Here is a 72,089-nt window from a genome sequence, read left to right on the forward strand (position 1 = left end):
TGCGCGTCCTTTTATGTAAGTTAGGAAAATGAGTCAGGAAGTAACTACCTCTGTGCCACACAACCAGTAGTCTGTTCAGTAAGCACTCTGACAACGCTTCACTTATCCACTATAAGAAGTCACGTGCTCTGAAGTGATGGGGCCGAGGTGTTCTGTATGAGAGCTGGTCCCTAGCTTACCCACTCACCATGCTAATGTCCTGGGCGTTACCCCTGGGCGTGTCCGGTTCTTCGGGTCCCAGGCTGAGCCTGAGCCTGCGAGTATGTACTTTTCAAAAGCTCAAGAGATTATGGTGGTTTGGAAAGCAAGAGCTGGATCTCACAGCTTCCCTGCCAACCAGAATCATACAGGAAGTTCTCATTTCTCAGAGACACAGACTAGTCCAGCCCTGACTTTTTTTTTTTTTTTTTTTTTATCACGAACACTATCTGCCGCTGAATCCGCTGTTTATCCTTTGCAGGTGCTGTGCTTAGCAGCTTCTGAGCACCTACAATGGCAGACATTCTGGCTGCAAAGAAACCTGAGCATCTGCTTTGGGGAGCACCCGGGCAAGGGGAGAGGTGAATGTAAAGAGAATATTCTTGCTAGGTAGTGTTGGCGTCCGCCTTTAATCCTAGCACTCAGGAGGCAGAGGCAGGAGGATCTCTGAGTTCCAGACCAACTACCCTGGTCTACACAGTGAGTTCCAGGACAGCCAGGGCTAAACCCTGTCTCAAAAACAAACAAACAAACAAACAAACAGATGAGATTCTGATTATTTGTGGAAGACACTGGGCACAGGCGGGGGGGGGGGGGCGGGGGGGGGGGAGGGGCTTTGCTTTAGGAACACAGACTAAGGTTTAGAGAGTGATCCTGAGTCAGCACGTAAAAGACTTACAAGACAAGAATGGAGTGAAGTAATGTTTAACAAAGAACAGGGACCAGTATGGAAAGATCCACAGACCCAGCTCAGTGGTTTAGGGCTACATGGCTGTGGAATGGGGGATACTTTAAGAGACCCGGAGGTGAGCCTGGCAAAGTTGGAGAGAGATGGTACAGGAAAGACCCCGAGTGTTAGTTAAGGGGTTTGGTTTTTGACTTTTATCTTAAGGATAATGGGATGTGATGAAGAATTTTTGAAGCCGTAGAAGCACCAGCTCAGGTTGCCTTTTTGATACAAGCAGGAAAAGCTAGCAACATAGAACAAATTAGTTGCAGAATTATAAGTTTATGTATGTCAAAAAGCACCATAAATGAAATCTGAAAGCAAAGCACTTGGAAAGCATATCTGTTGCATTTCTTGACAAAAATAATATTTTTAAAGTTACAAATAGATAATAAAGATAAACATAGATATAGATAAACATATCAATATCAAATAAATAGGAAATTCACAAAGAAAGAAATACAAATGGTCAATAAACATATGAAAATGTTATTCACTAATAATCAAAGAAAGTTAAAGCAATAAGTTGAAATACCATTGACATACTGTTATTTGCCTATCAAATTGGCAAAGAATTGATAAGTGATAAAACCTAGTGCTTTTTCAGGTCCAGAGAGCAAGGTGCTCTGGGGGCTGCAAACAAGACAGTGTCTGGGTACAAACTTTCTACAGGGTATTGGCAACATGTATCAAAATCCTTAAAAATAGTCACGCAATTTCCTTCTCAGATTATATCCTAAGGAACTCGCCACAGACATGTGCAAAATTTAGCGACAAGAATGTCAGTTACAACATTATTTACAGTAAAGACTGAAAACAAGTGAAATCATCCGCATTTGTGGACAGGTTACAAAATAAAGATCACCCATATCATGAAGATGCTATCAGAAAAGTCCAAGACACACCAAATGCCCAAGACATATTACATAAAGCAACAGGGGGTGGGGTGGGGAAAGCATCTGACATGCTACCACTTGTGAGTGATAAAAGAATATATATACATATCTTTGAAAAACAAGAATTTCTTGGCAGAGGTGAGGGACAGTACACAAGAAACCCAAGGGAAACTAGCTGTGGGCAGACAGGGAAGAAGAGTTACTTTCAATTACAGAGTTTGTGTACTATTTAAATTTTATAGATCTGTGCATATATTGCATATTCTAAAATATAAATACACATTTGAAAAGTAAGTTATTAAAGAGTATATACAGCACGATCCAGTTTTCTTCATTAAAAAACCAAACAAACAGAAAAGCAAAAAACCCAAAGCAAGTGAGAGTATGTGTATACATTTATACCAAGGAGAACAAAAGATGTACAGAAAGATGAAAAGTGTTCTCTTGGTGCTCTTGTGACGAGCTGAGTGTCATCCTTAACTTTCCTTACATGTTCTACAACACATGTATGTGGCTCTTATAACTCAACAAAAAGTCTAAGTTGTGTGCCAAAGGGTCTTTTGCAAAAGTCCAGGCAGATGACAGTGTAGGGCAGATCCGTGCTGTGTGCTGTCTGCACAGTTCAGCAGTGGTACCCGCCAAGTCTGCAAGTAGAGTATAGTCCTTGATTTTAGGAGATGTGGAAGAAGGAAGAGAAACCGCTCTCTGAAGACTCTGATGACGAACGCACAGAAAATTCATCCCTGCCACCCCCTTGTGTTAACTAATACCCCAGTTTCTTTTTTTGAGGTGTGTGTGTGTGGGGGGTCATTTAAGTCTGGGTCACAGTGAATGGAGTTCCCACAAGAGTATGTATCTGAGTCACTCATTGTGCTTTTCCAAATATTCTCTTTGAGGTGGCAATGGTTTTATTCCTATAGGTACAGCCCTTCCCCCAACGCATTGATTCAAGCAAGCATTCTCTCTCTCCCCTTTATTGGAAATTAGTACCAAAACCATTCCTAATGCATTGAAGAGCAAAAAAGGAGTCTGCCAGTTTGAACTCATTCTGTAAATCACTTTTGACCTCATTTTTGTTCTTCAGATCCTAACGGTTTGTCAGCTTATGACCTCTGAGCATCGGGATGGCATTGAGGGATGAGGGGACGGGTGTAGGCATATGCCAGGGCTAACAGTAGATTGGGGTTGGGGTTATTTTGGAGGTTGAGAAGCCATTTTGGAGGAAGAAGACAGAATATGTTCAAAGTCAGGGAAAGTGATCCTGGGATGGCTTTTTCCTTTTCTTCTTCTCCAGAGCCACTGTGGGACTCTGGATATTTCTAGCACCTTCCTGCAGCCCCCACTGAGAGTATCTGGGGAGCTGTGTGGATATAAGCTGTGCTATCAGCTTCTGGACCCTTCAGCCGTGACTGGATCTTGCACTGGCAAAGTGACTGCTTGAACAAATAACCCATAATTCACTTTGTGTTTCCCTTCAGTCTTTGCCTTGCGATGCTTTCTCACTGCTGGCCATACAGCCAGGTGGGCTGTTCAGATTCATGTTGCTCCGTCAGCAAACAGAACAACCAGCACACAGATGTAATTGCCAGGTCTGTTGTCTTTTTCCTGGCTGGTCACTGCTTTAGCCACTAGGGGCTCTGGATTCTGGTCTCTTTCTGTCTTGCCTATGTAAATATAAGGGGGTGGGAGGATTGATGTGTGAATCATGTTTTGACTTCATGGAAATTGTTCTGCTCTCAAACAGTTTAACTGTTCAACAGAGAGGCAGCTAAGCATAAGATAGTTAGTAGCCAGAGCTCTGGAACCAGTCAGATCTGGTTCAATCTTAGCTATGTCCTGTAAGGCTGTGCAATCTCAAGAAAGTTAATTTTCCTGGCTGTTTGTCTTCTCCATCACCTGGGAATAATATCCCACAGAGTAAGTATATGAAAGAAATGAGATTGTCCATGTAACGATCTGAAGATAGTGCATTTAATAAATCCTAACTATTAACATTATTGCATCTGTATATATTTTAATTTTATACAATAGTGTCTCACTAAGTCACATGAAAAATACATGAAAGTGCCTTGAAAATGTTTAAGCATCTTATATATTAATGGTGTCATTGGTAATAATCTCATATGGATTTCTTAGCTTTCCTATCTTCGTGAAGACTGGGACTCTGTCCTATATTGCACTATGGTGGGGGACCAGTAAGCCCTCAGGAAATGTTTCAATGCGGCATAGCATAAAAAGCATTATGTGTCAGGAGCCAGGCTGGGACCCAATTAGTTTAAGGCAGGAGAGTCAGTCTGCAGTCGAAATGTATCCATTTGACAAAAATTTGTTATGTGTTAGATACTGAGTTCAGATAATTTTGTCACAAAGGGGAGCTTGGTGAGGTGTACAAATTCTCTCAAAGCTGAGTCCTGGAGCAGTTTCCATAATCCCACCCCACTCCCAAAAGCACAAACGTTGTGGCCAACATGGTGCATATAGTCTTGGTCTAAGGACCACTGGCTTTACAGGAAGCTGTAGGCCACTCTGCCTGAGGGACAGGGAGTGAACTGCTTCCAGCAGAAATGACAGGAATGGATGCCTGTGAGTTAGTTTTAATTTTACATTAATTAGTCTAATCCCTCAGTCCACCCAAGGCTCTTTCTTTCCCTCCTCTGCCCTCAACCTTTGGCCCATTTCACCCTGCCCTTCTGTTACAGCTGCTGGCTAGCTGGGGTTGGGGGAATGGTATGTGCGGTCACCAGAGGGCACTGAGAGTGGGCCTTAATGGCATGTGAATCCTGGCAAAGAACTAACCTCGCAGTGGGAGAAAAGAAAGTGCAAGCCTAGACAAGTCTGGGGGTGTGGCAGGCGCTCGGAAGGAAATTCACAATCTCAGCATTGGTTCGACCAGTGCTTCTTATGTTCATCGGCTCCAGATTCCTTTCAGTTGCTTCAAGATGATCTGATCCACTGGGAAGGTGTAGAAGGGTCCAGCTTGTGGGCTATGCACACCTGCCAGGCTTAGAAACACTGGCACAAGTCAAAGCCACAGGACCACCCCCAGTCCAAAAGACTCTTCCCCAGCTGTCCCATTTGCTGGCCTACTAGAGAAGAGGATAAGTCCACGTTTGGGCTGCCCACCAAGGTCCATGAGCGCCTCTCACCTCACAGACAGAGTTGGGGAGCAACAAGACCAACAACAGGAGTACAGGAAGAACTGGGAAGAGAGGGAGAGAACCCACGTCAGGACTCTCCACCACTCGTGCCTGGAAGTTCCTGGTCAGAGAGAGGCTTGTTACATGGCTTCTTTCTCCCTTTGAGAACATCTGCTGAGCTTCATCTCCGTCAGCTGGATGTACCGAATCACATTGGTGTCTGTGAGGAGAGAAAACACAGCTCAGGGCTACCCAGCAAGGATTATGGTGGTGACTTCAGAGAAGGGGGCAAGAGCTGGGCCTAAAGCTCGGTGACAGGCTAGACTCATTCAGCCAAGGTCCTTTCTGCCTTGCCCTAAGAGCGGCAGCCAGAGCAGCCAGATGCCAGGCTTTTCCTCATTGCTTCTCTAGCGAATATGACCAGCCTACTGTGACTGGAAGGGGTGGGCAAGAAGTGCTCTCTTCTGACACCGGAAGCAGTTATCTCAGCGGTCCCTGTGTTAGTACAGTTAGCTGAGAGCCTGCTTGGCACTAACCCTTAGGCCAGCCCCCAACTTATCTACCCTTGTGTCTCATTTACAAGAAACAACATTCATTTGTAAAGTCTACTTTATGATTTTTTTTAAGTTAAAAAAAAAAGGTTGTTTATATCTGGTTGTAGTTAACAGAGGGGTTGTTGCCCAGGCTGGTCTCAAACTCCTGGAGTCAAGTGATATTTTTGCCCCTGTTCTCCAGGTACCTGGGGCTACAGGTGTACACCGCAGGGCTTGCTTGTGAGTGGCTTTCTAAAGCCTTCACTGTCCCTTGCAGCTCTTCTTTCAATCCTCGAGGCATAAAACCTGATCCTTACTGTGGCAAAAGGGAAGAGTGGGGCTCGGGAAGACTGAGTCGCTCAGGGACCCAGGCATTGTGGCCCACTTCTCTATTCCCAGTGCTTAGGTGGCAGATCTCTGTGAGTTTGAAGCCAGTCTGGTTTACATAGTTCTAGGACAGCCTGGGCTATTTAGAAAGACCCTGTCAGCAAAACAAACGAAACAAAAACCCAACCAAATAAACAACAAAAAAACACCCCAAACCTCAAGAAGATAAGGTAGTGATTGGCACACCTGCCTAAGCCTGATTCTCTCGAACATCATAGTACCCTTCTCATAGAGTTGCCGTAGAAGGAAGTCTAAAAGTGCTTAACACCGTGACCAGTAAACACGAGTCTAATGTGTTGTTTTACTTAACTTAGGAGCTTAAAATGACTTTGCTTCATGCTTATTTTTGTAATTATTGTAAGTATTGTAAGTATTGCCAGATAACCAGCCCTCATCTGGAGCAGTCTCTCCTAATTCCAGTCCTTATGGTAAGTGAGTGTTGTGTGGCATGCCAGAGTCACTTAGCTCTGACTGCACGTAATGGAGGGATCACACCGCTGCCTGGGACACCTACCTGTGGAAGTAAAAATGGTAATGCACGTGCTTAAAAGCTCTAGGCGTAGCATCCTGTACTGGCGTACAACAGGTGCTCAAGAAAACTCCATTGGACATTAGCAACTTGAGAAATCCTTAAAGACAGATTGGAGGGAGTCTTGCTATGTTAACTGATCAACCACATGACGTCAGGCCATAGTCCTTGGAGGGGCTTTCGGACCCCCTGCCCTAAAACAGCATCCCTTTTACTGTGTCTTATTTCCTCCATAGCATTCGCTACTGCCAAATAAGCACCATCTACTTGTCCATCTGTGAGCTTCTCTCGTCATAATGAACACTCCTTGTTGAGTGTGGCAGCACATACTTGTAATTCCAGCACTTGGGAGGCAGGAGGAGTTTGAGTACAGCCTGGTTGATTCAGCAAGACTTTGTTAAAAAAAAAAAAAAAGAAAAGAAAGAAAGAAAGAAAAGAAAAGAAAAGGAAAAAAAGAAAACAAAAAACTAAGCAAAAACACAAACCCAAATAAAACAAGTAACTCCTCTTCTCTGTGTTGCCCAGGCTGGTCTTGAACTCCTAGGCTTAAGAGATGCTCCTGCCACAGCTTCCTGAATGCTAGGACTGCAAGCACAGGACACTGGATAGTGTCCAGTGTCTCACCGTACTTTGTCTACTGCACTACCTCAACAAATACCCATAGAATGAAAATTGTGATTGGGAGAGCTAATACACGTGACCTGAAGGAGTGCCAGCTGATTAGAGAAGTCAGCGCATGCTTCCAGAAAGATGCCAGGCATCAAAAGTGCCTGCTCGCTTCTGTCCTGTCAGTCAAATGTGGATTCATGGAAAAGGGAGGCACCTTATCATCTACATCCCTGGTGCCTGCTACAGCTTGTGCTACATAGTAAGAACTCTGAGAAAGGCAAAAACCAATTCTACTAATTCTATAGTGTGTCTGAAGAGAAGGGGTGCCCAGGGCCCCTGGTAACCAGATCCCAGGTGAAGTTATGGACCCTCCTCATTCCAGGTCTTGCCCACACCTGAGCCCTTGTTTTTCTATCTCTAGCCCCACCTAATCCTGCCAGCCACAGGCGCCATCTTCTGTGGTGAGCAGGCCCTAGGAATTGTGTCTGTGGTGAGAAAGCAGAGATATTTGTCTCACCTGTGGGTTGTCGGGTCCTTGCTTCTTTTAGGTAGTAGAGAGCTTTGTCATAGTCCCCCAGATGATAGAAAGCCACACCAGATCTGTAAAGCGCTTTGAAGTTCTCTCCTTCCTTCTTCAGGACCTTGAGGCAATACTCCTTAACTCGCTCATAATTTACCAGCTCAGCCTGGAGCAGGCAGGCTGTGGAAGAGGGAAAAATAAAGAGAAAACGCCTTTACAAAACCAGAGGCTACGACACCTTCGGCTAGCTAGCTTGTGGCCCACCACGGCCCACATGGGTCCCAGGATAGCTACGAGTTCAGCTCAGCCCAATTCTGTAGATGACAGTGTCATCCTGTTACAGTGGGTAAACATCCCTGCCTCATCCGTTCATCCTGGGGGACACTGAGCACAACTGAAGCCTCTTCTGGGATTTGTGCCACAGAATCTGCCACCCAAAAAACCACTGCTTACAGGACTAGCTTCACCACCAACATGTGACACAACTTTAAGCATGTTACATAGACTTGTATCATAGATCAAATTATGCCTCCCCTAAAAGACACACGGGATGTTATCGGCTGTCAGTATGTGAGAACGTGACCTTGTTTGGAGACGGGATCTCAGAGGTGACTGTTTTAAAAGCAGGTCACTAGAATAGGCCCGAATCTGATGTGACTGCTGTCCTTGTGAAAGGGAAACTACACACACAGAGAAGGACAACAGGAAGGGACACAGCGGAAGACAGCCGGCTGTGCCTATAGCAACGAATACCTGAGGCTCCCAGAGGGTAGGAGTGAGAATCTAGGTGGGCCACGACCCACCGACACCCTCATTTTGGACTTCTAGCCTCCAGAGCCAGATGATAATGTATCTGTGTGACTGAAGCCATCTAGTTAATGGGACTTTGTAGTTTGTGGGACTTTGCTACAGAAACCCAAGAAAGGAGCTATCAAAGGCCAGGGTAATAACGCTAGCTAATACCTGTTGACTGCTTGTCTTATGCCGGAGGCGTGTCTCACCGTTCTGTATGCATTTTATCTGATGTGATCCTCAGAATATTCCAGTGTGGGTACTATTAGCATTCCATTTTACAGATAAGGATAATTGAGTCTTTAAGCATGCAAGGATGGTCATGAGAGTACACAATGTGCAAGAGGCAAGGATGAGGTTTAAACTGAAGTTGCTTGGCTCCACAGCCTAGAGTCTGCCTTATCAGGATGTGGGTTGTGGGGCAGAAAATAATGACCAGAAAGTACTTAATACATGGCGTGGCATGCAAGCAACGCTCAAATGGTGCTTGTTAACTTTACTCTGACTCTGTTCAGCTTATACCAGATGTATAAGGTGCCCCTGACCACTATCAAGGCAGGTCTTGGTCTCTCTCTGCCCTTCTCTCTTTTTTTTTTTTTTTTTCCGAGACAGGGTTTCTCTGTGTAGCCCTGGCTGTCCTGGACTCACTCTGTAGACCAGGCTGTCCTCGAACTCAGAAATCCACCTGCCTCTGCCTCCTAAGTGCTGAGACTAAAGGCGTGCGCCACCACCGCCCGGCGTCTCTCTGCCCTTCTTGCTTGCTTCTATGGTTCTTCTTCTATGGTTCTTTCTGATGAACTAGAGACCAACTCATACAGGATCCATTCTTGACATGGAACCCTAAGAATTCCCTGCAAGAGGAAGCTAAGGGGTGGGGTGGAGGGGCATGTGCTTATTCTATAATTAGCCATGTCAGATAAATTCATATAGAATGGTGAAAATCCTCCCTTGAAGGAATTTCTCGTTGGCCTAAGCCATGGCTGGGGTAGGATGGGAGTGTTCCTGGAGGGGAGCTGATCCATCTTGGAAAGTAGTTGAAGTCTTGGGCCCTGGGCACTTCACTGTGAGTCTGCAGAGACATTTCCACCATATTTAGTAAGCTCTGACTAACAGCAAAGAGGTTCAGGTACGGGAGAGACAGTGGCCACCAAGGCCAGCCTGGATGGGGTGCTAGAGGGGTTGCTGACAGCTGAAGCGTCTTGACAACACTTGCAATCTTCATTAATTAACTGTTTTTGGTTTTGGTTTTTTTTTTTTTTTTTTTTTTTTTTTTTTTTGAGACAAGGTCTCACCATGTAGTCCTGGGTGGCTTGAAACTCTCTATGTAGACCAGGTTGGCCTCAACTGAACAAAGCTCTCTGAACAGTGCCTCTGCCTCCTGCGAGTATGAGAGGCACGTGCCACTGCACCCAGCGACTGACTTTAATCTTAAGAGCTCTGATTTCACTTGTTTCCACCTTTTCTGTAGCATCCTGGCACACATTCTGAACCCAAACCCCATCCTTTTGCAGACTAACAGGTGAGCCACGCGGAACTCAGCCTGAGGATAAGAGAACCAGGAAGTGAAAGGGATAAACAGACCAACCCACCAGGTTCTTCTGGCTGCTAGGCCGAAAGACAATCATCAGGGCTGTTCACTCAGAGTCACAAGCTGTTGGTGTACCAGGGGTCCCCTCTCCATGAGCTGATGCCACAACCCCTCTCTGCCTCCATATGCCCCGCCTAGCCACCACCTTCAGCAGTGGGATCCTGGACTCATGACTCTTCCCCAGGCCCAGGCTCTACTCACAGGGAGAGTGTTGAAATCGTGTGATTTCATTGGGGCCTGGCTCCTACATCTGCTCTTAGAGCAGAAGGATTTCTCGTGTGTGTGTGTGTGTGTGTGTGTGTGTGTGTGTGTGTGTGTGTGTGTCGCTTCCCCGTGCCCTGTGTGATATCTTCTCTGACCCAGCACCTACTCCTGGTCTCACCCTCCATCTCTAAACAGATACTTCTGTTTATTGACCTGGATAGTGTAGGAAACAGGACACTGCCTCTTTTGAGACAGTTTTTGGATGTCTAGAGCATCAAAGAAAGGAAGTAGGAGGCAGGAAATAGGAAAGCCCCACCTTCTCCCAGCCCCTACCAGGGAAGGCGGGTACAATGACCTATCTGGCCCTCAGCTCATAAAAGTATTTCTAAATCCCTTGTAGGGGATCCTATGGGAACTGGAGCACCTGGCTATGGACCAGGGTTCAGACCTGATAGGAGGCAAGGCCTAGCTTGTTAGTAACAGGGCGTGGAAACCCTGCTCACAGTGGAGGCAGCACCCAGGGAGGCCTAAGTGGGCAGCCTTCCAGAGTAAGGCTAGAGCAGAAGGTAGAATTTGAGACGTGGAATCCAGATAAGAAGCTAGGTGCCAGGCCAGGGTTTGAAAGAAGATGCAGGTGGAGAGGGTGAGAGGCTGGAGGTGACCTGAGCCTACCTGCAGGTGACACAGGGGCACCTCTAAGCTTTGGAAGGGGAATTTGCTAGGCACGTGTAACCAATCTATAGTAAGACAATGCATTTGTAAGCACCTTGGACTGTGGAGGAACTTAAGAGTAAGGTAACAGACTGTTTCCAATCATCCATCCTTCTGCCTGTGGGCCTGGAGTTTGCAAGGGCTCTTCACAGTAAGAGTGAGTGTGTGTGTGTGTGTGTGTGTGTGTGTGTGTGTGTGTGTGTGTGTAAGAAAGTGTGAAAGGACAGAGAGGTCTGCCAGAGCCTGACCAATACAGATGTGGATGCTTGCAGCCAACCATTGGACTGAACATGGGGACCCCCAATGGAGGAGTTAGGGGAAAGACTGAAGGAGCTGAAAGGGTTTGCAACTCCATAGGAAGAACAACAATATCAACCAGCCAGACCCCCCAGAGATCCCAGGGACTAAACCAAAGAGCAAGTACACATGGAGGGACCCATGGCCCCAGCTGCTTATGAAGCAGAGGATGGCCTTATCTGGCATCAATGGGAGGGGAAGGCCTTTGGTCCTGTGGAGACTTGATGCCCCAGTGTAGGGGAATACTAGGGCTGTGAGATCGGAGTGGGTGGGTAGGTGGAGGAGTACCCTCATAGAAGCAGGGGGAGGGAGGATGGGATAGGGGGTTTGTGGAGGAGAAACTGGGAAGGGGGATACCATTTGAAATGTAAATAAATAAAATAACCAATAAAAATTTTAAAAAGGAAAATGTGGTGTATGGACACATGAGTGTGTGCATAGAAGCACTGTATGTGTGTGTGCAGAGGCCAGAAGAGGTTGTCGGGTACTGTGGTCTAGCACGTCCATTTATCCCCTTGATACAGGCTTCTTCATACCTGGATGCTGACTTCCTGTTACCTGGATCTGGGCTGGCGGCCAACACCAGCAAACTTCTTGTCTTTTTCACATCCTCATCTGAGCTCTGGTTACAGACATGCCTATGACTACACCTGGCTTTCATGTGGGGTCTGAGATCTGAACTCAGGTCCTCATGATGGTTCAGCAAGCACTGTTACACATTGAGCCAGCTCCCCAGTCCCGTCCTTACAGGAACACGTCCCTCACTGGCTTGTCAGAGCCAGGCTCGGTACCTCACACACACTGCGCATGTCTTTATATCTCCACAACTCTACGGAACAGGTTCTATTTTTATGCTCCTTCATAAATGATGAAATTGAGTTTGGAGAAATTAAGCAACTTGCCGAAGGTCACTCAACTAGAGCCGGGTAGAACTGGGCTCTCAGGCCACTTCTGCCAGACTCCCCAGAGTGTGTCAGAATACTGGAGTGTCTGCATTTGAGGCTCTCAGAAACCCAGGTCACCCCTGGGAAGAAAGAACACCTTGCAAGTACTGTGTCCAAGAGCAACGGGTGAGAATGTGCTTCGTGGAACACAGACACTGGGTGGGAAAATGGGCCAATGTGCTCCTTACCCCATGAGTTTTTAACCTGTGGCCACAGGCTCTATGTGTCCCTGGCTAGCTATGGCTGTGACCCAACGCATTTGTAGATGATGTCATATTACAGGGTCAAGTTATGGATACCCCTAGTCTATCCCCTGGGTTGAGAGACTGCTAAGAGATCAGTGTTACATTATAAGGGAAAGGGTAGTGTGGAAACACTACTGGACTAGGGAGGGGCCTCCATTCAACCTAAAGCAGCAGGGGAGGCCTTCCTGGAAGAGCGACATTTAAGGTGAAAGTGGAATATTGGTAGTTTCTAACCCCACCATTAAGAACATTGGGGGCCAGGACACTTTTTGTTACAGGATGAAGTCTTGTGCACTGTGGGATGGTAAACATCACTGGCTTCTAAAGAGAACACTGATTGTGACAATTGACAAAATATATATGGCTAAGTATCCCCTGGAGAGGTAAAACCACGCCTGTTTGAGGATGGCTGGGCTAAGGGAAACTAAGAAAAGTTTTCTAGGCAGGGTGGGAAGAGAGATGAGAGGAGGAAGAGACAGGCTTACATTAAGAGGGAACACCCATGTACACACTTGCAGGGACTGTCTGAGGGACTCTGAGAAGCCACATCAGGCTGGAGCAGAAAGCACGCTGAGAGAAAAATGAAGCTGGAAAAGCAAAACACAAGGCACCCAGACCTCCCTTTCCCTTTTGGAGTAAGTGTGAGTTTTCAGGATATTCAACCAAAATGGAATTGGACAGGCAGGAGGAATGGATCCCTGTGGGACATCCAGCGGGCAGCGCTAGTTAGCACAGGGGAAACCCTGTTGTGTCGTCCTCCTGTTCCTCTGCGAGTCTGAGCCCTTCTTCCACATTCCCTTGGTACTTCTGAGAAAGAAGCATCTTCTCACTCTATTACAATCTGCTTTCTGTTTGAATTGGAGTTGAGATGTGCCGTGTGGCACAGACCAATATTCCCTAGACTGGGAATCAGAGATGAGGTTTTGCCTTCCCCTCTGCCTCTAACCAACATGACAAAAATCATTTTCTCCTCATCAGGCCTTGACTATCTGCTAACCCAGGGATCTAAAATCTACTAATAAGTAGTAGCCTCTACTGTCCTTTTAGATCCAGTAGCCTGTGAAAGAAGTGTTGGCCTCTTTATGGAAGGATATACAGTTGTTTCCCTGATTCCTTGCTAAAAGGAATTCCCTCTTTACTGCTGGGTGAGGTATCTTCTTTAGGGGATTATGGTCAGAATGAGAAGGTCAAGAAATAAGATAACTTATCAGCTCCACACCTGAATGGATTCTCTCTCTTGTTTCTGTCTCTTTGTCTGTCTCTCTTTCTTGTGTGTGTGTGTGTGTGTGTGTGTGTGTGTGTGTGTGTGTATGTGTGTGTACACGTGTGCACGCGTGTGTAGACTGGATAAGGGTTGGAGGTGATCTTCCAAAGCAGGGCCTTAGGGAAGGTTCTTTCTTGAATTGAAGCTTTTCCACCAAGCATTAAATCAAGGAAGGAAGTCATCTGTTTCTCTGTCCATCTGCCCATCCACCCACCTTTCTTTCTTTTGTTTGTTCGTGTTCTTTCTTTCTTTCTTTCTTTCTTTCTTTCTTTCTTTCTTTCTTTCTTTCTTTCTTGTGTTCTTTCTTTCTTTCTTTCTCTCCACCCCTCCCTTCCTTTCTTCCTTCCTTCCTTCTTTCCTTCCTTCCCTCTTTCTTTCTTTCTTTCTTTCTTTCTTTCTTTCTTTCTTTCTTTCTTTCTTTCTCGTTCTTAACATATTAGGAGTCAAACCCAAGGCCTTGCACATTATCAGGCAGGCACTTTAGTACTGACCTGTAGTCTCAGGACTGACCAGAGACAAAGCAGCTTCCTGGGAACAGCACAGTGAGCTTAGCCTGGCCTCTGAAGAGGTAGTTACTTGGCAGTAAATGAGTTGCATGGTGGGAGATGTGTTTGTACTGGACACACGATGATGGGCCCAAGCTCTGTAACAATCATCTCTAAGAACCTCCTTGAAAACATGTCATTAGTTTTCTGATTTCTAAGTCTTCTGAGAAGTCTGAATGAACATGCCTGGAGTTGCTTAGGCAACAGAGACTAGAGAAATTAAGATAAGCTTCATTCGTGCTTCAGAAGAACCAAAAGGGACACTCTGCCCGGTCTGATTGGTGGTGGTGGCAGTAGCTGGTGTGATTTACAGGGTGAAGGCTGTAAATTTCCAACCACTCCAATCAAAGATTCCTCTGGAACTGCCTACTTGGGTGGTTGGGGTATGATTTCATGAAAAGGGTTGGCAGGCTAGCTCATCTCCACAAAGACATCTATGTTCATAAAGATTAGAGAGTTGGAGGCTCCAGGAGCTTCAACACACCCATGAACACAGAAAACCTTAAGTGTGGCATTCCCCAGAGCAACCTCACTGAGGCCTCAGGCTATAGAGCCAGTGACAGGATTCTCTCTGATCCTGGCACCTGTTCTGTTGCTGTTTTTTTTTTTTTTTTTTTTCTGGTGCATCCAGGGCATAGCGACTGCCTGGGCAAGATGCCACCAACTGGCACGAGATGAAGAGAACCCAAAGGAGAGGAAGAACAAGTTCATGCAGTCACTGACTTTTTCTTATGGCTGACTCACTAGTGTGCTCTTATCTAGTGAACAGAAGGGAAGCAGGAACTGGATGGGAAAGAAGGAGCCACCTGGGGTTGGGGAGGAGAAGGGACCCATTCTATGCAGTTGCTTCACTACAGTGAGTTGTTGCACGCCCTCCCGAAACACATGTAAAAATCGTAATCCTCAGTGAATGTGATCTTATTTAGAGATTAAAAACCAAAAAACAAAGCAAAACAAAAAACACACAAAAGCCCTGTAATGATTTAATCAAGAGGTCATTGGAGACCATTACAGAAAGCCACAATTGGTCAAAATGCAGAGAACCACTGACCATGTGAAACCCAGCCCCAGCTGATACATCTATAACACAGTCTGCACCTCCAAAGCTCAGGGAACAATCAAGGAAGAAATTGATGAAAGATTGTAAGAACCAGAGAACCAGGAAGTGTGCTGGGAACAGGAGCCTTATAGATATAATGGAGAGGCTTCGTTCACAAAAATCTCAACAGTATGGCTGCATGCACAAGACCCGAACAATTTCAACCCTTGTTAACATCCTAGAATGGATGAGGGAACCCTCAAGGGTACACCCCTCAATAAAGAGTGACAAGCAATTAAGAACTCTGAAAGATGGAAAATAAACTAGTCATGCCCAGGGGTGAGACTTCTAATTGGTTATCCAATATTAAGTAGTAAGCCTTTAAAAACATACACATACAAATAATATTAAACAAACTTGGCAGGTTGCGTCTATATATTTATTCACACACACATACATAAAAATAATAATTAAAGAAAAAGAGGACATGAGTCTGAGGGAGGGCATGAGAGGAGCTGGAGGGAAGAAGGGGTGGGATAGAATGATGTAACTGTAATTTTTAAAAAGAGGATGTGTTGGAGTAGGTCGTAATCCAAGTGTCTCTATAAAAAGGGAAAGAATGCCGGGCGGTGGTGGCTCACGCCTTTAATCCCAGCACTTGGGAGGCAGAGGCAGGCGGATTTCTGAGTTCGAGGCCAGCCTGTTCTACAGAGTGAGTTCCAGGACAGCCAGGGCTACACAGAGAAACCCTGTCTTGAAAAAAGAAGGAGGGGGGGAAGCATGGATGGACATAGGGACATAGGTGAAGAGAGGCTACAGGAAGAGACACAGTGACCCCTGAAGTTGTCAGGTATTTAGATAAGCATTTATTTCTCAACCTTCAGCAAGAGCTATCCCTGCTGGCCTCTTCACCTCAGCCTCTCAGCCTCCAGAGTGCTGTGGTCCTGCTTTCTTGACTTTAAGCCCTCCAAGTCGAGGTAATTTATTATAACCCTAGAGACACAACGTTACCTTCCCACAAGGAGGCCTAGAAGCAGTCACTGCCTACTTGGGGGAGGGGGATTTTTATCCAATTCATCAAATCATTTGACATGTTCTTAAATGTATTTCAAGGAACACTGGCACAGTAGTAAAGCAGGAAGAGTGAAGGACCCAGACAGAGGTAAGGTTCGGAATATTTAATGACTGAGATCGATTACAACCACTCTGGGGCACCCAGGCTGAGTAGCGGTCCCAGCTCTAGAGACACAGTTCTGGGCTGGAATCTGAGCTCTGCCACTTACTAGCAGGGGCCTTGGGCAAGTTTGTCCAAATCCCCCTGGACTTCCCTTCTGTGTTCAGTGGGTGAGAAATGTCAGTGATAAAATTGCATCATCTGTATGTAGATATGTGTTATGTATCGGTGGAACCAACACCGGATCTCACTAATATTGTTTCTTAAGGAAGCCACTTACAAATATGGCCTACCCAGCAATGTGCATGCGGATTACAGAAACTTCTATCCTGAGTCTCCCCCCCACACCCCACCCCCTGCCACACAGTTACAACAGTGCATTCTTGAGGATAGGTCGCAAGACCCAGCTTCACCTTTCCACAAAAGTGCCAGTTTTCTCTTCTGCATTTACAAATTTTTGATTTCTTGTTTTTTGATTCATGGTCTGCTATGTATGTACAGAGTCCCACCTGTTCCAACCACTTCCAAAATCTAGGCTTGATTCTTGCTTTCCTTGCTAATTTTCTTCCCAGTGGTGAGGAATCGTTGGGTTTGGTAAATACAGAATGTAATTTTAAAAGACTCCCCGGTGAAGACAGGGAGAGAAGAAGGGGCTGGGATGGAGATAGAAAGTTCTGGGTCTATTTTCTCTCTTTCCAATGAGCCTGGGGCAACCTCTACCCTTTACGTGACAAAGCCTCAGGCTTTGCTGCTGCCTGCCCTCAGCCCCTTTCCCTGTCTTAATTGGATTGCAAGTCCCAGCTGCGGACAGCTTTGGGACTGGAGTAAACAACCACAAGTCACTGGACACAAGGGCTAGGAACCTAAAAAGCATGGCAACAACAAAACCGAATCTGAATAGGTTGGTCCCCAGCTCTGTGCTGAATGAGAGCCTATGAAGGCAGAGGAAATATTTAGAGATAAGTTGCCTGGTCCATTCAGAAGCCTCTGAGTCAGAGACTACAGTGTCCTCAGCATAGTAATTTGCTCTGTACTCTGGGTTAAAACACCTCATCTCTCAGCCTCTTAGGGTTGAAAATGGTAAATATGGATGTTAGTTGTGGTTGGCAGCTGGTTTTCCTTGCAGGCTTGTTAACCGGAGATTAGTTGTGGTTGGTAGCTGGTTTTTCTTGTAGGCTTGTTAACAGGATGGGAAATGTCACTCATGTGCTAGCTCTGAGATCTAGAGAAACCCAGTCTTGAGAGTGTTTCTCCTAAAATCACCCATAGAGGTTTATTTAACATGGGGATCCCTGTACCACACACAGGACCCCGAGGACTATAGGGACCTCTTGCTGCATACCCCACATTCTAGCACTGGAGAACCATCCTTCTCTTTTGACGTTGAGTTTTGCATTACTGGGAACTGAACCTTAGCCATGCTAAGAAAGTGCTCTACTTCTGAGCCATGCGACTGCCCTCCTTTCATTTATTTATTTTTCTGATCTTCTATTAGTTTTTTGAAATGTGCATATAATGTATTGTGTTAAAATTCACCCCTGTCCCCCAAATTCATGGCATAGGTACACCCACTTCTCCACTCACACACCTTTGTGTCTCTCTTTTTTAATCCACCAAGTTCAGTTTGCATTGCCCATATACTCTAGATTATGTGACGGTCCACTCTCGTGCAGTCAGTCTACTTGGGGTCACGCCCTTAAAGAAAACTGATTCTCTCTCTACCAGCAGCTATCATTTTCCAATAGCTTCTCAGTTAGAGGTGAGACTTTACAGCCCAGCTCCTCTCTCCCTGCTGGGGTTTTGTCTGGCTTGAGTTTGCACATCTCTCCGGTAGGCTGTCAAAATCACCATGAGTATATGTGCGTCGCTGCCTTGCTATGTCTGGAAAATGGTTTCCTTATAGTGAGCCGCCACCTCTGCCTTTTACAAAAATCTTTCTGATACCCCTTTCATAATGATCCACGAGTCCTGGGAGGAGAGGGCATACAACCAACAATGTGGATTGTTGGTTGTTGGTGGTGGGTTGTTGGTTATTTGGTTGTTAGTTGCTGTTGGTCACAGTTTGTTTCTTTGGGATGAGAGGTGATAGACGTCCCATTTAGGGCTGAGTATTCCTCAGGATTTCATTCCCTGCACCTTGAGCAGCTGTGGTCTCAGGCTCCTCACTGTCTATGACATAAAGATACTCCTCTGATGACAGTTGGGAGTTGCAGCAGTCTGAGGGTACAATGATAAATTATCAGGAGTGGCCTTAATGCTGTGTCCATTTAGCAGATAATAGTAGCAGATTCTCCCATGGGGCCTATGACATGTTTAGCCACTGGTTCTTGACCCAGATAAAGTGCCAGGAATGGGTTTCATCTTGTGGAGTAGGCTTTTAGTCAGCTCAGAAAATGGCTGGTTCCTCCCAGGGCATCCTTGCCATCATGGAACCTGTGAGTGTATCTTGCCAGGCTGGTCATTGGGTCTAGCTTTCAGGTTTACATCTGGGTGAGACTGATGGTTACTCTTCTGGTAGTGTGCACAACACCTTCCAGAACTATAAGAACCAGCCAGTACGTTTGAATTTTGCAGGTGAGTACCAGCTTGATTTCTCCATGTTCTATGATTCAAATCACCACTGTATTTAGTAACAAGGTCTTAATGTCAAATTCTGGAGAATGGTAACCAAGAGCCATGACAAGAGTCTTTAGTGACAATTTTGGAGTTTGGGTTTCTTTGAAAAACATAGAAATTTTATAAAATATGTTTTCACTTTAATCCCAGGTATGGGATATGGGACTGCTTCAGACAGCCCACAGCAGCTGAATATGGTTTACCTGGTGCTCTAGCAGGAGTGTAATTCTGCCAGTGGCAGATAATTTCTGAGATTGTGTGATACTGGGAATTCTGAGGACTTTTCTGAGGGTATATAGATTCTAGGGCCCTGGGAAGCACATGTGGATTGTTGGTTGTTGGTGGTGGGTTGTTGGTTATTTGGTTGTTAGTTGCTGTTGGTCACGGTTTGTTAAGTAATCATGTGCAAAGAAGAAAGAAGAAGAAATTAGATATTCTGCTGGCTAAGATCAAAGTTGCCTCAAGAAACTCAATACCCTAATCAGCAGGAAGTAGTCTAATGATAACATCACCTCCTTTTCCCCCTCCTATCTAGTATTAGGGAGCTGAAAGGGTGGAAAAAGAGTGGAGAAAGGGGGAAGAAAAAAGAGCCCTCAATGCAGCCAAAGACTGGCTAAAATAGCCTATAATATTTCACAGGGTACATTGTACCCCACTGGCCAACAACTTCAAAAGAGGTAACTCCATTCCTGGAGCTGGGATTTTTATCTGGTGGCCTGTGGTATCTAGTAGGGAGTGTTGCCTCAATATAGGGTAGCTCTACTTAAACATTTTATATATGTGTATGTATGTATCTTAGAAAGCATCTCCAGGGGTAGGTTTCCAAATGACTTTCTTAAGGTCTTTGGTGTTCTTTATTCCTCCACACCCCTTCCCTTACTATACCCTCCCACCCCCTACTCCAACTTCATCTTTTCTGTTCTGTTAATTCCTCTTTAACCCTTTACAGCATGATGGTCTATTTCCTTTCTTTTGAATACCCTCTCCACATCTCTGTACTCATTTCCTGAGCTCTATAGGTATTTCAACACACACAGACACAGACATAGACACACACACACAGACACACACACACATACACCTGAAGATTCAAAGTTAGCATTCACAATGAGAGAAAACATGCAACCTTTGACTTTCTGGGTCTGGGTTACCTCACTCAGAATGATTGTTTCCAGTTCCATCCATTTACCTGTGGATGTCATAATTTTGTTTTTCTTAATAGCTGAATAATTTTCCATTGTGTAAGCATACCGTATCTTCATTATCCGTTTACCAGTGGATAGACATTCTGTTTCCATATCCTGGCTGTTGTAAATAGAGCAGTGATCGTAGATGAATGTGTCTAAGTAGGATACAGAGTCCTTTAGGTATATAGGTATCTAGTATTAGGGAGCTGAAAGGGTGGAAAAAGAGTGGAGAAAGGGGGAAGAAAAAAGAGCCCTCAATGCAGCCAAAGTCTGGCTACAACAGCCTATAATATTTCAGGAGTATATTGTGGGGAGCCGACAGAAGGAGCCTATCATCCTTGCAGCCATCTTGAGCCATATACCCTGACCAGAGACTTGATTGAATTAGCCTACAACAGCTGAGCACACTCTGATAACATCTTGTTTTAGATACCCAGGATTTTCCCTTGGGTGTGTGAGACTTAAAGGTGTGTGACTTAAGGGTGTGACTTAGAGATCAGATTTAGAGGAGAGACCTAAGGGCATGACTTAAAGGCGTGACTTAGAGGCGTGGCTTAGAAGTGAGACATATAAAAGGCGAGAGGCAGACAGGAGAGTTCAGAACAATTTGGAGAATAGAGAATCAGACATTTCAGAGAGTACAACTTGAAGTAGAAATTAGGCACTTGAGTCTTGGCACTTAGAGGAAGAACTTGGAATTAGACATTAGGCACTTAGCATTTGGAAGAAGGAACTTGGAACTTGGAGGCACTAGGCACTAGGGACTAGGAACTCAAGACTAGGGACTTGGAGAGAAGAAGAGAGACTGAAGAATAAACAGTCTGGTCTCCATTCCTCATCTGTCCTCACTCTCTCTTGCTGAACCCTGACCCGCAGACCTGAGCAGCTTGGGGCAGTGTAGGCTCCAACAATTTAGCCCCCAAGGCTTTTGGCAGTGCGGGTTCCAACACTGACAGACTGGTCTGTGACATTTCTGGCCCCCAAGCGTGGGGGAGCTCAGGCCACAACAGTATATTGTACCCCACTGGCCAACAACTTCAAAAGAGGTAACTCCATTCCTAGAGCTGGGATTTTTATCTGGTAGCCTGTGGTATCTAGTAGGGAGTGTTGCCCCATTATAGGGTAAGCTCTTCTTAGTGGTATAATTAGACCCTGTGGGAGATCTATTTCTAGCTTTTTGTAGAACCTTCAATACTGATTTCCATAGTGGTTGCACCAGTTTGCATGCCCACCAGCAATGAAAGAGTGTCCCCTCTCTATACCCACACCAACATTGTTCTCATTTTTAGTCTTTATTTCCAGATGCAATCTCACTAAATTACCCAGGTTTGCCTTGAACCTGTAACTCTTCTGCCTCAGCCTCCTGAATAACTGAGATTACAAATCTGTGTTTCTTTTTTTTAAAAAAGATTTATTATCCTATGTGTGTACACCATATGTGTGCAGGTACTTTTGCAGGTCAGAAAAGGGCATTGGATCACCTGAACCTAGAATTGCAAGCAACTGTAATCCACCTACATGGGTGCAAGAAACTAAACTTGAGTTCTCTGGAAGAGCAGGTAGTGCTGAACCATGTCTCCAGGCCCCAGATGCGTGTTTCTTAAGAATCATGCCGCTGTTAATCCCAGGACAGTCATTAGTTACTCTAGGACTAGCCAAAGGGCTAGATGACAAAGAGATGTCAGATGGCCAAGGTCTAGAGCTGGGATATTTGCATGTATAGACAAACACATGTTCTCAGACAGACTGACATCGTGACATCCTGACTATTTCTCTTGGTGACTTGAGATGTCTTGCTGGAGTGAGGGAACCTGGACAGGGGGATAGAGAAGGGGCAGGACAAGGTGCTGCATGGTGAGATGGGAAGAATCCAGCTGTGCTTCAGTGGCCAGTGCCCAAGTACCTCTCAGGAATGCAATCAGCACAAGTGTGGGGAATCTGGATGAGTACAAACAGCTAGACCTGCTTTCTATGCACTAACCCGAGTTACTCTTGACAACTGCCTCCAAGGTGTGTTCTAGTATTTTGTCCAAATTTCAGATAAGAAATTGGAGGCATAAGAAAGTTAAGTCGCTTGCCCAAGGCCACAAGTGAAGTGCTGGAATCAGGGTTACAGTTAGGCCATCATCAGTCCAGGATTGGATGCCAGGCCTTCCCTTGGTCATGTTTTATAAACACATCGATCTTCCTCCTGCCCTCTCTCTCCAGCAGCTAGCTGTCAATCTGTTCTCCATGCTTTAAATGTTGTTGTTTCCAAATTGTTATATGGGCTGGGCATGGTGGTGCATGTCATCGCCCTAGTATTCGGGATTTAGTGGTAGGAGGACTGTGGGTTCACAGGAAACACAGTGAGTTCAAAGGCAGCCCAGGCTACATAGAGAAATTCTCTCTTATAAAACAAACTAACTAAACAACAGAAAGAAAGGGGGGCAGAAGAGGGAGTAATATGGTATGAAATGGTTTAGAATTATTTTTAGCCAACATAATTCCCTTGAGATCCAAGCTGTCACATGTATCAACAGTTCGCTTTATCTCATTTGTGAATAGTATTGTACAGTGTGAGTATGCCACTGTTAATCCTTTATCTAGTGAGATATCTGAGCTATCTATTTACTCTCTATTAAAATTAAGGTAGCCAGGCAGTGGTGGCGCACGCCTTTAATCCCAGCACTTGGGAGGCAGAAGCAGGCGGATTTCTGAGTTCGAGGCCAGCCTGGTCTACAGAGTGAGTTCCAGGACAGCCAGGGCTACACAGAGAAACCCTGTCTCAAAAAACAAAAAAAAAGCAACAACAAAAAAATTAAGGTACAGAATAGTTTTGCTATCATAAGGCTTATGAATCATGAGTTATTATGGGTAAAGCTGATGAGAATAGTTATTTCTACCTTTATTTCTCATTAACAAACACCCAGAAATCCAATACCTAGGCCATTAGGGAGAACATCCCTTCAGTCTCCTGCTACTGAGTGCAAAGTGAGTTTTAGTTTTTAATAGATGGCTTTTTAATGATCGGACACCCTTTCTCCTTCATTTCTATTAATGGCTTACTGAGAAAGTATGACTTTTAAAAAGTCTACCAATTATGACATACCCTTGCCTATTGATAAGGCTTGTGTAATATGTGTTGGAGGAATCTCTTTCCAATGAAATTATGACTAGAGATGTGGTCATCAAGTGGATCCTTTTAATTATCAACAATGTACTTCACATAGTCACATCCTACGTCAGAAGATGTCCATGACTTCAGGTGTTTACTATAGATGTCTCCTTTGCTCTTCCAGACAAACATCTCTAAGGCATTTTAAATTCCTCACCTAGTACCTGTCATGATGCTCTCACTTAGTGTAACCTAGCTGTATCAATGGCTCTGCTTCCAGAGCTGGGGCTCTGGCAGCCAAGTGACTTTTAAAAAAAAAAAAAATTGTTGCCAATGAAAAGAACTCAATGTTTTTTATTTGTTCCATGAACATTTCGTGCATGTATACAATGTGTCTTGATCACACCCACCCCTCAGTCCTATATCTCCTTCCCAACCCACCAAGTGCTGCCTGTGTGCTCATGGGTGTAGAGGCATCAACTGGGGCATGGACAACCTCGCAGTGGCCACACTCCTAAAGAAAGGTGACTTTCTCTCTCAGCAGCCATCAACTGCCTCTGGCGCCCCTAAGTGACTTTCTAAGCCCTGCTCTCAATTACTAGGGAGACGGTTGGGATAACTTACTCCTGAGTCACACCTACAGGAGTGGGACCTGGTGTTGCTATTCTCCAAAGGCTTCTGGGAAATGATCGTGAGCAGGAGGATGGCCAGACGGAAGCCAGTACCCTCCAATTAGCTGTGTCTTTGTTCTCAGAAATAGGTTCCCTTCCTGACAACCAGACAGAGGAGTCTCCCACTCACCTGCCGCCCCCACAATCAGGATGCCCTTGGCATCCTGATTTATCTCAACGGTAAATCGTTATTCCATCACTACAAATGTTGGACCTCCTCCTTTTACTGACGACCACAGGTTCCCACTAGAGTCGATACACATCCTGTCAAGCGTTTCTTTTGTTTTCCTCGTTTCTGGGATGCTCTCTTTGGAATGTACCCCTTTTGCCATTACCAACCTGCCATTTCCTATCTCTGAAGCCTCCAGCCGGATATCCCAGTGCTGGGGTGCTTCGTGATAGCTCTCACTGTCCCTGTGGATCCCCGACAGATGCCCTTGGTAAAGCTACTCAATATGGACCCGCTCTTTGTGGCTTGTGCCGAGGATTCATGGGAAAGCACTCAAAAGATACTGCTTTTCTACAAGGTTTTATTCATATCCACTCTGCTGGCAAGCAATCCCCTCACATTGCAGATCTGCATGTATATGTAGATCCAACCGTCAGTCAAACATATTTGGGGGGGAAAAAAAGAGAAAAAGCTGCATCTGTATTGAGCAGACTTTTTCTTGTCATCCCCTAAGGCAGTATTTATGACAGCTGTCCGAATAGCAAATGCAGATTTCCGGTCATGTGAGTAATCTAGAGATGGTGTAAAGGACACAGGAGGATGTATGCAGGTTACAGGCAAATATGTCACCACATTGTATAAGGGACTTGAAGATCTGTAGATTTTTGCCATCTGCTAGGGCTCTGAATCGAACCCCCCCCCCCACCAATGAAGATTTGGGGGATGATGGGGTAGCCATCCATTAAAGAGCAGGTAAAGGGACAAGATGAAAAGGCAGTTTCGCATCCTCTAAGCTGAAGGCATATATTAACAGTTATTTATGGGATATCGGGACCCACTGAAGAGAGCTGTAACACCAAGTCCAGAGGTCAGTTCAGCCTTTGGTGCATGTCTTATGCCACTTCCAAGATGGAAGGCCCTACCAGGCTGTGATGGCAGCTCTCTTTCAAGTTATTACAGCCATGGTCCCCAAAACTCACTCTTGATATTGATGTGATACAGAAGGCAGTAAAGGGATAAAGGATGGCCGGATTGCATATAACTGAGTCTTTATTAATACCCACTCTTCTGTCTGGAAGCAGGGTCTCCAGGGATGTCAGTTTGGCTGTTGCTATGTGATGACAGGTACAATCACCAAAGTACTCAGGATAAACCCACATGCTACTATCTTTCCCTCATCAGCTCTGTCTGAGAACATATCTCAGTCTGGCCCTAAGCCAGGGATGGGGAGAAATCAGAAGTCTCATCCTGTTCTCTTTGGATATTGTGGAGGTTTGGATGAGAATGTCCCCCATAGGCTCATATCACCTGAGGTTAGAAGACCCACCCACCTTCCTGCGGCAGCCTACAGAAAGGAAAGAAGTTTTTGTTCTCTGCCTACTGCCTTCAGAGCAGGATGTAAAGTTCTCAGCTCCAGCGCCAGCACCATGCCTGTGTGTATGCAGCCATGATTCCCACCATGATAATAAAAGACTAATCCTCTAAAACTGTACGACAACCCAGATTAAATATTGTCCTTTCTAAGAGTTTCCTTGGTCTTGGTGTCTCCTCACAGCTATAGAACAGTAACTAAGACAGACAAAACAGTAGCAACAACAACAAACCAAACCTTTCTGTTCTGGAAACCATCCTGCCATCCTTTGTAACCCCAGTGGCATCTCTTCTGCACCTACTGACTCTCCCACTACCTTTCCACCATGTTATCAGACACTTGGGGTGGGTTAACAGGCACAACTGTGACAGGAAGAGTCACGCACATCCTCGCTGGCAGCACGGTATCAGAGAAGATTGTCAACCAAACAAAACACTGACCAGTAGCTAAATAAATAGCGGCTACTGCAACTGGAATACTGTACAGAATAATAAAATTTAATGGCTAAACTATTCTCAATGGAAAATATTGGTGGAAAAATGGAGAGTGCAAACATTTGCACACTGAATGACTTAAAAAAAATAGTCCCCCTCCCCCACCCCCAAGCAAGAAACTATCCACCCCACGCCCTGTGAAAGATTACCTTCAACATCTGCCTCAGATGGGTGTGGGGAAGCTTGGAAGTGGGTATTGGATACATTTCAAGTGGACAAAATCCAGACAAATCGCTCTGCATACGTAATGACAGGAGTCGGGAGGCTAAGACATGGACATGAGGGAAAAGAGTGATAACCATGGAAGAAGACAGAAGGAACCTGCCAAAAAGTAAGGGTCTAGTGATTAATTCCTGATAGTGCAATGGTTGGTAAGCTTTAATAAGACTTTCTCCTTGTGTATCCTGTCACCTCTGGTTAAAAATCTGAATTAACAGACTATTGTAGTGGTACGAATGGTGGTGGCAGAGAGAACTGGGTTGCCATCGGTGACACTGAGGGGGGCTGAGCAGCACCCTGTGGGGCTGCAAGAGTCAAAGCATACCAACTTCATTCCTTCACAAACTGGAGAAAGGCAAATTATGAAGTGACGTGGCTGATGGCTATTTTTATTCCTTTGCTTGTTTATTGATTGTCATAACTTCTTTTACTTTCAACAACTTTGATTGCTACAGTGTTTTGTTTTATAACTAAAAACCATTAAGACAAACCACAAAGAAAAAAACCAAACTCTGGTCTATATTCTGTTAAAGAGAGAAGAGTAGACACATAGACAGTGCTCTCTGGGTCTTGGGCTTCTCTGGAGTAGAGAGGACTGGGGACATTCTGCTCTTGGAATACCTGAGAGAAATCCACAGGGATTTCCACACCACCATCCTCTCACTCCTGGGATATCCAGCCAAGCCAGAGCTGTTTCCATCCTCAGCCTAGGAGGAGCTCTGGGCTCTAGGCACCTGCATGACACCATAGAAGATGGGCAGCATCTGTCTTGTGGCTTCTCCCATGGCACCTGCCCCATCCCACCCTATCAACCCATTCGCTTTCTTGCCGAGCTCTATGGGACCTACAGGAACCTGAACGATCACAGCATGCATCTCTTCTTCTCATTTGTGACAGGTCTGATTTGTGAGAATACCCACTCCCTGGCCTGTAATTCTTTCCCTGCTTCGTCAGTTCAAGGAAAGAACCTGGGGAACCCCAGGGCAGAGGATAGAACATGGAGGACAGACACACTCAGACACCTCTAACTAAGCCTCATTCACTTACACAGTGTCAGCCTGGAGCCCATGGCTGTCAAGAATCCAGCAGTTTCTTTCCCTTTTTATTTATTTATTTTTGGCTATATGTGATGTGATGTGATGTGATGATGTGATGTGTGTGTGTGTGTGTGTTTTACATACATGGGTTAAAGGCCAGAGGTTGACTTTGTGGTCTCCTGTCTCTGTCCACCATATACATTAAGGCAAGGCCTCTTCCTTGACCCAAGAGTTCATGATTCAGCTAGTTTAAATAGGAGTCTTGCTCTGGGAATATTCTTGTCTTCACCTCTCAAGTTCTGGGCTTACAGGTATACCACCATTCCTGCCCAGAATGTATGTGGGTGCTGGGGATTTGAACTCTGGGGATTCAAGCTTGTGTAGAAGTATTTTGTCCATTGAACCATTTTTGTTTTCTGGTGCCTATCAAGCTGTTTCTGTTTCCTGAATGGATCCCTTAATCCTGAGAGGTTGGGACAGGGCACAGGTTCTTAACCCTTGGGTCTAGGAAAAGAGGACCTGATATAATTCAGTTGACTCTCTAGAGAACATCTGGTCAACTTTTCCTTCACTCAGCCTCCCCACATCTACACCTAAGGTGTTGGATACATCTTGTTCACCTATCCTAGCCTGTGGCTGCCTATGACCTATGACCCTTCCTTTGCCCTTAGCACTCACCCGTATTTTTCCCGTGCTCATAGAGCCTCCTTTGCCACATCCTCCTCATCTCCACCCATATGCCCCTCTCTGCTGTCATTAATATAACCACCTCTGCACACAACTGTCATTTAAATCACCTTCTATATGTCAAGCACTGTGCTGGGTATGTGTGCTTGTACCGTTTAATCATATGGCATTCCCATGCGGTACACATCTTTATGTGTTATTGAACAAAGTAGCTCACGGGGTTGGGATCTGTCTGGAGTTAATTCAAGTTCAAATCCTTACACTAAGCAAAGATCTTCCTCCATTATGCCACCCTGTGCATTTCCGGGGTTTGTTGCTGGGCAACGAGGCTTTCCTCTGTGTCTCATCTCTTCCTTCCTCCTCTGTGAGCACATATGGGCACACAGTTATCCCTATAGAGGTATCAGAGAAGAGTCCACTCAAGTTTCTAACACTTCTGTGTTCTCTACAATCTGGAGGTGACAGATCCCTTAAAGAAAAGTGCTCAGTTTTGACTTGGCATGACCAAAACTTTCAGACTCCCCAAGGCTATTATTCAGCCTTATGCCAAGGGTGGCTTCTCTGTAAGATGCTAGAATTTGGTGGACATCTATTCCCTGAAACTCTTACCCTTGCCAGCCTGTGCAGTTAGAGTCAAAAATCAGTATTTTTGACTAATCACAGCAGATAACAGTACCAGTATGCACTCTTTTGGGTCACCAGTGGATGCCAGGATCCACAGAGAAGTTTACATTGGCTTCAACCCCTATCCAACCCACCATCCTCTCAGAATTCCCATATCCATCCCTAACATCCTGACAGACAATGAAGTCCCTTGGCCTCTCCTCTGAGTTGCAAGGGTTGCCTGGCCATCTCAGACAAGCCCTTTGAGTGAGTAGCTGTCAGCATGGATGAGTAAGCCAGAATAAAGGAGAGCTTGTCTCCCGTTTGCCTCTCCAGCTCTGGCCATTCCCAGAAATAGAGGGTAAGCTAGGAAAATGACTAAAAGCCCTTAAAATCCTAGCAGTTTGGTGCTCCTGAAAGGGGACTTGGAGAGAAATTACCTGCTGTTTATATGTCTAGAGAAACGGAGCTTCTAACTGAAGTTGACTAGTTTTCAGCAGAGCCTGGTCTCAAAGGCTGGCCCCCACATGACATTCTGAGAACAGAGCGGTTCAAGTTTGGGTGGTGAAGAGCCATGGCAGGTGTCCAGTAAAGATCACACGAATGAGCAGGCTTCCTTCTGGTGCTCCTGTTGCTCTGTTGAAGCCAGCAGTGGGCAAGATTTCCCAGACAAGAATCCTAGATGGTCACCCCACCCCTTCCCAAATGATAGAGTAACATTCAGGACCGACTTACGTCACAAGCCCTGACCCTACTCTTCCCTGTCTTAGCCCACCAGACCCAAACTGATGCTCACGTATGGCACGTCCCTACTCTGTGGGCACCGTGCTACCTGTGTTGAGCTTTGTGTGTAGACCGCATCCTACCAGGGACATAAAGAGAAAATATGGGCTCTGGGATAACTTGTTTGACATCTTTGATGTTACTGTCTGACAATGACAAGACATAGCTGGTTCTCAGAGTAATATGGAAAAATGTGTTTCTATGTTGGGTTACTTTGGGGTAAATGTAAGAAAAACAAAACAAAATCTCATAGTTCTCTACCTAGAAAGCTAATGCCCTCCTTTTCCTTTTTAAAAAAGTTATGAAGCATGAAGTTAGAAAAGCCAATAAGAGAGATTTTATATAAAAAGCTGAGTTCCTTGTCTGTCTGTCCTCTGTCTGAAATCCCTTAACCTTTTTTCAAAGGTGACCATTCACTGCTTTGCTACGATTTCACATAATCTCAAACTTAACACGGTCATTGTCTCTTGAATACTTTAATAGAGGAAGTCATATTAAATGCTGGTGTGCATTGTGCTGTTTTGCATAATAGATTTTTGGAGACTGGTCATGTAAGAACGTACAGAAGCATGTCGTTCTGTGAAATGGCCTACGGGTTCAGAAGAGAAGGATATGGAAATTTATCTTTAAGAGACTGGAAGGGGGCTTTAGAGATACCAGAATCCAACCCTTGTTTTTTATAAACTAGAAATCCATAACTCAAAAGGTAAGGTTCCTTGGTTCAAGGTGCACTGCAAATAGGAGACGGAATCGACAGACCAGGCCTCTGCATCATACCAGGCTTCTGCTTGTACTCCTAAAGATGGGATTGTATAAAGAGAGCAAGCAACATTTCTGCCCTCGGAGAAGACACCCTGCACCCTCCCCAGCAGGTGCTTTCTTCTGCGTCTGACGTGAACACCTACTCTTAGCACGCCCACTTAAACTCCTCAAAACTTGTGGCTGGAGCCACATCCCCAGAACAGGCAGGAAGCCAAGAGGAGGGTGCAGGGTGAGCTTTGGAGCCTCTATGTTCATTAAACAGTTTCACATACAGACTTAGTCTTCTCTGACTGCACAAACCCAGGTCACCTTTCCACTGACATGGGAGGGTTTTAGGCTCTATGGTTTCAATGGGAAATGTGGGGACAAGCTCAGTTGTTTGAACATTTTGTCTTTTCTTGGTTGTCTCTGTTTGAGGAGGTTGGAAGGAGCCTGGCAGACACAGGGCTTATGAGTATAACCCTACAGCCTGCCTGAACATTCTTCCTGACAGCGGGTCCTCTAACCAGTCACTGCAGGCTCCCACTGCCTCAGCCACAAAGCACTCCTGTAGCTGTGCCTTCCCAGCTGTGATGGACTGTGAACCCTGCTCAATCCTTGCTTTCTTAATTTGTTTCTGCCATGTACTCTGTCACAGCATAAAAAGTCACTAACGCACTAGCTCTGCCTGGCCACAGAAGCCAGGACTCTCCCTGTCATCTCTCAGGACCAACCTGAAATGGGATCCCATGAGGCACAAGCATAGTGCTTTAAGTTCCAGGAGAAATGACTAAAGGAGGGACATAGGAGCTTGCCCTAGAAATGTCAATGCTTATCCTTCTAACGCCAATGCCATGTCGTCTGTGTCGTCGCAAAAGAAGACGACAGATGGACTGGTGGAAATTCCAAGAAGACCCATTTTAGTACTGAAGCCATGTGTCATGAAACGGCTAAAATGGCAGGCTTTAGGATTACAGATAAGTTCCAATTTACTATGTACCGCTATGTGGCCAAGGGAAAATGATGGAACCATTCCAAGTTTGAGTTTTCTGTCTTATCAAGCTGTACAGATCAAAGTGGAATACACATGTGAGTTTGTTGAAAGGGGAAGCTTCACTTCATATTGACTGCTGCAGACCCCTAAGCCCAGGATCTACCACATAACTGGTACCCAATAAACATTAAGTGAACAGCTGGGTAATTTGGTTCCTTAATGCACAAGACAGACATATAAGGCATAAGCATTTCAGTCTTCTCAAACACACTTGCGGACCACGTACTATGTGCCAGGCATTGGGCCCACGTGACTCTCTTTGCCTTTACTACTGGTTACTGTTATTAGCATGGTGGTTGTTGTGCTGCTGGCGGTTGCTACGAGGCTCATTTAAGATGACTTTCTCTATCACTGGAAATGACTGACTAAGTCAAATGGAACATTCGTGATGCTGACCAGAAAATTCATATACCAACCTGCCATCATATTCTTACCTTACACAATTCTTGAGCCCGCTAGTTAATACTAATTTATACTTGTGCTTTCCAATGGAAGCATTATAGATGTGAGACATCTGTTCCCCAAGTAGCCTCTGTAAATTCTGCCTGTCATTTGGGAGCGTAAATAAACCTAATATATTTTTAAAGTCCGTTTGGCAGAAATATGAATGGATGGATGGAGAGATTATCTGGACATATCCTAACTAAGCTTCTCAGGCTTAAGTCAATTCTCTTCAACACTTAACGCTTATTATTATTATTTTTAAATGAGAACTATTGGTTTGGGTCCTATTGAACATGGTTCTTCTTCAACGACATTATGGAAATATATATGAACAAAATATATAAGAGGTAATGAACCCTACATTGCTATGAGCAATTTTAAGTCCATATGGACTGATGAGATCAGAAAAACTCAATTCTTTTACGACATTTTTTAAAGATTTATTTTTATTATTGTTTAATTATGTGTCTCTGTGTGGGTATGTGCACACAGTATAGGAGCCCACAGAGGTCAGAGATGTCAGATCCATCCCTGCAGAGCTGAAGTTATAAGCAGTTGTGAGCCGCCCAAAGTGGGTACTAGGAACCAAACTCAGATCTTCTTTAAGAATAGGACATGCTCACATGTTCTTCCTTCTTCATGAGCTTCATGTAGTCTGTTAGTTGAATCTTGGCTATTTCAAGCTTTTGGGCTAATAGCCGCTTATCAGTGAGTAAATACCATGTGTGTTCTTTTGTGATGGGGTTACCTCACTCAGGATGATATTTTCTAGTTCCATCCATTTACCTAAGAATTTCTTAAATTCATTATTTTTAATAGCTGAGTAATACTCCATTGTGTAAATGTTCCACATTTTTTTGTGTCCATTCCTCTGTTGAAGGACATCTGGACATCCTACTTAGAAGGAGTAACAAAATACACAAGGGAGTAAATATGGAGACAAAGTGTGGGACAGAAACTGAAGGAGGGGCCATATGGATACCATTCCACCTGGGTATCTATCCCTTGTGCAGTCACCAAAGGTAGATGCTGATATGGATGTCAGGAAGTGCATGCTGACAGGAGCCTGATATGGCTGTCTCCTTAGAGGTCTGCCAGAGTCTGAGATAGCCAGAGGCAGATGCTCACAGCTAACCATTGATCTGATCATGGAGTTCCCAATGGAGAAGTTAGAGAGAAGACTGAAGGAGCTGAAAGGGTTTGTAGCCCCATGAGGAGAGCAACAATACCAACCAACCAGAGCTCCCCAGGGTCTAAACCACCAGCCTGGGAGCACATAGGGAGGGACCCATGACTCCAGCTCTATATGTAGAAGAGGATGGCCTTGTCGGGCATAGGTAGGAGAGGAGATCTTTGGTCACATGAGGGCTGAACACTGAGTGTGGGGGGGAACTCAAGGGTGGGGAGGTGGGAGTGGGGGGTAGGTGGGGGCACATCCTCATAGAAGCATGAGGGGGGATGGGATAAGGGGTTCCTGGGTGGTGGGGGGAATGGGGTAAGGGGATAAAATCTGAAACGTAAATATAATATCCAATAAAAAATGAAAAAAATAGGACATGCTCTTGACAGCTGAGCCAGCCCTTCACCCCCATCTATGGTCTTTTAATGTCTGATGTCCTTGTCTGGGCTAGGGTACATGTGACTGTGTTGTGATGGAGACTAAGCCACAGTTATGATCTGAGAAGAAATATAAAACTGTTTCAAAGGGACATCAGTCTCCAAAGGGAATCAGGGAAGTGTTGGGTTGCCTGGTTGAGACATCCAGTTTCCATCCTCACTGTTTGGAAGTGCCTAGTGAGAATGAGTCCAGGGCAGAGAGGCTGTCCTACGTGGAGCTGGTGCCTAACCATAACACTCCTGGAGCAACTTTAGGCTCTTGGGCAGTCTGGTGTTTCTTCCTGTCTGTGCGGCAGCCAGATCTTTACATCTTCCACAGATATTCTTGAACATTTCCGTTGCAGGGAACCTGATTTTTAGATGCCTTCCAGAGTTTCTAACCAGAGGCTACCTGATGTACACCCCTTGGAGGCAGAGTAAGCCTCCACTTTAGAGACTCTGTTGAAAGCCCAAGGCCAGACTGCTCTTCCCAGCGTCTTACCTCACCTTTCCTTGGGAGATGGTTTTAGACGCTACATTTAGAAGAACTTCATGATGTATCATTTCATACACTACCTATGCCACAGCCCCAGGTCCCTTCCCTCCCTCTCCTTTCACCATTTCTCACCATGAATCTCATCTTCTGGCCACCAGGCAATTGCTTGTCCCTAGTCTTTGAACTCCTCTTCATCTTTCCATTTTTCTATTTGTGATTCCTGCACCTCTATGCTAGGCTGTCTGGTTCCACCATACTTTTTGTTGAATGTCCTCTCTTTTTAGACTTCATCTCAGAGTCTGTACCCACATACCCAGTTTTGTATACTTAGATGTATCCATTCAGTCCTCTCCCCAAGACTCATTTAGGGTTGACTTCAAAGACAAACCACTTATAAAGCTGCTCGGGCCCTTGCTCGGAAGCATTCAGTGCTTGTTTTTATATTCTTCTGAAGCCTGATGTGTGTAAGATAAGTGCAGCACTGTTCTTTGAAGCCCCATTCACGTTTGAATTCACAATATCCCGCAAGCACAGATTTATGTCGGATCCATGACAAAGAGTTCAATGAGAGTAGGTAAAGGTGTCATGTCTATAATGAAGTGGACACATTAGTGGACCCAAGAGGCCACACTCTTAAACCAGAAACTTATTCAAATTTGGGGGTGGGAGGGCCTAAGTAACACAAATATCCCACAGAACCCAATCATATCCCTTATTTCTGTTGGTTCTCTGGCATAAGCCAATCACATGCTAGAACTGGCACAAAGGAAAGAATAGGGTGACCCATGGCTTCTCCCTCTCTCCTCACTTATCAGGAAGCCCTGCAGAAAGTGTGCGTATGGCATCTGCACATAAAATATGCATATAAAGAAGTTAAATAAAAACAGTTCGTTTGTGTAGTCTGTTCCAGTAGGCATGCATTATGTATGTATGTAGGAACTACAAAATATGAATTGTGTAATTGTTGATTCCACATGCAAGTTAAATAGTCATATTCTCATTTAAAACTGGCATTGCACAAAACACAGATAAATAGTAAAGTTCATTCCAATATAAAATTTTGACTTTCTTTACTTGTAGTGACATTGAATAGCATTTTGTTGTTGTTGTTGTTTTGGTTTTTCGAGACAGGGTTTCTCTGTGTAGCTCTGGCTGTCCTGGAACTCACTCTGTAGACCAGGCTGGCCTCAAACTCAGAAGTCCGCCTGCCTCTGCCTCCCAAGTGCTGGTATTAAAGGCATGCGCCACCACTGCCCGGCTTGAATAGCAAATTTAAAAAAAAAAAAAAATCCACCATGTCAATATAAAGCAACCATAAAAAAAAAAAAAGTTTTATCTTTTGCTTTATTCTGGTTGGGTTATTTTTGAGACAGTCCAGCTTGAGTTCACTATGTAGACCATATGGGGTAGCCCTGGACTCACTGGGGTAGACCAGGCTGCCTGGTCTTAAACTCACTATGTAGACCAGGATGGCTAGCCTTAAATTCATGGCTCTCTTGCTTCAACGTTCTAAGTACTGGGTTGAGTTATATCCCAGGTAAGAGTTTTATGTCTCGGGATTTTTAGAGATATGATTTCCCTGTGTCTTGAACAAGGTTCATAATTCCATGCTGTGCTATGTTCTTGTCTTAGGTTCCTTGGACTTAGTATGGCTGTGATAGAGAACCACAACCAAGTGCCACTTGGGGTTGGCAGCCAAAAGCAACCAAAAAGAGGGTTTATTTGGGCCAACTCATCCCAGCCACAGTCCACCGTGAAGGGAAGTCAGGGCAGGAGCTCAAACAGGAACCTGGAGGCAGGAGCTGAGTCGAAGGCCATGAAAGGAGCGTTGCTTACTGGCTTGCTCTGTGTGATTTGTTCAGCCTGCTTTCTTATATACCCAGGACCAGTATAGGCTAGGCCTTCCCACATCAATCATATAAAGAAAACACCCCATAGGTTTGTCTATAGGCCAATCTGGTGGGGGGAGGGGACATTTGCTTAACTGAAGCTCCCTCTTTCCAAATGGTCCTGGCTTGTGTCAACCTGACAAAAACCTACAACGGCTCTGGAGATTATGACCAGTCCTGACCTATGAGTTCAAGACATGTCTATTAAGACCAATGAAGCTAGTTTCAGAGGACACTATTCCAGGACTTCTCTTGGTCTGAACTTTTATATTGGGGGCTTCAGCTGAGATCAATCTGATACTGTCTATCCTTTAGTAAGACAAAAGAAATCTCCCAAACATAGCTCTAAATAGGTAGAAAATGCCAATAGAACAAAATGGTGTTTGATGCAGGTCATGGGGAGCATCAGAGCACCCATTCCTCACCTTTGGATCCAATGGCACCTATCCCCACTGCTGCCATTTAAATGTAAAAATAGCAACGAAGCAGTGTGTGGTGCACTTTGTAGCCACACCCTTAACTCAGCCCCCAGAGCCCTAAGAGGAAATGTTCTACCCTTCAAAGGTACCAAGGCCCCAGGAGAATCTTGTGTCTTGTTCAGGGTCAACAAGACCCACTCATCAGTTAAGTGCATGCTTGCTCTGTGACCAGTAAGGTTCAGATTCCTCAGTCTTCCTGGGCAAGTTAGACTGTCTTGACTATTAAAATTCTGAAAGAAGAAAATACTATTCCCTTGAATCTCCCAGAAAACAAGTCATGCAAAATCCCATCTTTTAGTCTTTCACAGCTAGCCAGAGACCTCCTGAAAAAATGAAATCTGATCAGAAGAGACATTAGCCTGGCACCATTTGCAGACTGTCTGCACACCCTTCTTGGGCTTTCAGGACCATTCAGATGGGTGTTAGACTAACACCTCCTACTGCTTCCTAGAAGGCCTCTGGCTATTATTTGGAGGTGTGTTATAGACAGAGCAGGGGGGCTCACGAGCTTATGTTTTCTCCAGAAGCATCACCTCAGCTTCATGTTTGGAGAATAGCGGCCCTTAGCAAGACAGCCAAATTCTCTAGGTATTTCTGGGCTATTCTAAGTTCTTTCCCAATGCTAAGCCTCTGTCTCTACCTATGGCTCTATGTGGAAAGACAACTCTGTAAGAACCATATCACTAGGCTGCCCAGGTGTCAACAAAACCCCAATGGAAATCAGCTGCTTTTCTGTCAGGATGAATCTGCTCTTGCCTACCTCTTTCCTGTTAACCAGCACTCAGGGGAGAGGCCATCTCATGGGCCAGGTTGGATTGTGCTAGCCCTGACTAGAACAGCATAAGCCCTTCTTCTTTCCTTTCTATCCAAACATATATATGAAACATATGAAAATGCATACTTATATATTTTTAAAGGTTTTTGAGACAGGGTTTCTTTATGGCTGTCCTAGAACTCACTCTGTAGACCAGGCTGGCCCCAAACTTACAGACATCTGCCTACCTCTGCCTCTCAAGTGCTGGGATTAAAGACATGTACTGCCATGCCTGGCACACTTAATTTTTTTTTAATTTTGCATTTAAAATAATCTTCATGAAATATTTAATGACGTATAAATGCTTTGACACAATGTAAGTGGGGTTAAAAGCAGGATATGTGACTACATATATAGGAGGACAAGGACCCTTGCTTTGTAAACACACACACACACCACCCTCACCACCACCACCACCACCACCACCAACAACAACAACAACAACAACAACATATCAAGCACACATTCAACACAAATTACTTTTTTGGTTTTTTGAGACAGGGTTTCTCTATGTGGCCGTAGCTATCCTAGAATTTACTCTACAGACCAGGCTGGCTTTGGACTCAGAGATCTTCCTGCCTCTGGGTCCCTAGTGCTGGGATTAAAAGTATGCACACAACCAGGCTAAGCACGGATCTCTTTAGGTGGAGGAGTTAGAGGTCATTCTGTGTGTCTCTAAATGTTTTGCTGTTTTCTAGAAGAAAACAGCTATATAGGTATCTACTACTTTGATAATCCCAGGAGAAAGGATGATTTGGTACTAGGTGGGACTTCTGGGAGACTGGTAACGGATTTCACTTATCAACCCAAAGGACAGCAATGTCAAGCTTGTCACCAAAGTGATTTCTGTGTGGAACCTTCCTGTCACATGTCGAATATTCCACACAGGATGTGGACTTTAACTTTGTCAGAACTGCAGCTGGTCATCTCTCATGTTGCTATGTGAGACCTAAAGGCATCAGGGGATCCTCTCAGAGTCTTGAATCAGGGTACTGTATGTTTTTCCTTCCTGATTACCAGGGCTAAGGGCTCCCCAAAGAATTTCAAAATGTGGGGTTTGAGAGCCCATCTGAATCTGGGTAGGTCCAGATGATGCTGATTTTCTGCATCAAGCTGTGACGGGTAGGGCATTGCCTTTGGAGACGGATGGCTCTGGAGTCTTGGGATACTCCTCTGTGAGGTAAATGGCCATATTTCTTTCAGATTGCTTATACTTTTTTTTTTTTAAATAAAAAGATTAGTATAAGCTGGACATGGTAATGCATGCCCTTAATCTCAGTGCTCTGAGAGAATATCTGAGTTTGAGTCTAGCTTGGTTTACATAGTTCCAGGCCAGTCAGGACTACATAGTGAAAAAAAAAAAAAAAAAAAGCAAAAGTGCATGTAATGTAAGGTACCTAACAGAATATCTGCCACATCATTAATGCTCATAAGTGATGAGCCCCAGAGCAGGCAGCAGGAGGGAAAGTCCTCTGGGTTTATTTCCATTCTGTCACCAGTGAAGTTTTCCCAAGTGTTTGTGTGGCGGGGGCAGAAGTGGAGATTGACCACACCTCTGTCCTTCTCTGACTGGGCAGGCCTGTCCAAGGACATATTTTGGATTTCACCATGAAAATGTAGCCACTTGTGGGGCAGGCAGTGCTAGCTACTTACGGGCTGGTAGCCAGAACCGTGGGGTAAATGTAGTCCTAGAACACCCACGGATAATACTGGAGGCAGGCTCCATTACCACTCCAAAATCACTGCATTAGCCATCCAGAGTGCCTTTCCTCCGCCCACAGAGGCTCTGCCCTTTAACTGTTCATCAGGGCAGTGGCCAAATACTTACAGGAACCCAGAGGAATCAAGTATCCTTCTATGAATTCACATATTCCATCCTTCTGTGCCATTATTTTCTCTGGTGGCATTATTTGCATTATTTGCAATTTCACTATCTCTGTAACTGCCCTTGGTATTAATTCTTTCTGTTTGTAAGCTGCTTTACAATGTATACAGTGTCTTCCCAGGCTGGGTTTCACCCTAGTAAAGATGACCCCTGGTGGGGGCATGGTAGCACAGGGGTAGAGCAGTTGCCTAAAGATGACCTCAAACATGGCAGAATGTGAAGGCAGAGGGAGGCTAGTGCCCAGTGCCCAAAGGGAGTACAGCAGGTCTACATTTCTGAATGGACCATAGGTTGTAGTCTTTCAACCTCCAGATATATCCATCACCACCACCCCCGCCCCGTTACCTGCCCCCTAACAGGCCATACTTAGTTCAAGCAACTTCCAAGGTTAGAAATGAAGAAATGCCTTCTATTCTGACAGAGAAGCTTGACTGTGCCCAAAACCCTACACACTGGGTGGGTGAAGAGGAGAGGGTGGTTTAGTCACTGTTTGCCACATTTCACAGGAAGTCCTTCAAAAGCCTCAGAGTTTTCCTTTTTTTTTTTTTACAGACTTTAAATTTTCTAACACACACACACACACCACTTTAACCTCATCCCTAAAGTGCATTCCGTGGAACATACCATACACCTTCAACCCAACCAAAGAGCCTTAGTCAGGAGACTAAGAATTCAGTGGGGCTAAGGACCGACCATGAACTCAGAGCCTTGAGACTGCTGGAGCAACTAGCAAGACCCCGAGAGAAGAAAGTGGCATTTTGGAATCCATTTTACTCAGGATGCTGAGGACACCCTGAAAAATATTCTCTTTGCTACTGGGGCAGGAGAACTTGGGGGGAAGGCCTGTTTCCACCTGGATGCTTACTTAAGGGAAGACACAGGTCAACTTTGGAGCCAGTGACACCTGAGTGGGGCAGACAGGTGCATGGGCTATCCTTAGAACCCATGGCTTGTGGGGCACACCTGGGTGCTATCTCTTCATTTTGAACTCAAGTGAGCAGTAGCACTCGCTGACAGATCCGCTGGGTCGCCCTCTGTCTGCCTAGTCTTTTATAGGCAAGATTTACCATGTTTGCAAGGGAAGAGACCCGGGATGACTATGGCCTTTGGAAGGCATCATCTTGAAAGTCACACTTTTTCTCAAGCGCCTCCCTAACCAGATCTCCTCCCCAGAGCACCGCTGTCACGGGAGGGAGTCTGCACCGCGGTGTGCCTCAACCGCGCTCTGGGACCTAGAGAGACTAGGTCGGGAAAGCTGGGGACCCGAAGCGTGGCCGGGCGGGGCCCCTGGAGGCCCCGAGAAGGAGGGGAGGGGGTGCGGCGGGGCGCGGCTTACCTGCCAGGCTGTTGTAACAGTCGATCTCAATGGCTTCAACTGTCTTGCTTTGCTCCTCCGAGAGGCGGCTGGCTTTGGGAACCCCTGCTGGGGAGGCTGGCCGTGCGTCCCTCTCCCGCTCCCCCGGGGGCGGCAGCAACCCCTTCAGCTCCAGCAACGCCCGGTGGTATTTGCCGATGGCTTCGCGGAATTTCTTGTCCTTGTAGCACTGCGCCCCTTGGCTCTTGAACTCGTGCGCGCGCCGGATAAGCTCCGCGGGCTCGGCCGCCGCTCCAGCCTGGCTCCGCTCCGGGGCTCCTCCGCCGCTCGGGACGCACGGTGGCGGCACGGGCCGCGGTCCCTCACCCAGCGCGGGCGGGCTAGGGTTCCCCGAAGCTCGGGCCGCCAAGCCCTTCCTCTCCATCCGGCCGCCGCCCGCGCCTCAAGCGCGCCGCGATCCGGGCTTTAAAAGCGCCGGGCGCTGGCTTCGCGCCCCGCAGACTCCGCCGCCGCGGCCGTGACCCTGGGCGCAGCGCGCTCGCCCCGCACTCCCATCCTCGACTCCAGCCGCCCGAGGCTGCTCCCTCCTCCTGCGATCGCTCCCCTCCCAGCTCCCTCCCCCGCTCCCTCGGCGCCCGCCCTCGTCCCCGCCCTTTTCTGCTCCCGCAACCTGCCCCCGCGGGCTACCGGACCCTGTGCGAGCCTGGCCGTGGTGCAGGGGACAGCGGGCCCGACTGGGTGGTTGGTGGTGATTGTCGCTGACCCGGAAGAAGCTGGGCTTGCTCAAAGGAGGGGAGGATTAGCGACAAAGAGGGCCCCCTGGTTCCCATTCATCCAGCCTTCCGAGGCGCGCCGTGGCCGAAAGAAGCTGTGGGGGAGGGGTGCGTGTGTAGGGGGAGGACTGGGCGGGGAGGGGGGGGTCACCTCAATAGCTTTCTTTAGGACTAAAGAGAAAGAGGTGCACCAGGGAGCAAGGAAAATAAGCAGGAACCATTGCTTGTTTTGGTTGCAGTGAGACATTACTATTTTAGGTGGCAGGGCCTCCCTTTTGTGAATCCAGGTTGTCGCTGAGGTGTGTCTCCCAGGCGCCCTGGACACTGGGTGCACGTCTGCGTGCCTGGCGTTGTATTCCGGGAGACTGTGTGTGCTTACGCTATGTACGTGCGCAGCTATGCAGAATGAATCACAGAAGTGGAAATGGAAACACCTGTTACTGTTGGTCATCAGGCTTGGCGGGCACAGGGTTCCAGTTTCCATTACTGGACAGTTCCGCGCCCTTCCTGGGGAGGCTTCTTCCTTCATCCTTTCGCTCTGTCAGTGAAAGTGTCAGCTGTATGCTGGAGATTGACTGAGCCACACAGGCAGATGTAAATAGGAAAGTTACTCCCCCTCCCCCCACCACATCCCCGCATCCCCTAAGAACCCAGTTTACTGCTGGAAGATACAGTCCCCACTAGCAATCATAGAAAGTGCTGTGGAGCTCTGGGGAGGCCTTATGGGGATAACATTTAAAGACCCTGAAGAAGGGGCATGAGGGTGGTGTAAACGTATCAGCCAAAGCTAGGAAACCTCACGGAGCTGTGATGTTTGACACTTCAGGGGTAGTCAAGGCCTAATGGCCTAATGGTTTGGCTTTATGGCCTTCTGAGTGAGAGATGTCTAGGAGGGATTCCAGGGGTTTCTGGGTGAAATCTTTGGCTTTGAATTTATAGTCAATGAAGAGGATAGATACATTTTTAGTCTGTGTGTGTGTGTGTGTGTGTGTGTGTGTGAGAGAGAGAGAGAGAGAGAGAGAGAGAGAGAGAGAGAGAGAGAGAGAAAGAGAGAGATTGAAGAGGCTCTAATGTTGTGATTTTCAAAGGGTGGTTCCCAGATCTGCAGCATCAACATCTTCTGGAAATTATTATAATTATTATAGGTCATAATCCAGACTGTCTAAAACAGAACCTCAGCCTTGGATCTGGTAACCTGTGCTTCTGGAGCTCCAAGACAAGCGCAGAGATTGCTGTAAAAGCTTCCTACTCAGGCCTTGGACCAGCAGTGTGAGCATCACTGATGAGCCTGTGAGAAGTGCTCCGTGTGCAAGATTGCCAGCCCACTGACCCAGAAGTCGCACTTTAACAAGATTGACAGTAATAGTATGGCTATCAGAAACGCCTGTTGTTCTGCACTAGAAGTTTAGGAAAGTATAGAAAACTGTCAACAAAACCCCCAGATATACATAGAAGCACCCGGAGACTCCAAAGTTTGTATTTCTCCTTAACAAATATAAGTGGTACGGGACCATGTTTACAATTTGTTTCCTTCTTTTTAAACTTTCATGTTTAATGGGACTAAATATCCTTCTACTGCTTCCCTCTTGCAGTTCTGGGGATTGAACCTGGGGATTCATGCCGGCATGGGCTCGACAGCTGAGCTGGGCCCCTATGCCTTATTTTCACAGCTATATAATAATAATCTGTTGTATGTGTGTGCCTTAAGGTACAGAACCAGTTGTTTTCGTATCCAGACAGGTTTCTATATTACATTATGCACTATTATAGATAATACTAAATGAGGTGAATAATACTAGCTATCACATCCCTGGTGCTTACAACGTGCCAGGCACTGGATTAAACGCTTTGCATATAATTCATTTAACCTTCATGACAGTCTAGTGAAATAAGTAGTTACTCCAATTTTGAATACCATGTGTCTTAGGGTTTCTATTGCTGTGAAGAGATGCCATGACCACGGCAACCCTTGTAAAGTAAAAGATTTCATTGATGCTGGCTTACAGTTTCAGAGCTTTAGTCCATAATCATCATGGTGGGAAACACGATGGCAATGTAGGTAGACACGATGCTGAAGGCAGAGTCAAGGAGCTTGACTCGATCCTTTTATCTTGATCCAAAGGCAACCAGGGGGAGCCTGTGTTCCACACTGGGCATATATGTGATCTCAAAGCCTGCCTCCATGGTGACACACTTCTTCCAACAAGGCCACACCTCCTAATAGTGCCACCCCCATGGGCCAAGCATTCACACACATGAGTCTGTCAGGGCTATTTAAATTCCTCCACAGCATGCTACAGAGACTTGCCAAGGCTATACTCCCAGTAAATTACAAGTCTTGTATTTGAACCCATGCAATCTGTCTTCATTATTCTTTTTTTTTTTTTTTTTTTTTTTTTTTTTTTTTTTTTTTTTGGTTTTCGAGACAGGGTTTCTCTGTGTAGCCCTGGCTGTCCTGGAACTCACTCTGTAGACCAGGCTGGCCTCGAACTCAGAAATCCCCCTGCCTCTGCCTCCCAAGTGCTGGGATTAAAGGCATGCGCCACCACCGCCCAGCTCTTCATTATTCTTAATCTCTTGCGTTACTCATATTTATTTTTTGTTCTTATTTATGTTTCTGTCTAGGAAAATTTGTTAATTTTAAAGTAAATCTCCTTCACCCGACCCCCTGTGCTGGGGGTCAAACCCAGAGCCTCACTTGTGCCAGGCAAGCATTCTACCATTGAGCCATACACCCAGCTCAAGAAAGTCTCGAAACACACCGTCGATTTGCTCTTTTCTCCCTCATAAGTATGTGTGTGGTATGCATGAGAATATGTGTGCTTTTCTCTGTCTGAACACATGTGTGCAATGCCGGTGCACATGCATGTGGAGGCCTGAGGTTGATGTTGGGAGTCTTCATGGATTGCTCTCCATGTTTTTCATTGAAACAAGTCTCTCAACCAAATCCAGGGTTTAGGAAGCAGTTAATCTGGTTAGCCAGCTTTCTCTGGAGATCCCCTGTCACCACCTTCCACTTGTGGGTGGGCCTCCAAGCCAAGGGTGGGTGGTTTACAAGTATTTTAACCATGAAACCGTCTCCCCGGCACACAGTTTGTTTGTTTGTCTAAATGTGGTCCAACTGGCTTTGGGGTGTGCTGCTTGTAATCCTGACACTCAGGAGACTGAGACACAAAGTGTGTTTTACATTTGAGATTAGCCTAGTATACAGAGTGAAGTCCAGGCCAGCCTGGGCTACAGTGGGAGACCTCATCTCATTATATATATATAATATGTGTGTGTGTATACACACACACACACACACATATATATATTTCAAATTTAAAAGGTGGGATGAACCTGTGCTCCCAGCACAAATACATCATTACATAGCATCCTTACTAACATGAAGAATAAAACTTGTATAAACACTTGGTATTTATGAATTTGGTAACTGGGATATATTTCATTGGCTCTGAACTTAGTGTACCAAATTATACCTTGCGTTTTATAGAATGTTCCTCTTGTAAATGCTCCATCACCTTTAATCCCACTTGAGCCACCCATTAGCTCCAGAAAGAGTAAGTCTCTGCTTACACACCGAGTGTACCGTTTACCAACATGTGAGGCTCTCTGTTTGCTCGGCAGTTTAAGGAGCTTTGAAAGCAGACAGGTGTGTGCTGTAATTCTCTCTTGGCTAGTTCCTGGGCAAGTTATTCAACTTTAGACAACCTCAGATTTCCTTACTCATTAAGTGGGGGTGGGGTTATGACCCAATGGATTTGTTGTGAAGCACAGTGTAAATATTTGGCAGAACAGTAATTGTATTACACATTAAATCCTACCATGACTGGATCCCATAATAATGTTTCAGCAGAACTCCAATAATTCGTAAATATCTGCCAACTCCTGGCCCTTTTTATTTTCAAGTAGTATATCAGGTTGAGTGGAAGGAGGGGATTGAAAGTGGGTGCTCTGAGTTCCCTGTTACCCTGATGCATTAGGGTAGAAAGAAACATAGAAAGCAAATATCAAATAAAGATCCAGACCTTGGACTTGGTAATGTCTCAACAAAAAAGAAGTAAATCAGGTCACTTTAACCATCTAAAGGTAAGATGTAGGTCAATTAGGTGTTGGTTGTGCAAGCAAGCCTGTGCAACCCAGCGCTGAGGAGGTGGAGACAGGAGGATCCTTGGAGCTCACAGGTCAGCCAGTCTGGTTAAATTAGTGAATCTGTGGGAGACCCTGTCCTAAGAAATAAGGTGGACAGTGATTGAGGAAGACATCCACATAGGCTTTTGTCCTCTGCACATATGTGTGCACATACCCTTACACACCACACATGTATACACATAAATACATACATGCAGAAAATAAAAGAATCAAGTTAAAAGGTTAAGATTGATTATGTGGCCGGGCAGTGGTGGCGCACGCCTTTAATCCCAGCACTTGGGAGGCAGAGGTAGGCGGATTTCTGAGTTCGAGGCCAGCCTGGTCTACAGAGTGAGTTCCAGGACAGTCAGGGCTACACAGAGAAACCCTGTCTCAAAAAAACCAAAACAAAAAACAAAAAAACAAAACAACAAAAAAACAAAAATAAAAACAAAAAAAAAAGATTGATTATGTGGCAACTCCCCTCCCCACACTATATCTTGCCTTCAGTTTTGGTCTTAAGAATGGAGTTCGAAGAGGCAGATAACCCATGTGACATTTCCTTGTGTATGATGAAGAACTCAACACAAGACCACGATACTCCTAAGAATAAAGGGGAGGGGAGCATCAGTGAGGAAGGGAGGGAGGACCATGAGGGAAGGAGTTACTATGCCCATCTGTCCCACTTGCCCACTTGGCAGTGCTTTGTGTGGTTGCCTGGAATTGTTTATTTGCTTGCTTCCAGCATGCTTCTGTCTGGCTAAGCTACTCATTTGTAGTGTGTTCTAGCTTCTTGGAAATGCTTGCTTCCCCTCAGATGGAATTAAAGAAGTGCCAAGTAGAATTTCTCAAATATTCTTTCATTAATTATTGACCATATGCCGAGCATTATTTTAGGAAGTGAACCGAGCGTGAATTTAGGAGCCAGAAATTCAACGTATCCCAGACTCTGACGAGTTTGAGTTGCCTGACGATCTTCCAGACTGCTTCTCTGATTCAGCTTACCTAGGGTGGGATCAAGATTCTGGATTTCTAGTAAGTTCTCAGCTATGCTGGTTCTGCTTGTACCCTAGGAAGAGGCAGGTGCTGGAGGAATGGGGAAGCTCCAGATTTCCCCTTCTCTCCTAGCTTTGACTTTCACCAGATTTTTGTTCAGTTTCTTGGTAGGATTCTAGGACATGAAACCCCCACTTAGTTTCTTCTACTTCATTTGCCTGGCATGGGAAACTGAGTCAGGGCCTCCTTTGGGGATCTGGCTACCTTGCTTTCCCCTCCTTGAGTGCATAACCTCACGAACATTTTATTGCTCGCATTTCTCACCAAAAGTGAGGGGACTTTGTACCTCGTCCAAGAGGGAAAGTCCCTTGGAAGCCATTGATTTAGGGTGTTGACCCTAAAGAGAGAACCCTGAACAAATCAATTTGGCAGTTACTCCATTGCATGGAAAGTGATATTTGATTTTCCCTCTTTTCAGTGGCTCTTGGGTACACTGCTTCCCTTATGAACTCAAAATAGAAAGATGATTGGGCCATAGTAGGTATCTAATGATCATGGACCTATGATGCACAGTTATCAAAGCTTCACCTTCCACCCATAACAGGTAAGCTGTGAGCACACGGCTCAGAATTCTATGGGAACTCTTTACTCCTGAGGTTGACACTGGAGGTGAAGAACTTGGAAGGAAGGAATTATGCATTAGCACGCCACACCTGCTCCCTGCGGGTTTCAGCCTTGTATCTTCTCTGGGTCTTGATACTGATTCTGCTTCTTGGAGTCTCTGACTCTGCCTGTCCACTGACCTTCAAAGCCTCCCCTCTCTCTTTGCAGATCGTTTCTGAGCTTGCATACCCTCTAATGAGATGTGTAGGGCTGTTGTTGCCTCTTCCTTCAGCTCAGTTTCTTGAGCAGACATGAGACATATATTTGAATCTTGTTTATTCAGATCTAAGCTCTTCGGGGTTGGATCGTGTGACAACCAAACCAAAGCTATTTTGAGGATGTTTTGCTAATTACACTGAACTTCACAATTTACCTGAGAAAAATTATAGCATTTCTATCCTCTGCTTTCATCCATATGTAAGAAATAAATGATTATGTCCCCCTTTCAGTATGGGATGCATTTAGACATCGTCAGAAAGTCAGAGAAGCAGGAGACACTAAGTTTCTGCCTTCCCTACCTGGCAGCTAGCACCTGCTTGCCTTGGTACTGTTGGCTCATTCCAAGGTTGAAAAGTTACAGTGTGCCATGTGACCAGGGCCACATGTTAGAAAAGGAGGAAATCTCAAGGCTCCAGATATACATTAAATAAAGCCTTGCTTCCTGAACCAAGAGAATGAAGACTTTGAAGAGGGAGCCATTCTAGACACAAGAAGACTATACCTCCATCAAGAGCTTAGCCAATGAGAAATTCAGGAGGCAGAGAAATGCAATTATGAATACACACACACACACACACACACACACACACACACACACACACACACACACACTCACTCACTGTTTAAGCCTTTTGTCCAAGCTGACATCTGGCTTCTGAGAAACTGCAAATAAATCTGTCTCCTTGCCACCATTCTGAGTTTCTGGCACTCTTATTGTGATGCCAGGATATCGTTTCTCACAGTACCCTTCAAATATGCTTCCGTAGGAAATGTGAAATTTTCAAGTTAGTTTGTGTCTTCACATAGCTTGTGTGCATTTCACATTTTAATTCATGTTATCTTCTCCCCTCCCCAAACTAACAACAAATCTCTCTATAGTACCATAGTTCCTTCAGCTAGCTATATTTTGAAAAGTAAGATCTCTCTGCCCCTCCTGCTCCTCTCTCTTACCACACAACTCCCTCTCCAGCCTCCTTGTCTCCAGTATCCATTATACTCCCTGCTCGGGAGCCATGATATTCATTATTTAGACCATTATTTAGAGTCTGTCCTTAGGAGACTCTTCCTTCCCTATGCTGTGCAGTCTGGGAGAACTGTCAATCATTGACACCTTCTAGTCTGTGCCACTCTATCATTCATTGCTAGCACCAGTTCTTGATAAAGCCAGCAATATTACTCCATCTTCCTGTAGCATAGTGACTAATTCAGGAAGGGCACACAGACTGAATAGAGATGGTAGTCCCCTAGCCTTAGATGCTGAGAGGAAGTTCGTTTTCCATTTGGAATATTGTATGGGCTTTGGGCTGAGGACTATCTATGCTCACTTTGCTTTGCTGCCTGGAAAATGAATGTAGGCGAAGAAGAGGTGAGTGAGAGGCAGAGCTGGTGGGATGTCAGATAAGTGATAAAATCCAACTACTTTAAATGCCGCGTACACCCATGGGCTTCTTAGGTAAGCAAACCAATGTGCACGTAAGCCAGTTTGAGCTGGTTCGCCGACTGTCCTGGATGCGGTTTAAGATCTCTCGTCCACTTTGAACATGCTCCAGCACAGTAGCCGACACTTGTCTTGTTGCTGTGACAAAATGCCTGAAGAGGGCAACTTGAGAGAGGAAGAAGGAGTTTCTCTTGGCTCCCGGTTTGAGGGTATCGTCCAATATGGCAAGGAAGGCTCAGTGGAAGGAAGATAAGATGGCTGTTCACATTGTACCCTCAGTCAGGAAGCAGAGAGGGACGAAAGCTGGTGATTATCTCCCCTTCTTCTTTTTGAATGAGGATCCCTGACCATCAGAATGGAGCCACCCATTAATAGGGTGGGGCTTCTCATCTCAGTTAACCCAATATAGACACTCCCTCGCAGACATGCCCAGAGGCTTGTCTCCTAGCAATCGGTATTGGCAATCACAGAAGGCTCTGTCTCTCTCTACCCTCCAGTCTCTGCCCTGCCCCCTGCTCCATAGGCTCTCTTCCCTCTTTGCTGATGGAGAGCTCAGCAAAGGGGAGGAACCAATGTGATCTTGGATAATAGGGATGAGAGAGGGACAGATTTTCCTGTTGCCCTTCTTGCTTTGGCCCAAGGATTTACAAAATGTCCCATTTCTACTACAGTTAAGATTGGGCAAGCCGGGCAGTGGTGGCGCCTGCCTTTAATCCCAGCACTTGGGAGGCAGAGGCAGGCGGATTTCTGAGTTTGAGGCCAGCCTGGTCTACAGAGTGAGTTCCAGGACAGCCAGGGCTACACAGAGAAACCCTGTCTCAAAAAAACAAAATCCAATCAACCAACCAACCAAACAAACAAAAAAACAAGATTGGGCACTCCCTCTTCTTTGATCCATGCCCCAGCAGCTCTGAAAATTTTGTTTCTTTCTTTTCTCTCTCTCTCTTTCTCCCCCTAGCTCTTTTCTTTCTCCCATCAGTCTCTGGGAGAAAGAGACTTCTGGGTTCCTCTATGCCCAATGCCTATATTCAGTCTTCTTACTTCAATCCTGCGCAAGTGGACTCTAGAGTTAGATTTTTCCATGTAATGATCCCGCTATAAAAACGACTTTAAGATGTTGTGCCTTCTAGGGGACTTTTAATGACTTGATGCTACAAGATCAGATGGAATTCATTTGTAATGGTGGATATCAGACTAGTGTAGCCCTAACTGGAACTTTTTGTTGTCAAATCCTCTATGGGGCCTACTATGTTGTTTGCATGTCAGTTCGTGTGTAGATTTGTCTTTTTGGTTTCATTTTTACAATTTTATGTGAAACTCTGACACCATGATCAACAGCTCCCAGTAGCAATAGCATTTTTAACATGTTGTAGCCTTTTCTGAAGCACACGCACAGCACACACACACACACACACACACACACACACACACACACACCTATTTTCTTTCCCTACAGAGTGCTAAAACTTTCTTACACTTTGTGTTCTGCGGTACGGGAGTGAACCTGAGGTCTCATATATACTAGACAGGTGTTCGTCACTTAACTGCATCCCCAGCCCTAAGGTCCTTGTAAGGGGTCACAGTCCCTTCTTGCTGGGACTGAAGTTATCCCAAGGCTCTGATAGAGGAGATCCTGGTCCAAGTGTACCCACCCCACCCCCATCATTAGCAGCAGTCCTCTGTTTCCCTGCCACTCACCATTGGGGAACGGCCTGAAGACGGGTTCTCAGGTGTCTTGGTTTCATTTCCTGTTCAATGATACAGTGACTGCCTTCGTTAGGGTTTTATTGCTGTAAAGAGACATCATGACCATGGCAACCCTTGTAAAGGAAAATATTTAATTGGGTCTGGCTCACAGGTTTAGAGGCTTATTCCATTATCAACATGGGGAGAAACATGATGCCATGTGTCTAGACACGGTGCTGGATAAGAAACAGAGAGTTCAGATCGGCAGGCAGCAGAAAGAGACACTGGGCCTGGCTTCTTCCAATAAGGTCACATCTACTCCAACAAGGCCACACCTCCTAATAGTTTCACTCCCTATGAGCCTATGGAGGTTGGGCGGGGGAGGGGTGTGGACATTTTCATTCAAACCACCACAGTGTCCCAACAAAAGTAATTTAAGAAAGAATTGGCTCACAATTCCATTTTGTGGTCCATATGTCATTGTGACGCCGGTTAGCCCGGAACTCACTTGACTCCAGCCTCTACTTCCCCAACACTGGGATTAAAACCAGGAGTAATTGTACCAGGCTCTATAATGGCTTTGATTTTGACAGGTTAAACTGCCCCCATTCCATGATTAAATCCCATTTGGTGTGGTATACGATCTTCTAACTGTGCCGTGGGATGCAGATTGCTACCGTGTTGTTGGGAAATTTGGCATGATTCTTCATCCGCAGGACTGGGCTGCGGTCTTCTGGTAAGGTCTTAGGGTAATACTAATGCCATAGAATGATCTGGAGTTTTTCCTAATTTTCAGAAAACTGTTCATTCTTTAAATGCACATTGGGGTTCTTTAGTGAAGTCATCTGGTCTTGATTACTTCTTTCTCATTATTGGTCTTTTATGTTTTCATTGATTGGAGATTTAGCGTTAATACAATGCGTATTTGCAGGGATTTTCCAGTTTCTCTATTTTGATGCTGTGTAGTTGTTGATAGCATCAAAAGCTTCTTCATTTTTGTGGCAACTATAGTGGCACGACACAAACAATGTAAGGCAGGATTTCTTTGGCTCTTGGGCTCAGAGCTCTTGGTCTGTGGTCCTACATTCTGCCAACTCTGGTCTATGGTGAGACAGAACCCGAGGCCAGAAGCATGGTGGAAATATCACCCACAGGAATCAGGGGAAGAGGAAGTACACTCATGTTCTTGAATCTATATGTGTTCTAAATTAGTGTTTCTGCAGGTGACATGTCTTAACTGTCTTCTTTTCTTTTACTTATATTTCATAGATATTTTCTTTTTGTTCTCTTTATTGCACAAAACAAAGGAATAGCACTTAGTTTTAGGTTGACAACAGCTTAACTTCAGGTGCATTTTAGACTATACTTTGTAGCTCTATTTTCTCCTCATGTTACTGATGTCTCAAATTGCATCTTGAATTATGTATACATAATACATAAATATAGATAATACATACACTGTATACTCATTGCCATAGAATTTTCTTTTGTCCTTAGTAACCTATATACAATAATTCCCTTCCCCGTCCCACTCTCTCTGTAGTGCTGGAGACTGAGCCAGGACCTTCCACATGTGAGGCAAGTGCCTTTCACAGTGTTACAGTCTTCTGTCCCTCCCTAAGAAGCTGAGGCTGGTGGTGTGTACCATCACACACACCTTGCTTACTGGGACTGCTTCCTCATCATCATCCTTCTCCTCCTCATCTTTTTCCTCCTCTTCTTCCTATTTGGGTTTTCAAGACTGGGCTTCTCTATTTAGCCCTGGCTGTCCTGGAACTCACTTGCTCTGTAGACCAGGCTGGCCCCAAATTCACAGAGATCCACCTGCCTCTGCCTCCTGAATATTGGGATTAAAGACGTGCACCCCACCCTCCAGCTCTTCATTTTTTTCCTTTGTGCTCCAGTAACTTGATCACTTTGGATGATCTGTCTTTCCGTTTTCCAATTATTTCTAGACTAACTATACAACTTCCCTTTTAATAGTTTACATCTCCTTGTTGTTATTTTCATTTTACTTATGTATAATTTTCAAGATTTTATTCACTTTATTGTTTTCTCTTTCTGCTGTTTTGTTTTAGCTCATTGGTTAGTTAGATAGCGTCTTGCCATAAAGCTCAGGCAGGTCTTGCTTGAACTCCTCACAAAGCCCAGGTTAGCCTTGAATTTGAAGTCTACCTGACTTGCCATCAGAGTTCTTGGATTACAATATTTTTGTTCATTATACATCTTTATGACAAGATATTTCACTTTCCTTATCAGGTAATTCATAAATATTTTTGTGGAATTGGTTTCTGGAGGGTTTTTAAAAATTCTTTTGATTTAGCTGTATTTCCCTACAACTATGCATGCCTTATACATTTTTGGCCTGTGTTCAGACATTTGAAAAGCAGCAGTGTGTTCCGGTCTTTAGTTTTATGTGCCAGAAGACCTTCAATTAGCTGTGGAGGTCCACCGGCTTCTCAAACCTTTTCTGTTCTTTTGCTCCCTCTGGTGTTTGTCAGGAGAACTGCAGCTTTGATCCGAGACTCGCCTTTGTTTTCAGTGGCTAGGTTCTGGCAGTCCTGCAATGCACAAAGCACTTGGAGGCAGATGTGACTACAGCCAGGCTCTTGGATAGCCTCCAGATAAACTAGGACACTGAGTGCATGGGCTGTCTTCTTGTTTCCATGTTGCAGAGCCTTGATGGGAATAATTCTTCCCAATTGCTTAGCACTGCACCACAGATAGGGGCGTACAGGCAGGATGTGACTAATCGACAAATTACCACCTCTTTGGTGGAGTTTCTTCTTGGTTTTATGGTGACTGGGGGAGATGGGGTGTAGCTTCTCAGCCTGCCTCTAGTGTTCTCACTGGGGTTTTATTCAACACTTTATTTCCTCTATGAGGAAAGAAAGACATGTAGTTAACCAATATACCATTTGCTGACATCACTGTACTTCCTAAAGCCCAGTAGTCAGTCCCTTTGGATTTGAAGGCCTAACAGGTATGATGTACTTCCTTTGGTGACATGAGACTGGAGCTGGCAAGCCCAGGCAGTGATGATGCACTTCAGACTCGATGAGAGAGACTCTGCCTCAAATCAAACTGTGATTACAAATGTTTGACCACCTGGATCATTTTGTTGTCCTGGGATTACAGTGGGGTGTAGTCTCCTAATCCCGGTGCTCCTGAAGGACGGATTTTATGTGCCTTTTCTTAAATCCAGTATCTTTTTAGATCTGACAAAGCACATCTGGACTCCCACAGACTCTGCCACCGGCTGCTACACTGTCGCCCGCCAAGTTAATCATCCATTATTTATTTCCTTTGTCTATATTCAGCTGCAGCCCAGCCCTGTTTAGACTGCAGAGGTTTTGTCTGTAAAGTCAGCACTGCAGAGCGTACCTGAGAGGGAGAAGTTTGGGTCTGAGGGTGGGAAGGACAAAGACGAGGAACCGGGATGAATGCACATGAACCAGACATTCTTGGGAATGTAAAATATTTGACTTAAGACCAGGACTCCAGGGTTATCTGAACTTTTCTAATAAAGCAACACCCAGGCTCCCCCCCAAAAAGCCCCGAAGGCTAATAAAGCAACACCCAGGCTCCCCCCCAAAAAGCCCCGAAGGCTAATGTTATAAAAGAAAGACCGTGAAAATGCATTCTGCCGCATGGTCTCTGGCCTTTTCATACTTCCTGGTCTTAAGTAGAATTTATTCATTGCTTCCCTTCTTCCTGTACCTCTTTCCTTATCCTCTCCTCCCTATCTTCCTTTGCTTCCTATTTCCAGTAAGTAATTCCCATGAAGCTGATATGTTTGTCCACCAAGCACCACCAGTGTTGCGAGGTAAAGGTCCTGCTCTGTTTTGAACTTGTTATTTAAAGTATAGTGTTATACGGCCCAGCTTGGTGTGGAGAAGAGAGGAGGAGGAGGAGAGGCCCAGAGCAGAGTTCAGACTCTGAATCAGTGGTTCTCTGTGAAAGGGCATTTCAAGACTCCAAGGAAGTCACAACCCACAGGTTGAGAACCTCTGCTCTGAATGAATAAGTTAAGTCCTCAGTTCAAAGTTGTTGTGATAGACGGAGACCCATTGAGTGGGTCTTGGGCTTAGGATATATTAAAATGTCTTCATTTTCCCTAAGTTGGAGGTCCAGTTATCATCTTGTTTCTAAGATCCAGAAGAGAGGATAAATAAGATATTGCCTAAAACACTGACGTTCCTGAGAAAACCTTCTCGATACTCAGAGACTTACTAGATTGTTCAGTGAGAGCCCAGACTCAGCCCTTCCCCTGCAGCTCCAGGGTCAAAACCAAGCTTGTCTTGGGAGTGTGGCCTGGTCCCATCCTGCAGCTGCATGTGTTTACCTTCTCTCTCCACCTGCTTCCAATGTTGAGACTAGACAAGAAACTCATTAGATATTAAAATTTTCCAAAATTAAATATCCTAATGACAGATGCTACACAAGCATTTAAAATTGTATGTATGGATGGGATGTCTCTGTGTGTGTGTGTGTGTGTGTGTGTGTGTGTGTGTGTGTGTGTGTGTGAATGGATGGTGCATGTGTATGGATAGTGTGTGTGTATGATGTGTGTGTGTATAGATGAGGTGTGTGTGTGAATGGTTGGTGTGTGTGTGTGTATGGATAGAGTGTGTGTGTGTGTGTATGGATAGTGTGTGTGTATGATGTATGTGTATGTGTGTATATAAATGAGGTGTGTGTGTGTGAATGGGTGGTGTGTGTGTGTATAGGTAGAGTGTGTGTGTATGATGTATGTGTATGTGTATATATGGATGGTGTGTGTGTGTGAATGGATGGTGTGTGTGTATGGATAGTGTGTGTGTATGATGTATGTGTGTATATAGATGAGGTATGTGTGTGAATGGATGTTGTATGTGTATGGGTAGTGTGTGTGTGTGTGTGTGTGTGTATGATGTATGTGTGTATATAGATGAGGTGTGTGTGTGAATGGATGTTGTGTGTGTATGGATAGTGTGTGTGTGTGTATGATGTATGTGTGTATATAGATGAGGTGTGTGTGTGAATGGATGGTGTGTGTGTGTGTGTATGATGTATGTGTGTATATAGATGAGGTGTGTGTGTGAATGGATGGTGTGTGTGTATGGATAGTGTGTGTGTGTATGATGTATGTGTATATATGGATGGTGTGTGTGTATGGATAGAGTGTGTGTGTATGATGTATGTGTATGTGTGTATATAGATGAGGTGTGTGTGTGAATGGATGGTGTGTGTGTGTGTGTGTATGATGTATGTGTGTATATAGATGAGGTGTGTGTGTGAATGGATGGTGTGTGTGTATGGATAGTGTGTGTGTGTATGATGTATGTGTATATATGGATGGTGTGTGTGTATGGATAGAGTGTGTGTGTATGATGTATGTGTATGTGTGTATATAGATGAGGTGTGTGTGTGAATGGATGGTGTGTGTGTATGGATAGTGTGTGTGTGTGTGTGTGTGTGTGTGTGTGTGTATGGTATGTATGTATGTGTGTATATGGATGGTGTGTGTGTGTGCCTGTGCACACATTTGTGGAGGCCAGAGGTGTCAGGTGTCTTTTTCAATCTCTCTCCATTCTGCTTACTGAGAAAGGGTCTCTCATTGAATTGGGGCCTCAATGATCCTCCTAGGTTCCTTGGCCAGGATCCTGTCTCCACATCTGGATGGTTGGGATTACAGGTGTGTCACCACATACACTGGCATTCCTATGGGTTCTAGGGATCTGAACTCTGATCTTCATGAGTGTGTGGCACATGAGAAGCACTTTACACTCCCGCCCGGAGCCATCTCCTAGCCCTCTCATTGTAGCAGTTTGTAAGCAGTAAAATGTTGTAAGTCTTCATGGAATAGGAACAGATGCATGACTCTCTCAAGGGTGGCAGGAGGGGGAGGAGGACTGCAGAGGTCCTCAATGGAGGCATGGCAACTCTAAAAGTGGGGCTTTTCATGTTCAAATCCTGGCTGTGCCACTGTGTGCATTCAGCAGGTGGTATCTCTACGATTCGGTTTACTGAGCTAAAATGAGGCAATAGGAGAGCTGGAGAGATGGTTCAAGTCAGTCAAGACACAGACACACACACAGACACAGACACAGACACACACACACACACACACACACTAATAGTTTTTAATTCATGAAACTGTTGGGAAGATTAAATGTCAAAATCCTTCTTATTGAATTTCCTTGAATAACTTAATAGTGAATTTTATTGACTTTCTGGGGCATAGTAACTACTTAATAAAAATTAGTACGGAAGCTCTAAGTTCCAGTGCCCTCAGGCAGGATTGTGAGGGAGGCCCAAGTTAACAACAATGTCTGCACTTAACATCTGTCAGGTGAACAGCTGTAACTTAGTCATAATCGTGCTATGAAGAGGTTTGTTGTCAAGCTAAAAGAATCCCTTAGTACTCTCTAAAGGGGGCTGGGTTGTTTCATTGTGGTTAATTTTGAAGAAAGCCCACTAAAGCTTGAATTTAAGTGCCTAACACAATTTTAAATACCAGGGTCAACCTATCATGTTTAGACAAAGGATTATCACCATCCAAGTCATCTGCCTTGTGTGTGGGGGGAGGGGTGCCTACATTTTTACAGTGGTGAGGAGGGAATTCAGGGGAGTGTGTATGTGGCTGAGGCAGCAGGAAAGAAAGGAAAGTCTTATGTACCACTGTAGTCCAGATACATTTTTAATATCAACCTTACGGAGTCAGCTCTCTCAAACGCAGTCTGGGTAGAGATCATACTGACGACTCTTTGTGATATGTGAGCTGCCTAGAATGAAAAGATCCAGCATGCATTAGAATTAGAAGATGGAATTTGCTCCATAGCAAATGTAGGGTTGAGGAGCTTTGCCTCAGTAAGGTGAGCTGGGAAGCCAGAACAATACAATCAGTTCACATCCATCATATAATAATAATAATAATAATAATAATAATAATAATAATAATAATAATAATAATAAAATAAATTTTCATCCAAACTAATTTTCTCCTGTGTTTTTATCATGGTCCTGGCACTCCACTGAGGGCCAGTGGCCACCTGCGCATAAAGTCTATTGTAGAATGTGTGGTGTTTTCCTAGATTGATGTGTCCAGGTGACATGTTCACAAAGAATATCCACTTCCACCTCAAAGGAGACCTGACCCGCCCACCACGTTTTCACAGATGCGTTCTTTGCTGTGTCTCAGTAAATCACTCCAGCAGCTAGCAAACTAGATATGCTGCATGCTTCTCACCAATTCTCGTTGACCCCACCTATGAAATATCTACCATTTCGTTCCTCTGTTTCCATTCTTGCCTCCTTATTCCGTAGGTTATCTGTTGCTATCACCAATAAAGTAATAGACTAAATAACTTATAAATTCCAAATTTTCACTGTTATGGAGACCAGAATTCTAAGATCAAGACACCTAAAGGTGTAGCATGTTGGGGTCGGGGGAAGGCTCCCTGTAGCTAAGATGACACTGAATGACAAAAATGTGCAAAGGGACAAAAATGGCTGAGCATCACTCTGGATCCTTTCCACCAATCCCTTCAATGAAGGCACTCTCTGCCCACGACTTAATCACCTCCTGTTGTGAGCCTTTTCCTGTGGAGACCCAAACAAACATCTACAAAGATCTACTGTCCCGGATGAGACACTAAGACAGACCAAGGGAGGATTCCATAGGAGCCTAGCTTAGTGAACCAGTGAGTTTACTGAGATTACTTACAGGAAGCAGGGCTGACTGGGGCAGCTGCAACACTGAAGAGCCTGCTCCAGTATGGTGATGACTCATGAAAGCTGCATCTCTGGAGCTCCTTCCTCAATTTGCAGGCAGCGCAGCCAGAGAGTCTACTGCAGGCAGCTCAGCTGGGAGGAGAGTCCCTTTTCTAGGCAATTGTTCACTGCTTATATAACCTATTTGGGGGATGGAAGGAGAGATGGATACAGGGATGGAGAGGGCAGGGAAGTGGAAATGCTAAGTCAAACCATCCTCCAGGCAATGGATTTATTAACACTGCAGCTAGTGGTACAAAAGTAGGCATTTCACTTCTACCACACAAAACAAGGGTCTAATCTTAAAGGCTTTTGAGGACAGGGAAAGCCCGGCAACTTAAGGAAGCCCACTTGGTTAATAAGTGACCTTATGCTTTGTGACTGTTTGACCTTGGTTAATGTACAACCCCTGTAATATGATAGCAGTCAGGTTGCCTTGACCCATGGGCAGCAAGGGGATGGATGTGTTCCCACTTCACTCTGCTTAGGGTCTGGGTACTTAGAAAGATGGGGTTCTCAAAACCTTAAGAGAAGGGGCTAGTGGATTTTCTAAGTTTTGGTGTTTTGAGACTTGCTAAGTTTCATTTACTTCCTGAGTCTTGTGAAGAGCATGTTCCAATTAGGACAAAATGGCTACACAGCACCTCAAAACTCCACCTCTTAATACTATTCTGTTGTTGATTAAATTTGACAGAAAACTTTTGAAGGCATCTTAAGACTATGGCATTATGTAACTTCCAAACCCTTTTCACAAGCAGAATATACTCAGTCCATCCCAACAACCACCAGCCTGTAACTCACTCAGCACTAACTGTGAAATCCAAAGCCTAGAGTCTCATCTAACTTGGCTCCAGGAGACCCCAAGGTAGGATTCATTCTGAGCTAGACTACACTCCAGCTCTGAACAAGTGAAAGCAAACAAGTTATCTACTTCCTAAATGTGATAGTGTGACAGGACAGGGTAAACCTTCCCAATCCAAGAGGGAGGAAAAAGGAAGACGGATTAATAGGTCTCAAGCAAGTCCTGAACCCAACAAGGTAAACAACATTTAATACTAAGACTCTAATATAATCTTTTGACTATACTCTTGCCTTCTAGATATACTAGTGTGGTAACTGAGCTCCCAAGGCCCTGGCTGACTAATCCCATTTCTCTGAGAACAGACTACACAGTACCTTCAAGGATTAGAGTCTTATGCTTGTACCTCTCCCACACTGGTTCTGCATGCAGATGGCACTACAGATTTGGGAGCCTAAGGCTCCCCAAAGACTCTCCAGGGAATTCTTTGAACTCTAGGTGGAGGCGTCCATGTCTAGAGTTCCTGTGCTGTGCATGGGTCCTGTGCATGGCACTGCATGTGTCATGTGTGAGGTGAAGCTGTGGCGACCAAAGAGAATTGTACCTGAAAGCTTGGGGAAGAAACTTGAGGTGGCCTCGGGCAGTAAGCAGGGAGGTCCTAGGAGTACCTGTCATTTGAAACTGATCTGTCCTCAAAGTCCTGAAATTCGGGGCCTATGATGGTTGAGACAGCCACAGTGGTCCCCAGAAAGACACCAGCGCTGCTTTTCTGTTGTCACAGTGGATAGCAGCTGGCTCCATGATAATATCAGATAACAGTTGCTCAGACACAACCCTGGGGTTTTTCTTCCAAACATTTTATTCCTAATTCTCCTGCTGGACTGAATTTTCTGGATCTTTACATTCTATTTCCCTTTTGATTATAAATTTCATCTTTAATAATCTCTCTCTGTCTCAGCTCTCTCTGCCTCTCTTTCTGTCTCCCATCCCTCCCTCCTTCCCTTCCTCTCCCATCTCCCTCCTGCTTTTTACTCTATGTAATCAGAAGAAGCCTGGTAGCATCCTGAACATTTTGCTTAGAGATTTCTTCTGCCAAATAGCCTGCTCATCATTTTTAGGTTCTGCCTTTCACAGTTACTCGGGTACAGTTCAGCCAAGCTCTTTGCCACTTTGTTACAGAATGGCCTCTTCTCTTGTTTCCAATGTCTTATTCTTCATTCTTTCTGAGACTTCAGAAGAATGGCTCATGATCCGAACAATGTGATCAATGTTAATTAGCATTGATTAGGTCATTATTTGAGGAGCTCCGGGTTTTCTCTTTGTGCTTTGAACCTCACAGCAGAATCAACCACACAGCTGTGCTTGGCATCTGGGCTTTTCCCATCATGTTCCTTTAATCCATCTACTACCTAGCTCCAAAGCCATAATCATATTTTGAGGTATCCGTTACAGCAAAGTCTCACTTCTTGATACCAATCTCTACCATAGTCCATTCCTGTGGATGGAACAAAGGACTGAGTGATTGATGAAGACCAGAGAGGTTATTTCTTATGGTTCTCAAGGCTGGGAATTCCAAGATCAAGTCATGAGCAAGTTTCAGGTTGAATAACATGACCTTCACACCAGTGAACTGGTCCATAGAGACCGTCTCCTGTTCCCAATTGAGATCCTCTCCATCCTCCCTCCAAGAATGGAGTAGGCAGACAGTAAGGGATGTTTTCACATGGGGTGCTTTATCACTAGCTTGGAATTAACAACTTTAATTGGGTTAGATAGCTTGATTTTTAAAGACTTATTTTGTTTTTTATTCGTGTCTGTGTATGTATGTGCAGGTGCCCATGCAGACCAGAAGACGGTGTTGGGTCCCCTGCAGCTGTTACAGACAGGTGTGAGCCAACTGATAAGGGTGCTGGAAACTGAACCTGGGTCCTCTAGAAGAGCAGCAAGATTTCTTAACTGCTGAGCCATCTCTCTATTGAGTATGCAAATAAGATGAGAATTAGGACCAGTCAGGGAAGTACTGCCAAAAGTTGCCATCTATTCTGATTGTTATGGCGATCTTTGCAGGTTCCCCACAACCCCACCCTGTACTCCCCACTTTAGTCACTCTAGGGTTCTGGCTGCCAAAAATTGGGGTGTTTGTTTTGTTGTGTTATAGCTGTAGTTTTAGGTTCTTTTGTGGCTTCTTTGTCCTCAGGGCTTGAATTCCCTGCCTGTCAGAGGGCCCTGCATCAGGGTTTTCACTCTGTCATGGAGGGCCCTCCTACCCATAATATGGTCACATGATATTGAGAAGCACAGCAATGGGAACATTAGCTAAATGTCTTTACTTTGATAGACATGTCTTATATAGTGATGGCTGGATCATGTATTTTGCTTTATAATATTAATGTAAATTTGTGCTAGTGGCAAAAGCAATATAAATTCTATAGAAACTCACTCTCTGTGGCTCAGAGATTAAAAGAGAGGAATCCATCTGGGACACTGATTTCTGCAGTCCAGTTATAGCAATCCAAGTCTATTATGAGCTTCTGTTTGTCCTTTTTAAAATTTTTTTATTATTTATTGTTTTTTTTCATTTGTTTATTTTATATTTTATTTACATTTCAGATGCCATCCCCTTTCCCCATTTCCTCTCCCTAGAAAACCCCTATCCCATGCCCCCTTTTCCTTTTTGCTTTTATACATTTTTTTATGTGTTAGTCAAAGGCTTTATACGTTTGGTAATGCTCAATCAGAAGTGTAACCCAATACCCAACCTAGATATATAAACTGTCTTTGACTGGTGGAGACAGGTGAACATCTGCCTCCATGCCCCCCTTCTCTTTCTCTCTCTTTCTCTCTCTCATCACCTAGCTTCTCCTCTCCTTCATCTTCTCCTCTCCTTACTCCATCTCTTCCTCTCGGTACTCCTTCCCCCTTAGCTCCTCCTACATATCACCCTTCCTGTTAAAATAACACTTTTCTCTCAAAATACAATTAGAGCATAATTATTCCTATTTGTACCAGTGAGGTACAAGATAGTCCTAATACCCAGTCCATCATTTTGTTGACTAACCAGAATGTTTGTCCTTTTCAAAGCAGCCGTCTGACCTCTGAAGTGTTAATCAGGATGGATGCTAGGATGAGCTACCGAAACACCCCTAAAAGAACAGAGGACCTTTCCCTTCATTGATACAATTCATAGGGCCATCTCACTTCTAGGTCTTTTCTTGGGGATGGTTGGGCACATTGCTAGTCCCAGTCCCGTGTAACAGTCTATGGAATCCCCAGACTGTTTCCCTAACTCGCAAGAGCATCTCTATGCTGTGCTTGTTACACACCAAAGTGTCTTCCTGAGAGTTTAGCCCACATGACTGAGCTGGTGAGTTTTCACTTAGGGGTGGGCCCTCCTGTGACCTCAAACCTTCAGCTGTTAGGAGATAGTTTTTAATGGGGGAGGGAAGTAAGAGAGAAGGGAGAAAGAGAAAATGTATAAATGAATGTGTGTGTTGGTAATGACAGAACAGTCTCAGGGCCGCTCAGCTATACTGCCAGTACTAGGAGGCAGTTTCTAATATGGTGAGTCTTTGTAAAAATAACTTTTATTCACCCAATAAAATTGTTGTCTCAGAGGCTTATTGTCTCCATCTGCTAATCTCGGTCTAGTCCTGGAAGTATCTAGCCTCTGTACAAGCTTATCTAGGCCTAGAATGTTTTCAGCCTCTGAGTGTTACTGATGGCTAAGCTCACCCCTTCTTGTTCTCCCTGAACTCTGGCTGGTTGTTTCAACTCAGCTGTTCTGGCTCAAACTCCTCCCCAAGCTGACTGATTTAATCTGGCTTCTCTCTCCCTGCATCTCCTGAATTTCTCTGCTTGGCCTCAAACAAACTAGCAATCTGTTCTAATCTTCTGGTTCCTTCTCATTCTCTTGCTCATTCTATATTTACCTGTGTCTAGTTTTGTCTCTACAACCTGTCTCTGTACAACTGGTAAACTGCCTCTTTCTCTCTCTTTGTTTTCTTAAATAATCTTTCTTTGTCCTTGTGAGAGTTGACATATCCTATTCTGTCAAATCTTTCTCTGATTCACCACTTTGTCTGCCACTCAATTAGACATCACTCTTAAACATGGATGCTTCCTTCTTCAAACTAACTTTACTTTCATTATTTGTAATTAAAAGTATGTACTAAGGGCCAAGCCACACCATAACACAATCTCCGGGTTCACAGTGTGATCAAATATCCTGCAACAAGTCCTGATTCCTATAAGGCATGCCTACCTAGTCATAGAGACCATGTTGGGCAGAGAAATTAACTCAGACTTCATCTACTGGTAGAAATGATATCTTTAGGACACTGGCTGGTTTGGGAAAGATTAACTTAGATCATCCTGGGGAGTGGGATGTTATCACTGATGTTTGGGCTGGGAATATCAAGGTTAAAAATGAAATTTGGGCTGGGCAGTGGTGGCGCATGCCTTTAATCCCCAGCACTTGGGAGGCAGAGGCAGGTGGATTTCTGAGTTTGAGGCTAGCCTGGTCTACAGAGTGAGTTTCAGGACAGCCAGAGCTACACAGAGAAACCCTGTCTCAAAAAACCAAAAAAGAAGAAGAAGGAGGAGGAGGAGGAGGAGGAGGAGGAGGAGGAGGAGGAGGAAAAGGAGAAGAAGGAAAAGAAGGAGAAGAAGAAGAAGAAGAAGGAGAAGGAGAAGAAGAAGAAATTTGGGGCCAGTAACAAAATAATTGCAGTTGCCACCAAGCCTTACGCCTTGAGTTTGATATCTGGGACCTAGATGCTAAGTTGTCCTGACCTGCATACATACACTATGGCGATGTTGTATCTGTTCATCAGCATTTGTGAACCCCAAAAAACCACCAAGGAGCTGACTCCAATGCAATGCCATTAGGATCTTTTTATTCAAACTTAAAATCTCACATTTTTTTTTAAATAAAGGAGAAAAGTAGTTTTCAAGGCAACTGTATAGTAAATCCAAAATTTCATTTAATCAATTTATAGACTGCAAATCAATGGCTTTTGACATATTCACAGAGTACAGACTTTACCCAACTCCCAGAAACTGACTGCAAGGGAGCTCTGTACAAACCTAAAGAGAAGTTTAGGACATCTCTACTGCTCCCCCAGATAAACACCATAGCAGTTAGCAAATCATCCCCAACAGCTCATACCCCTCTCTGCCAGCAGGACAATGACCAGGCTACTCTCTACTTCTACAGATGTGCCTGGTTTGGACACTTTGTATAAAAAGAATCACATAACATGTGATTCTCATGAGACTTTAATATTATTTGTTTGTGTGTATAGTGCATGACATCTGTGGTTCAAACATAACAATTTATACATTGTTTTGTACACCCTCGCACATCCATGAGAGCCAATTTTTGTTAGTTCCAATGAGAATGCATGGTCCAAGGTGACAGTCTCTCCATAGACTGTCCCTACCCAGCTGCAGATGCCCAAACTGTGAGTCATTTGTTGACAATACAAGAGCATCAAAATTAGGTCTTTGTGTAATTGGTTTTAATTGCTACTGCCACCCCCAGAAACTGGCTACAAGTGACTCTGCACCAGCTTAAATAGTAGCAATGCAATTTCCTAACAAGTGCAACTTTATAAAGGGAAAACATGGTCTTCTGATGGAGAAGTCTAGATCTGCCTTTAAATGGACCTACTAAGGAACTCCACGGGTGACTTGCTGCTCTCTTATCAGGGCACCTGCTGAAGCTGCAGGAGATTAGGTCTGGCAGGGAGAATTCTCCCGGACTCTGAAAATAGTTGTGATAGCAGAGAAAAAGTAGATAGCAGAGCTATCATGTGCAGGGTGGCATTCTGAAATAAAACAAGCTGAAGCTTTAAAAGGTCTCTGTCTTTTATTTACATAAGTATGAAAATAATAGGGAGTCTTTAATAGGTGATTTTCTAGCCAATGGCATTCTGTTTCCTATGAGCCGGGACTACGTTGGATTATTAGGAAAGTGACTCTGAAGATCACCTCACATCCTTATCTATGAGATTATTTGACTCGGGCATCCCAGCAGAATTGGCTCTATCTTAACAAGTTAGGATCTGTATGGTCATTCTTCCCAGGACTGATAATTAGAGAAGAAAACAGATGAACTAACACCTCACAGAAAGAGTTACTTCAGTAACATTCATCAATTCAATGTGTAACCACTGATACCTTTCTATGCTTGAAGGCTGTGTATGTGCGTGCATGCATGTATATGTGGATGCATGCATGGTGTGTGTGTTTGTGCATGCATGTATATGTGGATGCATGCATGGTTGTGTGTTTGCGTTTGTGCATGCTGTATGCCACAGAATTTGTGTAGAGGTCAAAAGTTAATCTTGGGTAATGGCTCTTTATTGTACTTTGATCAAGGCAGGGTCTTTTGTTCACTGCTTTATACACTAGACTAGCTGACCTGTGGTCTTCTGGCAATTCTTTTACCTTCAGGATATCACTGGAATTGCAGACCTGTGCTAGTGTGTCAGGCCTTACATTTTACCTCCAGGATATCACTGGAATTATAGACCTGTGCTAGTGTGTCAGGCCTTACATTGGTTCTGGAGATAGGGAATCAGGTCAGGAACTTAGCTGTTGAAATGTCCAGGACCTATAACCGAAGTCTATCGGTCAGGCATGGTGGCACATGCCCCTTATCCCAGCACTTTGGAAGTAAAAGCAGGGGGATAACAATTTTGAGGCTAGGCTAAGCTTCATACTAAGACACTGTCTCAACAACAGCAGCAACAACTAAAAAATGAAAAAGAGATGGGGGTGATCATGAAAGGATTCAGAGCAATAGAGGTCGGAAGTAACACGGATGGCTATTTCCTCGTGGACTCGCTTATTCCATGGTCAGAGTTTATTGACAGCTTACCAGCCACAGGGGGTTCCTCAAAAAGAGAAATGATTTAACCATTATTGTAGATTGTACACTGTAAACTTAATGTTTCTGTGCACTGTATAAGATTATCCTTGTATTATTATTATTTAAATGCTAATTTCTCTGCCCCTATATCCTGTTACAATCTGGACATGGCATTGTAATCTAAGAATCTCCTGTCTCAAGTTTCTGTAAACATCGCTTCCCATTTATTCTCTGACTTGTCTATAAAAGCTGCCCAGCCAATGGCTGGACAGAAGGAAAAATAGGTCAGGGCTTCTGTCAGCCAGGGAGAGGGGAGAGAGAGAAGAGGAAAAGGGGATTTGCCAAGAGGAAGGGGGTTCCAGAGACACCATGGGAGAACATACCTGAAGCAGAGAGAGGCAGATCAATACTAAAAATGCAAGTATCTCAGGGATTTTGGCTGGCAGGTAGCCAGATTGGCTTAAAGGATTAGAGTAGGCATGATTGCCCAGTTATTGTGTTGTAAAGCTAATTAAATAAATTTCATAGTTTCTGTCTCATTCATTTGGGAGCTAGCTGGAGATAAAGAAAAACTGCCACTTTTAAAAATGCATTTATACTCAAGAAGAGAAATGATTTAACATTTATTCTAGGATATACACAGGATGCTATAAGAGCACGTAAGAGAGGTATCTAACTCACAGTGATGATGATGTGGTCTGGGAAGAATTCCAATTCAACAAACTTGTTTCATCAGCAAAATTCCTCAACTAAGAAGGATTTCTAGGAGTTGACCAGGTAGAGGAGAGGAAGGGTGTGGTGGGTTGGAAGAGTTCCATGGACAGAGGGATCAAGAGGAAAGGGATTGAGATGCATTGCTAGGAACAAAGCAAAGATGAAGTCGGAGAGGAAAACAGTACTTTTATTATGCAGGGCATTGCAATCCAGGAGGAGGAGTTTGTACTACATCCCAAGGAGAGAAGGAAATAATCTCATAATTCTGAGTGCAAGAGTAACTTGATACAATGCAATTTCAAATATGATTTAAAAACAAAAACAATATGCCTATTAGTCCTCAAGGAGTGTCACATCAGCACTTGGTGGAGAGAGTCTTTTTCTCATAAAGCTTTCCTAGGCCAAGAAGAGTGTGCAAAGACCTAGCTCACAAACTGTAAGAACCTAGGTATGCTGGCTTCGGATTGCCAACCAAAGTTCATTTTAAAAACAAGGGAGAACATAAGGACATCTGCTTTGATATGACTTATTCCTGTGTCTTGAAGGCCACCTATCATCTAATCACCTCCACTGTGAGAAGCTTTCAATAACTCCCTGAGTTTTACACAGAATTGAGGCCATAACAGACTATGGGGATTTTTGAAGTTGGACTGAATGCAATTTCCCATTATGATATGGCTACAAGTCATATGGGGAGAGAAATGTGACACCTTGAATAAGAATGCCCACCATAGACTTATAGTTATGAATGCTTGGTCACCAGGGAATGGCATGATTAGAAGGTGTGACCTTGCTGGAGGAAGTGTGTCACTGGGGGTGGACTTTGAGGTTTCAGATGCTTAAGCCAGGCCCAGTGTCTCTCTCTTCCTGCTGCCTGCCAACCCAGATGTGGAACTCTCAGCTCCTTCTCCAGCACCTTCTTTGCCCGTGTGGTCCCATGCTTCTCACCATGATGATAATGGACTAAACTTCTAAACAAAACTGTAAGCTAGCCAATTAAATGTTTTCCTTTATAAGAGTTTCCATGATCATGGTGCCTCTTCACAGAAACAGAAACCTTAGCAAAGACACTCCCTTATCTTTTCTAGAATTATTTAAGATTTATTAGCACTAGAGTTAGGGTTAGGATTTGTTTTGTGTTGCTGTGGTGAAATGCTCTGACAGAAAGCTACCTATGGGAAGAAACAGCTTATTTAGGTTACAGTTCCAGAGCCCATCATAGCCAGGAGACATGCAGACAGGAGCGACAAGCTGGCTGATAACATTTCATCTACACACAGGAAGCAGAGGGAGAATATCCTTAAAGCTTGTCCACAGTGCATATTTCCTACAGCAAGGCTCCACCTCCCAAGGGCTCAAAACATTCAGAACAGTGCCACCAACTGGGGACAAAGTGTTCAAACACAAGATCTCATAGGCATCTTAGATTCAAACCACAGCACAGAGCTACAGTTAGTACAGGAAATGTCCCAAGAGAATACACCCACTTACGGCTAGAGCTGGGATCAAAAGCTGAGAGGTTAGTGCAGAAGAAGCACTTAACCTCTATGCTACCTGCCCAGTCCCTTGCTACAGAAAGGCAGTTCCTTCTCCAGCATCATCCAATGTTTACAGCATTCTAGAATCTCTTCTTAGACCAACTGGTGCAGAATCTAAAATTTAGCTGTAGTCTTCAGGTGATTGGCACGTGAGCTAATGATCAGAAGCACGGACTGAGTCCACATGATTGAACTGAGCCAGGAGTGATAAACCGGAACTCAATTACCCTACCTAAGGAGAAATACTGTTCTAGTTCCATCTACTTGATTGACAACCGCCAAAACGTCAACCTCACCCTTAAGGCAGGTAAGTGTTTACATTTTAATAGCAAGGAAGGAGTAAAGATCTTAAAAAACCGATGCTACATAGGGAATTGTTGTGTTGGCTTACAAAAGATGTTTGCAAGTTGAATTTGGACTAGCAGGTGCCAGTGTGAACTGTCTCACATCCTGTTGTGCGCGCCTCCCGCGAACAAGGACACGAGAGACGGAATTTGGGTATCACCACAGCGAGGCTTTAATCTGTATCAGCAGAAGCGGAAAGACGCGGAAGGGCCAAAGACAGGAAGAGGTCCAGCTTAAATACACCCTAGAGTGACGTGTTCACTTCTGATTGGCTGTTCACTCATCACCCAATATTATGCCTTGGGATTGGCCAGTGACTTTGGTGGGCTTTCTGCCTTTGCAGCTGCGCAGTTAATTGTTTACTAGTGGGAGGACACGATGTCCGCGCCATCTTGGAATGGCGGATACTGACATGGCTCACTGTGGCTCCCAACATTTCTCCCTGTTTAAATTATTAATATGGAACAGCCTATTGCCTATTAAGCGCAGCACCAGTCAAGATTCGAACTCAAGCCCAATCAAGCAAACTCCATCTTGGGGGAAATAAGCGATCAAGAGCTTACAGCCCGAAGATTCTCCCTTACCCTACCAGGTGCAATGGAAACAAGTCCTCTGGGTGCAAGGGCTAAGGGAATGTAAAGAGGAATTGACACCCGTCCCTGTGCAATGGAGCTCCCAGGAGTGCAAGGGCTGTCAACCTACTATTCAGGTACCACAGTTATTTAGGCAAGGGCTGGCTGGACTTAGACCTCTCATTGACCCAGTGCAATGGGCTGAACCCTTGGGGTGTATCAACTGAGGGTCTCAGTCATCGGCTACTTTCTTAGCCTAGATAGTCAAATTTCAGGGGGAGATGCTTGCTCCAAGACTGCGAGTGCTTGGGCGCTAGCGGCCTTGTCACGTTTTTGTTGGGCTCTGAGCTTACAGACCAACCGTCATGAACACCAATCCACAACATAGGGCTGCACCAAGCAGGCCTATCCCCACCATTTAAGAAAGAAGGAAAAGGCAGAAGAAATTCAAGAAGTAAGATCGCCAGGGGTAACGGGGTCCATCCGCACTCCATCGAGGCTCGAAATCCGGATCTGCAATTGCTGTTGCACCTGGTCCAACTCCCCATTCCAATTCCCTTTTAAATAAGCAGAAAGATTATGGCTTTGAATAAATGTATCATTCACAAATCTCAGAGGTGTAATACCTGGATGTGGGGTTGCTGACACACAGCTCATTTCAACCACATCCGAGAGCTGCTCCACATGGGCCTGGAGCAAATCAACTCTCTGATTGACCAACAGGATGCCTGATATGCATCCACTTTCTGTAAAATGGTCAAAGCCTTAGAGGTCTTTTCTGAAATTTGATTAACAACAGTAGCTGCTGTAACTTTATTAACCATAGCTAGGTCTAGTGATCCATTCCAGCATTGTGCTAAAAAGCACACAACATTCTTACAATCCAAGATATCAGAATTATTCTGAAAGTTGGATAACATAAAGAAAAATGGAGGGTCTACACACACTGACACCGGTTGTGCAGATGTATTCTTAAACACCTTATTAATTTTAATGTTATTCAAATGGCTAGAGATATTAGATCATGTAGCCGAAACATTTTGTACTTCATGAAATATACCATTTAACAAAACAAAGGCAGATACACCCCCTTTTAACATTCTAAACAGTGGCTACAACACATAATTTAATTGTGTTGAAGCAGGGTAAACTCAAGAAGATACACATATGATTTAATTTAGGACTTGCATCCCTTTGAAAATATCAAAGAGAGGCTTAAATCCTCCTATGGTAAGCTTAAGATGAGGTTTTAGCCAAATAATATTTCTTAACAACTTTTAAAAATCACTAAGAGCAAATCAAGATTAAAAGTAAACCATTTTCTTTTGCATGTATACTCACAAGCCAGAAGATGGTGGTAGATCCCCACCACAAATGGTTGTGAGCCACCATGTGGTTGCTGGGAGTTCAGCCTTTATATTTTAAAAGTCTAGCCTTTAACGGCTGAGCCATTTCTCTAGCCCCATCTGATTAGGATATAACTGAGGTCTCAAATATTGAAAGACACTGTCTTTGAATCCTTTTTTGGAGTAACAAGTACTCTAAAAATTTTTTAAAGCTCGTTATATTGAAGCAATAGCTTGTAGAAAAAAACCTTCTTAGAGAAATCCACTAATAAAGTATCACACAATGAATAATACACACCAAAAGATTTAACCTCTTAATTTTTTGTATTAAAGCAGCAACAATATTTGTATATATAAAATGTAAAACAATTAACCATTTTCTGAAGCAATTATTTCTAACAAATATTGCTTCATGGGCTCTTAAAAATTATGAATAAATTTACTAACTGTAAACCTCTCACCTTTACCAGAAATTTAAAGGGATGGTATAAAAACATCTTTTATATAAGCATTTACTGAAATGGCAGCTGGAGTAGGCAAGTTAGGCTGTATAAATCTTAAATTTGAACTTTATTTTGGATTAATTTAATAACCAATCTTTTTTTTTTGTCCAATGAGAATATCGGATAAAAGCCAACTTTATCTTCTAATAATTGTTACATATATTAGAGGAATCTAAAGCATCTCATTTTTAACAACTTTTAATATAAAGGAATTAAAACAATTTGAACCATATTTTATCAGCAGGCACAGTCACACTCATGGAGGGAAGCAGACATAATTTTAATTTCTCTAGCATAATCATAACTTTTAGCCCACAGACTGTTGTAAAGTCTTTGGGTTTTAGGTTTATGCCTCTTCTCACAAGAAACAATGAGGACAAAAGCACATTTCTAGGGCCAGGTTGTAAAGACCCAGGACAAAAGGAGCTTTTAGCACCTGAGCTTCTGCACCTCAGTCTGCATTGTCTCAATTCAAATGTAAATGTAACCTCCCTCTGGCCTGTTCTCTGAGGCTTGGCTAGTCCTGAACTGTGTGATTTTGACCTTAACTTTAAACCTTAAATTTAAACTGTAAACCTTAAAAGACACTTGTTGTATCTTTTCTCTATAAACATAGGCAAATCAAAAAACCAATCTTTAACAATGTAAGCAATCTATTTTCTCTCAAATCAACACCAAGTAGATTACCTTTATGCTATAAAGTTTTGCTGCCACAAAACAAAGTGTAAAATTTAATGGAAAACTTGTAGTATTGTATAACTCAGGCTGCTGGCCGGTGTGCCCTGAGGACGGGCAACCAAGTAACACTCAATAGCTGTAAACAATAGGCAGTACTTCAGCATTTGAATGTACTGGCAAGGGAACAGGCCAAGATCTAATTATGTCCCACAGTGGTATACTTATCGCCAAATCGAACATCAGTGTCAGGAGAATCAGGGTCGTAATCTTGCAATCTGGCTTCCTTCTTCACAATCTGTACCAGCCTCGTAGGGACCCAAATTGAATTGTTTTCACCTGTGGAATAAGCACAAACAGCCCCCCTTCCTGGCCATGGTTCGGGCCTATCTCGTCCCTGACCTTGGAGAAGGACAGCAGCCCTCTGTAAATTAGCTGCCGCTAGTCCTGCGTTAGTAAGGGTGTTTCCCAAACCGCATTCAGCTGTGGCATTTTCAAAGATCATCTGTTCTATCACTGGCATTGCTTGCTCTGGTTCCCCAAAGATTCTGTCATAAAGGAGGATCCTTTTGTCCTCTGCTCTCTCTCCACCCACCGGTGAAGTTTCCATAAGATTAATGAGCTCTGCAGTAGCCCTTGTTCCTTTTGAGTACTCTTTCTTCCCAGGCACTTTGGCCTGACCCCCAGGCTCTTTGGCCTGATGCCGGCTAACACGCTCTGGTTCTGATTGCCTGGAGCAGACCTCTCTTGCAACCTCTTGACTTGCCCTAATAGCTGTGCTGCCGGCTGAATCCTCACAACATAAATAAGCTAACAGCGAAAACACAAGCAAGAGGCCAACTACTGTAGCAGAGGCAATGGGTGAATATCCGCTCGCAACGAAGGTTTCTACCCCAGGCATACCTTCCAGAGGTGTACCTCGATCCTGTAGTCTTTTAACCCGCCCCAAAACTTGGGGGCCTCTGCGTCGCCTTGAAACTCCCGGGTTTCGGCACCAGTTGTTGCGCGCGCCTCCCGCGTCCCCTTTCGCCCGTGAACAAGGACACGAGAGACGGAATTCGGGTATCACCACAGT

The 72,089-nt window shown here is 44.6% G+C and overlaps 1 protein-coding gene across 1 annotated transcript; it reads right to left on the bottom strand.

Annotated features, from left to right (window-relative positions):
• Positions 1–1,187: 1,187 nt before the first annotated feature.
• On the bottom strand, positions 1,188–40,603 carry Ttc9 (tetratricopeptide repeat domain 9). The gene is made up of 3 exons (XM_076921795.1): positions 40,009–40,603; positions 7,534–7,716; positions 1,188–5,178 (listed from the first exon to the last, which is right to left on the bottom strand). The coding sequence occupies exons 1-3, from the start codon at positions 40,409–40,411 to the stop codon at positions 5,099–5,101; spliced, it is 666 nt and encodes a 221-aa protein (XP_076777910.1). The 5' UTR covers positions 40,412–40,603; the 3' UTR covers positions 1,188–5,098.
• Between the last annotated feature and the right edge of the window lie 31,486 nt (positions 40,604–72,089).

This window comes from Arvicanthis niloticus, chromosome 23 (genome assembly GCF_011762505.2).
Source record: "Arvicanthis niloticus isolate mArvNil1 chromosome 23, mArvNil1.pat.X, whole genome shotgun sequence".
Lineage (NCBI taxonomy): Eukaryota > Metazoa > Chordata > Mammalia > Rodentia > Muridae > Arvicanthis > Arvicanthis niloticus.

Coding starts and splice junctions, on each gene's coding strand:
- Ttc9 (XM_076921795.1), bottom strand. CDS start 40,411: ATGGAGAGGAAGGGCTTGGCGGCCCGAGCTTCGGGGAACCCTAGCCCG. Junction 7,717..40,008: donor CTGTTACAACAGCCTGGCAG/GTAAGCCGCGCC, acceptor CCTCTTCCACAG/CCTGCCTGCTCCAGGCTGAG. Junction 5,179..7,533: donor AAGGACCCGACAACCCACAG/GTGAGACAAATA, acceptor CTCTCCTCACAG/ACACCAATGTGATTCGGTAC.